The following is a 71,042-nucleotide window of genomic DNA, read 5'->3' on the forward strand; positions in this document are numbered from 1 at the left end:
TCTCATGTGACATTGCTTAAGTATCACCAAATGGGTGAACAATGACCTCCGTTATTTAAGACCATTTCCGAAAAACACAGAAACACAGTATTGTGTTAGAGTTAGGGGATTACCCTAACGTGCATCTTTTGTTATCTACATTTGCCCGGAGATGCTTTGCCTTTCTGATCCGTGCAGAAATTGCAGCAACACTGTATATTAACAGTATGAACTATTTCAAAGAGGCCCAGATGGAGTAAAGAACTGCTTTTACTTTGATTTTAGGTCCATCTTTCTCATGATTATTGCATAATATTCTTTGAAACCCTAAACATCCGTTCGTGTTGATAGTGGATCACGTCGACAGGCAGTTATTTCGGAAGTGGGGTCAGCGTAACCACCAGATGACGGCTCCACATGTCCATCATTATCTGGGGACTCCGATGCCGACGTCACAAAGGTTCTGCTGGAAGTTTTTAATTTATTCTAATTATAATAATCTGCTCAGGACTGATGCATGCAGCAAATCTTAATCCTTATTTCAAATGAATATCACAGCATGTGAAAGTCTAATCCACAGTGTTTTCCTGCAGAAGACTGAATTAGCTGGAGTAAATGAGAAAGACAACCAGTGCTGGGTTTACGCGCTGCATATGTGTCATTACCGCATAATTATGCAACAACCCGCTCCGCTGACAGACTGTCAATTAATCTGCTTAGAAACACCAACTGGGGGCTTCTACTGTATGCTGTAACCTCTGGGCGTTATCTGCATCGTGCTGGTTGATCGTATAGCTTGCTCTAAACACTGGAATACTACAAACACTCACAAGTAAAAGTCATGCATTCACAATTTTTACTTATACTTATAGGACTAAAAGAAAAAGTACTTATTATGCAGAATGGCACATTTCAGAATGAGATGTTGATAATTATTGTGTTATAATCAAGGATGCATCGTTGAACACAAGTGGGGTTATTTTGGGCTGTTTTACATGCTTCTGGTTAGCTCAATCGATCATGAATTACTCAAATCTGAGAAGTAATTTTTATCTAGATTAGTTAAAAAAAGCAGGGGAATAAATAATATAATAGTTCCCTTTTAGTCTAGTAAAGAAGTATAATATGTTTTGAATTCGGGGTGGGAATCGCAAGGTTACTCATGATACGATACGCAATACGTGGCCCCCGATAACGATAATATCACGATACAGCGATTCTCTGACAATTGATATATTGCAAGACAATCATATAATGATACATCACGATATCTGATTAACTAAAGAATACAATTTATTCACTGCAATTTGGTGTGAGTTTTGCAGGATATGACACAAACTGAGGTGAAACTGTAAAAACAAATTAGGACTTTGGATTTGAAAGTCTCCAGCACATCTCTTAAGTTCTTTTCATCGCTGTCCGACATTATCCCGCTGTCTTCTTCTTCTTCTTCTATCCTGCTGTCAACTTCTTCTTCGGGCTTGTTTTGTCATGAGCATCACCGCGAGTAATCATGAAATAGTGACACGGTGAGTCAAAATCACAGGGAAGTCTGTTTAGAGAGCCGTATATTTGTAATTAAAATATCGATATTTGGTCTCAGGACGACGATATGAATGTACAGTATACTTTCCTCCACTGCATACATCAATGTCATTGGACTGTCTAGCTCTGATGATGATGGTTAGCATGCAGATGGATTTGCTGCTTTTTGATGATGACTAAGAAAAAAAAGTCAGAGAAGAGGCAGTTTTAATCTTTTAATAATTGTCTCAAAATGTATCCATAAATAGACATTTGACTCTGAAATTATCAACAGGAAGTAGGCTGACAAAAAATATAATCAACATCTCCAAAAATCACAAATAAAATCAAAGTTTTCAGGGCTTCAAAGGAACTGTACAAAATCTATGGGTAACTACATTGTACTGTGTGGGATAATTACATTGTGGCATTGGGGCAGTTACCTCACACTTCTACATGTAAGAGTGACGGTGTGAACAGGCCCGCTTGTGTTGTTGAGGATTTACATTATGATGTCATGAATCACATGTGTGCAGCAGAGTGTAGAAACCTTTCTTGCCTCTTATATCTTTATATTCACTCTGTTTGTTTTACACCACAAGTCTGAGCAGGTGTCTTGTACCTTTAGAACCTGTTCTTTACTAATGGTTTGTGAAACCTACCGTATGAATACTGATTATATGATAACCACTATGTTATTGTGTATTCGTCTATCGCTATGGTTACACAGCAGAGATGTCAACGTAACGCCCGGTTTCTAATCTAAGGATTGTCAGGAACACTAAATCACATATAACACAAATGAAGTGTATTATTTCATGATATGCATGAGCTTAATTCTGAGTTATGTAATACATTTTAATGATGTAATGATGCAGCCGTAATTTGATGAATTAAAACGCCTAATCTAAATCCGGGATATAGAATTTAAATGCTTTTCATTCTATCTGATTTCTGCTCTCTAAACGTCACACAGACTCCTCTCTTTGTTTACATGCGAATAAGGGAGGCAAGAAGCATGTTGGGTTAATCTGCAACCGCCGACTAATCTCGTACTTGTCGTGGGGGCTGTGTATTGATGAATGGTCCTCTTGTTTCGAGGATTAGCGCAGTTGTACTCGGGATACAGAGCTCACGCACGACCATACGGAGCATGACGAGACATCAGTGGCACGCACACACTGGAACATGTGTTTGACAGGCACTTAACGAGGAGGGGACCCTTCATGACTGCCTGCAGGCCCCGAAGTCTGTGACCTCAATAATCTGTTATACCTGATGTTTTTGGTAGATATATTTTAGGTCTTTATTACAAAGATAAGATGACTGCTTTTTGTGGGATAGTTATACATACGATGCTTTAGCTACATGCTAATATTTGCTATATGCTAATGTCCATTTCTTTCTTCTTGGGCTGTTTGTATCCTTGAAACTAGCAGAATATTTGGACCATGAGGATGTCTGTTTACAACAAGCATTTGTGAGTAAAGTCCCCGACTTAATGCAATCAATTAGTCATTTTCACATTGACCCAATAACCAGAGAAATGTGTTTGTTAAAGAAGTAGCCAAATCCAATGCATTCACTAGGTGCTGCTGCTCTAAGTACATCCTCCCAAGAGAGAATCCTTCACAAAACACAACCGCACTGACAAAACACAGCAAACACAGGACAGATGTCTACCACCGTTCAACACCCACCACAAGCACGTACACCCACAGACAAGAAAAACATAGAGGTACCTGTGAGAAACCACCAGGACAGAGAGTGTGTGTGATTATTGCATGCTTAGTTTATTTGGACTTGTTCTCAATTTGAGGCACATCAATCTTTTCCCCGGTGAGGAACTGCCAGATGCCTCCTCTGTAGTTCTCATTTCCCAAAGCGTACAGGAAGACGTTGAAGGTGGGGGAGGTCTTAGCCAGGATGGGAGCCATCTGCACAGACAGGTGCAGCGAGGTTGTTAAAAGAGCAACATGGAGCATAATAGACTCTAATGAAGATGCAATTAAAGACAGTTATGGAGCTGATTAATTTAAGCAGCAGTTCGTGTCGCAGTTTTTTTTATGTGATTGTTTAACATGAGAGTTTGATATGTGCTGGAATAATCACTTGTTTCAAGAAGATTCAGCAGGATGCAGACGGATAACTTTCTGTTCTCCACACTTCCATGTAACTTATCACATGTCACTGCACTGACCAATCGGAGGCTAGGAGGACTTAGTCGTTTGTTAAAGAAGGAAAATCCCAGAGGTAGATTTGGCAAATTATTGTTATAGTTTTAAAGAAGAAAATCCTTAAAGTAATAATTTTTCATTTAAATAAATGTCTGTTAAGTCTCTATCTATCACCGAATGAGGTGACACAATGGTGATTGAGCCTATGGCCCACTGATGAAAGCCTTTGCAGTATTACAGACTGGGTGTCTGTGGCATCTTTCGCAGAAAAACCAAGCAGTGCCCAGTTAGTGACGTGTTTTCAGCCAGCAGTGGTTGGTCTGCCAGAGAGGGTAGGCGGAGCTAAGCGTCTGCTTTTCCGGTCTCTGCAAGTGTTGCGAGTAAACAGTAATCTACTATGGCTGAACAAACAAAGAAAAGATGGATGACTACAGATACAACTTCAAAAATAAGTGAAAATCCAAAGAAAAAGAAACAAATTCGACGCTCAGATGAAGGCAAACAGTCTGAAAAGGAAAGCGACCGTCAGCGAGGAAAATCAAGAGTTACAACCGGAGCCAACCGTGGACGTCACACATGCAACACTGTCTGGATATCTGGGAAGTGTGCTCCCGCTGTTACTGTTTATCACCATAGGTGCCGCCAAAGAAAATTAAACTGAAATCTTTGAGATTACAACTTTGATAAAAACTCCATAAACATAATTTTATAATTCAACTCAAATATGTGAATTAACTTCACTTCTAAAGCTTACAATTAGATCCAAATTTAAATCATTCTGATGGGTTTTTTTGTCAGCAGTGTTTGTGACATGATAGCGGCATGCTAAACTTTCAGGAATCTTCATATTCAACTCAAATTTACTCACATATAATAGATTTTATTGTGTGTGTATATGTCCGACATGTGCTCGTGACGAGCTTATAGAGCTGCATTGCAACTTTAAACATGAATGTGCTTGGATTATAGAGGAGGGTTTTTGTGTGCATGCATGTTACGTCTTCTCTTACCATCCTGAGCTTGGGGGAGACCAGGTTGGCGTTCTCCACGGCGGCGTAGAAAGCCAGGAAGCCATAGGGGCCCCAGCAGAGCAGCATAGTCTTCAGAGGAGTGTTGGGGTTAAACTGCAGAAGGGCGGACGGATAGACAGAGAGAGGGTGGGGGGGGGGGCAAAGCAGGAGGGATAAACACGGAAAGGAATGAAAAGTGGAGAGAGAGGGAGAGAGGATCAGAACAAGAATGATTAGTTACTGTTCAACCATGAGGAGAGAAGGAAAAATGCTTTGTGTCATGAGGTTTTTTTTTTCACTTGGGGGGGCGAGTCACACGCCTGGGATAATGACCGGGAGGAAAACAGCATCTGTGTTCAGACCATTCATGCTAGCAAACAGAAACAGCTACACAGAGTAAAGGTTGTAGTTAGCGAGGGCGCATTACTCAGACTGGGCATACAGAGAGAGCAGTTTTACTACTTCTGGACGTGCATACCACATTCTATTGCAATTTGATTTACAGATTGTCTGTATCAGCTTTCTTTGATTTACTATCTGTCATGCTGAGACGACGCGGAACATTCAAACCCTGAATGCCTGTTTTAACTGCTGCACTTTCCATTAAGCTGTATCATTTTACACGCATTCCCCAGATAAGCAGCCTTATGTATTTGGTATCTTTGGAAACTTTAGGATCTCCTCTAAAATTTTAAATAAAGTTTTGTAGGTTTGAACATATCTTGGCTTCACAGAACCTGTTAAGTGCACTGTTTGCCTTTCTTAGAGTGAATCCTGCAAGCCAGCTACGGAGGTAATCGAGGATATTCATGAAGCAACATGTGACCGAATGTCTCACCACTTGTCTACACAATTAAATCCCTGCCGGTGTTTTTAGCACACACGTTATGTGCCTGACTTATTGGGCAGACATTACATAATTGCGTCTTTCCGGCGGAGAGCTCGGGGTCTCTCCTCCGCAGCCTTTGTGCTTGTAATGAAAGTGTCTCCGGCCAACTCCGATGACTGTGAGTAATGGGCTTATGCAACGTAGAGTGAGGCAACCTGTTTCGGCCCTGAGGAGCCTGACTATTGAACTCCTTTCGAGGATACAGTTTGTTTTGAAAGAGCCGCTACTGTCAGCCGATGAGGCTGGTCTTCCCCCTGTGGCAGTGACCTATATGTGTCACAGGCTGCATGCGGCCCCATTCAGAGTCGGCTTTGTTTCCCTGAAATGCACCATGTGAAGTTACTCTAGGAAGAGATGAAATGGGAGTCGGCTCGGGGGAATTCCTCTGATTCTTTGCCCCGGATGACTTGAAAGAATCTTTATGTGGATTTTATATTGTTTAGGGTTTGTGCATTAGGTGCAACTATTCTGTTACAGCTGTCAGTCTCTTTGATTTCAAAGACATTTCTAAATTCCTCTGGATCATGCACCAGATTAAATAGTAGATTAGAGCCTCTGAAGCTAAATGGACCCTCTTTGACTCTGTGTTGCTATTCCAATTTGAAATCTCAGCATGTATATCTGTATCTTTTTACATTTCTGATGCTGTTATAAGTAAAAGAATCACAATCGGGTTCATTGCTCATTTTTAAAAGGAAATTAAAGACCTTTTTCTTTAGTCAGGAATTTAATTTAGAGTAATTTTTTATCTATTTTATTGTTTTTACTGTTTTAATTTTCTCCTCTTTCAACATTCTATCTATTGTGTCAATTTGTGCTCCTTATTTTCTGTCTGTTTGTTCCTATGTAAAGCCCTTGGGGCTGCATGTTTGTATCAATGGTTCTAAATATAACATCCATCCATCATCTATGCCACTTATCCTATTCAGGGTCGCAGGGGGGGCTGGATCCTATCCCAGCTGTCACTGGGGGAAAGGCGGGGGTTACACCCTGGACTGGTCACCAGTCACATAGAGACAACCTTTCATGCTCACATTCAAACCTACGGGCAATTTTAGAGTCACCAATTAGCCTAACGAGCATGTGTTTGGACCGTGGGAGAAAGCCGGAGTACCCGGAGGGAACACACGCATGCACGGGGAGAACATGCAAACTCAACACAGGAAGGCCCTCTACGTCTGAACCGAGATTTGAACTAGGAGCTGTGCGGCGACGGCGCTAACCACTACGTCACCGCGCAGCCCTAAATATAACGTGTGTATAAATCAGTAAAGTTGAGTTGAGGTTACACAAACAAACAACAACAAACGACAACAAATTTGTTTTGGTGTTTTGGTGCAAAATAATGAACCTAGAAATAGAACAAGAATAGAAAGCAACTAAACAGCAGCACTTCGGCTGTTGAGGGACTTTAATATTAGATAAAATATCTGTAATAAGTAGAGTTTTTTTTCTCACCCTGGGGTTTCCAGTCTTCTTGAATTTCTGTGCGATGGACTGGTAGGAGGACATGACAACAAACACCTGGATGGCCATGTTGAAGATGGACATGGGGATCAGGTAGGACACATAGTTTCTGTGGAGAGAACAAAGTCTAAGTATAAATTTCCCCCAGTGTTTTACAGAAAACGCAAATCCATCTTTAATTAACTTGAATGCATTGTGGTGGGTACATGTGTGTAATCAGCACCTGTCTCCCTTGCTGTAGTCCAGGGTGCAGCAGGTCCTGAGGGGCTCGTAGTCGTACTCTCCCCAGCCGATGAGGGGCATGGCGGACCAGAAGGCGGTGAAGAGCCAGACGAACACAGACAGAGTGATGGCGCTGCTCCACTGCAGCTTTGTCCCTGTGAGGAACAAGGTCAGAACATTCAGCATTACTATTCCTCACGCCTCCGACAATGTGAAGGCGCGCTTTGCAACATGTTTTTTCTCACTCTGGCAAAGGTCGCACTGCTGTCAATGTGCTGACACCAGAGTAACTAGCTGTCTTATAACCACAGGAGATGATGTGAGGTGTTGAGTCAGTTCCTCTTGCACATAAGATCTTGATTTTAATGACGGATAAAAACAGAAGCTGATTTTATACCATGAAAAGAAAAGCCTCCCAGGTTGCAGCTTTAACACGGTTTGCTTATCTGCTTATAACAACAGCTCTGCTATTATTCCATCATGCCGATCAGAACAGTCTGTGCTTCAAAAACAACAGGCCACTTGTTGACCAGCTGGCCTCTTCAGAACAGCAGGAGGTCTAAAGATCAGCTGGAGACCAGGAACAAAAACCTGCTCCTTGTTTGTGTGAATGCTCTGTGTGTGTGTGCGTGTGTTTGTGTGTGTACGTCAGGGAGCCTTAGAGGAGGAAAAATAGAAACTATTCGGTTGTAGTTTTGTTAACTTACTGGTGCAGTACTGGTGGTATCTGTCCCATGCGATGGCGGCGATGAAGTGGATGCTGGCGAGGGCTGTGACGAAGCCCTGGAAACCGTGAGTCTGGCATCCTTCGGAGCCATAAGGCCAGTATCTGGGCACACAGGGTATTCATATATTATTCATTAATAAGATGTAAAAATGGCTCACAGGATATGCTAAATATATTCATGTCTAATCCCACTAAAACTGATGGATACAGTAATCAATCAATGCTCTTATTTCTGCCCATGAATCTATATTTAAAGAGTCTATATAATCCCTGGAGCAGCATCCCTCATCTCCTGATTACTGTCTGAAATCCTCTGCATATTACAACACAGGCTGATCGGTGTATTGCCTAGTGTTGGGAATTCCGGCTCTTTAAAGAGAGTCGGATCTTATGGCTCTGTTCCTCCTGGAAAGGAACCGAGGTGAGAGAGTGGTCGGTCTCACGAACGTGCCTGCACTCTATTCTCTCGTGTCAACACGTGCATGTTTAAAATTTAAATTTAAAAGGAATGTAGAAACAATTAACCAACGTCATTGATTCGCCAATAAATTATGATACAACTCTGTATGATTGCAGAGATGTCAACAAAAAACAACAAACTTGGCGGGAGGGTTGCTCACCATCTGCTCTATGTTGTGGCGATATGATTCCACCACACGTGACCTGGTATTATAAGGGATTTGCAATTTTAAAAAGCTGCGTGTGCTAATTCGGCATAAAAAGGAGTGGATCTAGGGCGGGGCAACTGTGAAAAGAACGGCTCTCACCTACGACTCGGTTCCTGTCGTTCGCCCCAAAGAGCCGTTCAAAAGAATCGGATCGTTCGCGAACGTCACAACACGAGTAGCCTATTGACCGCAGCCCTGATTGCTCCTCTGCTGCTTCTAGGCTGCAGCTCCAGGGTCGATTATTTCCCTCGAAAGCACACATTACCAGCAATATCTGCTCATTACATTCCATTAAACCACCGGCCTTATGAAAGCAGGTGCTGGTTACCTCACTCACCTCAGGAAGCTGGAGAAAGCGGCGATGGTGGCGTTCATGGAGATGCCACAGTCAGCTAACGCTAAGCTGAAGACGAGGAAATTGCTGGGGGTCCTCAGCTCTCTCACTTTGAGGAAGGCGACGATTGTCACCATGTTTAAAAAGAAGCCCAGCAGACCTTCAATGGAGGAGAAATAAGCAGTTTAGATCATGAATGGAGGCGGTGTTTACATGGTAATAAATTGTGTGCAAAGCGATGCTTATTGCGCCAAATGTAGCTCCGTGACATTTCATAGAAAGTAAACACGGCAGTGTTTGTTTACAGTCTCACAGAGGAGGTTAATTAGCGAGTTCAAATAGAAAGCTGCACTCATTTCTCACGTTACATTATAGCCGGATGTCAATGACCGGGTGGAGTCAGGTCCTGTCAGAGGTGGATGTTGCCGCGGGCGCAGCCCTCGCAGGATTTGGATAAATTCCAGCAAAAAGCACTCACCCTCTACCAGCAGACACGATCCCAGGGAGAACACATCAAAGTCGGAGAAGCCATCCGGTAACGGGTACGACGACACCATCCTGAAGCCGATCTGACAAAAACCCAAAGTGCAGCTGTCACAGACTTTTCACTCCTCGCGTCTGCTCGTTTACGATGTGCCTGGGTGTGAGTGAAGGGAGCCCGCTTTTAAAGGGGCATTTCACGTGAAAAGCATGCAGTTCATTATGTAAAGCCCCCCTCTCTCTGTCGCCCCAATCCGTGCAGGAATGCCTTAATGAACTGAACCACACAAACCGCAGCCCTTAATGCGTATTTGCCCACCGCAACAGTAAAGCCCTCAATTAGTTACACAACAAGCCTTTGTGCGTCCGCGACGCGGTGAGGATGCAGCCGCTGCTGATGTCAAACGACGAGACGACACGTTTGATGCAGCTCACAGCTCCGCGTGGCTTTAAGGAGACACAACAGGTGTCTGCAGCTTCCTGCCAGAACCACACTCCCATCTCTTAAGAAAATAAAAGCCTCCAAACACAACATCCCTTAATTAACAACAAAACACACTTTATTCTTAGACATACATGTGTTTGTTGCTACAGGCTGTGGATGAGTGTTAGATTGATGCCGCATCCACAGGCTACAGCTAAAAATACACACTTGTGAATAAGTGTGAAGACATGGGGTTTGTGCTGCTATCTGCAGGCAAAAGGCGAGAACAGACCTTTTATTATTTCCAGATGTCCTGACTTATATCTTTAGTCTTTTACTTCAGTTTATCTTAAAGTCAAATGCACCAAATGAAATGTATTTTAGTCACCCTGCCCTTTCACTGATGATGACACAAAGTGATTATTGTTACACTACACATAATCTATTTTAGTATTCATGAGTGCAGCTTTATTTATCATTCATATTTGTTTTGTTGTCATTCGTGCAAGAAATCAAACTTCTGACAGACACACTGACCTCTGGAGATTAAACCCACTGTGTCATCTGCCAAAAAAGGACAAAATCAAATAGCTTTTTTTGGAGCGGCTGACACAACAAAAAGTTAATAAAAGCTCAGAACAGTCTGGACCTGCCTTTGAGACGAGGGCAAACATGTGCCGTACAATAAAAGCCTGTGTTCCCATTCTGCTTGAGCTGACCGCCATGTGTGTTAATGACATGAAATCCAGCCATCATGCTAAGCACACAATGGATTTGTCATGTTTCATGCAGTTGCGACATCAATTGAGGCTTTTCATGCCGAGGGGTTAGAGGGGACACAGGCCTGTTGTGTGTGACTGAGGATTATAAGATCAGAACGCTTGGGAAACATAGGTAAAAATATGTAAAGCATAAATCATATGGAAGTGGCAAAGGTCGGGATCCTCATGTTATTAAATGTTTAATGTAGGAAACGTCTCATCCTTCTAAAGAAGAGGCTAATTCTGTTTTATTTCACAACTTGTTTTTTTAAATTGATATGAAAACCATCGACTTTTGTGTGAACAAGGAGGAAAATTACATCTTTGTCTTATGATAATGCAGAAAAAATCCTGTGCACTTCCTTTACCCCAAAAAATACATTTAGATTTAAAGGTGACACTTTCTTTCTCTCACTTAGAAATAAGTCACACTAAAAAAACTGAAAACATTTTACCCTCCAGATTGAATGATGCAAAGTAACCTCCAAAGTGTGAAGAAATGTGGACACTAATAAGTCATATTTGTATGTTTTTTGGAGTCTTTTCTGTTGAATGCGGTTGTGCACTGAGGCTCTAACGTGATCTTACTTCATCTAACCCCAATAACAATATCGCTCCCAAATCAGCTTTCTTATAATAATACTTCAGTAAATATGTGTTCTCATGATCCTTTCTGCACACTAAGAATGACACTGCACCTTAAATTAAGTCCAGTCCTCATACAATGTAACAGGACGGCTGTATGACCCTCAGTAAATGAGATTAAGTACTTGAGTGAAAAGTGGAATGTTTAAGTTGTAAAAACACGAGGAAGCACGATTGCTCAACATGTTAACCTCATAAAAGACCTGCGCTGACTTAAACCGTACAGACTGAAAACCTGTGACTCCAGAGGATTTTAACACACAGAGGTGGAGGAGTCGAAGGAGTAAAGGCCACGAGGAAGAAGGGACACTTTAATAGTGGCAATCAGAACACATGTAGAAAGGAGAGTCTGCTGTATATTCAAGACTTCTAACGCAGTGACTTTCTATCTCTACTGATCTGCTGTTAGTGACCTTTAGGAGTAATTCATCTCTTTAACAGTCCTTCCTGTGTATTAAAACCTTGGCCGCTCTCTGTGCTTAAATGTGGGTCAGACCTAAAGTTAATTGGTTCTTGCTGCCAAGTCAAACAAAGAGTCAACCCAGCCCGGTGTTTCGTCACCACTCCCGACCAGCGTCAGCTTCCTTTGTAGTGCCAGCCAAGTGTAACACTGAGCTTCCAGTGCGATGGACCTGTGCCAAGTGACTCCTGTAGTATTTACATACACTTCAAAACAAAAGCTCAATTGGAGGATTTTCCCCCTGGTAATGTTTTGTTTGAGGAAATACTCATTTGTGCAACGTGGATGAGTCAGGTAAATTAAGAGATGAAATGCAATGTGCCAAAAGGGGGAAACAAAAAGATTCTGTAGCCTGTGTAGTCTGGTTGCTTTTTGACACAAAACTTTTACTACTCGATTTAAAAAAAAAAATTATGATGAATCAAGTTGTTTGGTAAAATGATTTACTTCCCTGTAGCAGTTCTCTGTCATCATCAGTGGTTCAAGCCCTTCCAGCAAAGTGATCTTTATCTCTTATTTCTCATTTAAAAAATGTCTGTTTTGTTTAAATCAAAGTCTCTTTATCTTCTTTCTAACTGCAGTAATATTTCTTGTTTGTGATAATAATATAAAAAGTGCTTTAGATAAAAAAAAAACGACAGCAGATTTGAAAAATGTGACCATCTGTTGAGTGGCCCCTAGGTAAGAGCCACAGCTATGATATAGGGGCCACCTTGTGGTAAAACATAGCGCTGTCCACTTACAGATTAACAGTCACGGCAGGGCTCAAATGAACAAGCTACATTTGAGGAGAAAAAATCCAAACATCACAGTGGATTATGACCATTTCGGAAGTGTTTTTCTGTGATAATAAATAGGGACGTCTCTGCGCAGCCTATCGGATTCCGGGATGCAATACGCATCCAAATGAAAAGAACGCCAGTCCTTTCGCTAATCCTTGTCTATCCTTTTTATCTCGGGACTCATAGCAGTCGGATCACTATGGGACAGCGAAGCGGTGGGACAAAGCCATGCGGATGATATTGCTGTAAATGAGAGAAAAAAGCAAGTCTCTTTGACTTCAGTGGGCGCGAACTGGGCGCATGTAGGCAAGCTGCGTATGCGTAAAAGTGGGCCAAAATGTTCCTCGTCCTGCTCCTGGGGCTCTACGTGGCCACAGGTGAACTTTTCTCCCCAGTGAGCTCCTGTCCGTCGCAGTGCAGCTGTTTTTACCACAACCTGAGTGACGGATCAAAGGCCAGGTAAGAGGGGTGTCCAGATGAAAACGATTTTGTATCAAAACGCACTCTAATGTGTTCTGGTTAGTGCGCAAAGACGCATCTTTGTAGACGGACAGGTCTTGTCCTCATAACAGGACAGATGTTTGCATGGAGGTGAACACGTGTACAAAAGATAATTCAGGGAGTGCATGTCGGTCCAATTTTATTTAATGCAGGATTATCTCTCAAAGGCACTTTCAACCCCCCATCTACGCGCTTTATGCGCGTTTGGATGGATTGGGAAATGAGCGTTTTTTTAGAATTATTAGCCACTTTATTTTTGCTGCGTGTGAATTTACCAAATATTCTTAACTTCAAAACATAGTTTAATGTTAGACTTTAATGCTAGTATATCATGTATTTGTTTAGTTTCATTCACTTTTTAACGATTTACAAAAGTAATTGAATGCGTAATTTGTGAAGGATGATTTCAGAGTGGAACATAAATATCTTTCTGATGTCTCCCTTTCAGGAGTGTGATTTGCAATGATCCCGACATATCTCTTGTGCCTGTCGGGTTCCCTGTCGACACGTCCAAGCTGCGGATTGAGAAGACGGCCATCCAGCGGATACCAAGCGAAGCCTTTAACTACCTCTCCAGTCTGGAATTCCTGTGGATGTCTTTCAACACGCTGTCCGCCTTGAACCCGGACAGTTTCCGGGGACTGTTCAACCTGGAAGAGCTTCGTCTGGACGGGAATGCCCTCACCGCCTTTCCCTGGGAATCTCTCATGGATATGCCCAGTCTCAGACTTCTCGATTTGCACAACAACCAGCTCACCTCGCTGCCCGCGGAAGCCACCAGTTACATCAAGAACCTCACCTACCTGGATCTGTCCAGCAACAGCCTGCTGACGCTGCCGTCAGAGGTGTTATCGACCTGGCTTGCGGCAAAACCTTCGCAAGGGCCGGAAAGCTCCAAAATGATACTTGGTAGGTGGCAGTGCGCTTCCTGACATCCACCTATGCTTTTGTGAAAACCTTCAGCTCTTGGTTTAAAACTACCACAATTTAAATTAGGCAAAGCGCGCTGTGAAAAACTGTGCGTAAAGGAGAGTTAGAAATCAAAGACACACACATCATTTACTGTATGTAGTTAATCGATGGCATGGTCGCCGCTAACTAATAAAAAAAATGCTCCATTAATATTTTAATTTAAGGGAATAGGGAACACTTCACATTATTGCCCCTAATTAGCATTTATTGACCATAAGGAAACATTTATAAATCGTTTAATATGCACATCTACATACATCATTTAAGCAGATAAACTGTAAGTGTTTATTTCTGTATTTGTCAACAACTAAAATATTTCTGTGGACATCATCATCATCATCATCATCATCATCATAAGCAAAGGGTACAGTCAGAAAATGTGTGACAGCAAAGTAAACAGGTGTTTTAATAACAAATATAGGGGCATTTTAACTGTTGATAAATACTGTAACTTTAGCAACACTTTAAAACACCCATATGTCTCCCTATCTGATATTAATGACATGTTTATACAGTGTTTATAAATGCCACATGAGGATTATTTTAATTTTGAAACACATTTCTTCTTCATGGTTATGTGTCTCGGCCTCTTCTGCCCAAACTCATCCTAAAACCGATGACAAGTATGTGGCTTCATCACCATCAGAAAAAGCCTTTTTGTCCTACTTTTCCCTTTGAATTAAGAAAATCTACATGCACAGTGTTGCCACACTTCATAGCCTACTGCATATTCAGAAGACAAAGTTTATTTTACACTTTCTCATCCTCTGTGTTTACTCCATCCTCACGCTCAGAGCCACAGAGAGCTGATCCAGGTTCAGCTCCACAGGCTTCTGCTTCGGTCAAGGACAGGGGAATGAACTGGCAGCAAAACCTGACCTTGCTCACCAGACCACCAGCATCACCACCACCACCATCATCATAACCACCATCATTGCCGTAGTCATGGTCATGATGTAGTTTATGAATTAAAAGTTAATCCTCTTAGAGGATTAGCATCACAACATCCACACCGGCCATCTGCAGGCTGCTCCATCACTTTGCACACAGCTGGACGCTCGTCTTCCTCCTCTTGCCTCACTTGTTCCCTCATCCTCAGGTCTCCACGATAACCCCTGGGTGTGTGACTGCCGGCTCTACGACCTGGTCCAGTTCCAGAAGTCTCCCACTCTCTCGGTGGCGTTCATCGACACGAGGCTGCGGTGTTCTGCTCCCGAGAGTGTGTCCGGGGTTTTGTTCAGTGATGCAGAGCTGCGGCGCTGTCAGCTCCCACGCATCCACACGGCTGTGGCACGAGTCCGGAGCGCTGTGGGGAACAACGTGCTGCTCAGATGTGGGACCATTGGAGTCCCCATCCCAGACCTGACGTGGCGCAAGGCAGACGGAAAAGTCCTGAATGGAACAGGTGAGTCAGCAGATCTTTCCATGTCAGGGTCTGTCTCTGTGCTGTGCCTGAGATAAGATGCTTTTCTCTGCACTGTAGAGCTGCTGTTAATTAAACAGAAAGCCAGCAGTGGAGATAGTAATGCTATAAGTCTGACTGACAGCTGTGGCTACAACAGAGAGTTATGCAACACTGATAATAATCAACGCAACATCGTATTATCACCTGCTCAGGGTCTATTTGCACATTTAGAAAAGCAGATCGTTCTTTGACAATATGTTGTTCTTGTTGTGTAATGACTGTACTCTTCTTCCCCCACAGTCCAGCAGGAAACCTCAAAGGAGGGAATCACCTGGTCCATCCTCAGTGTCCCAGCTGTGTCCTACCAGGATTCAGGGAAATACATCTGCAAGGCCACTAACTATGCGGGGAACGCCGAAGCCGTCATATCTCTCATTGTCTCCAACTCGCCGAAACCAGAGGGGAACCAAACCCTCATCGACAAGAGACCCAAAGTCAAGAAACCCAACCCGGTGGGCAAAGCTGCCTACCAGGAGAAACTGGTGGCCAGATATGTGGTTCCAACCTCCCCTGCTTCATCCCTGGCTGGCCTGGATCCAGGCCTTCCACCTGGTCTCAGTCCTGACCCTGAACTTGCCGGTTACAGCCTTCCCGACAGAGCCACCCCAGGGCCCGCCACCTCCTCCAACCCAGACGCTCTGCTGGATCTGGAGAAGACTAATCTGAGCAACCTGGCGGCCAACACCTCATCGCTGCAGCAGGACCCGGACAGGGTGGTCCGCTCGGTGAAGGTGGTGGGGGACACAGACAATACCATTTCTCTGAACTGGAGAGCCCCTAAAGCAAAGAACACCACAGCTTTCAGTGTGCTGTATGCTGTTTTTGGAGAGAGGGACATGAGGAAGATCAACGTGGGGGCCGGGCAGAACCGGGTCTTCATCGAAGGCCTGGTGCCCAGGACCAAGTACATTGCCTGTGTGTGTGTGCGGGGTTTGATCCCCAAGAAGGAGCAGTGTGTCATATTTTCCACAGATGAAGCAGCCAGTGCTACGGGCACCCAGAAGCTGATTAATGTGATTGTTATCACAGTGGCCTGTATCATCGCCGTCCCGCTCACTGTCATCGTGTGCTGCGGGGCGCTGAAGAGACGCATCCAGAAGTACTGGGGGAAGAAATCCAAGGACATCCAAGATTCATACGTGACCTTTGAGACTCTGTCGCCCGGAACGAAGGCCAAAGGGCTGGAGGGCGAGTATTTGAACAGACTGAACCCGGAGGAGTCCAACAGGCTGCTGTCCGCCCGCTCCAGCCTGGACTCCGAGGCCACAGCTAAGATAGAGGGACAGCCTAACGAGTACTTCTGCTGACATCATGCTCCAGCTCCGGCTCCCGCCACACGCCACCTTCCTCGCGCTCACCCGCATCCACGTTCAAGCCCGAGTCCCAACCCCCATCCAAATCCCCATCCTCATCCCCATCACCAATCCAATCTGCATCTCCACCCACGCCCGTATCCGCACCACTACCAGCACTCTCACCCTCAGCATCATCCTGACGTCAGCCCCCCGCCCTCGCGCTCCCACACGCCCACACCCTGGGATTCCCCCCCACCTGTTCCTCCTCGCTGGATCATGCCGCCGACTCCGCCGCCGCAGAGAGCAAACTTCTATCAAAGGACTTTTGCACGCTGCACTATCATGGAAATATCAGTTTAGAGATTTTTAAATTTAAATTCACTTATTTTTCCCAGATATTTGTGGAATATTTCACGTTTTTCAGGCAAAATGAAACACTCACATATCCATGCATTAATAATAAGACAAAAGAATATAGAAGAATGTTTTTATCACATAACAACAGTTTATATTCCCTCACCCTGCGTGGCCCAGCGAAGAAACCTCCACAACCCAATCTGACTCAAAGGGAACTCAACGGCCGATCCTCCATTGTTTATATCACATATGTACGTGTATGATTTGTATATACTGTACTGGATGATGTACACTCACATATACAGTTAAGTCTGTGCCTCTGTATATATCTGTCATACGTTCTCAGAGGAGATATACACACAGGCATGGTTCAACACTCTGGTGATGGAGAAAAGCCGGAGCTGGAGAGAAGTACGGAAAGGACTGAACTATGACGCTTTGTAAATAAGGAAATGACGCTAAATGAAATGTTAAATACTTTCTATTCCCAGCAGTGAGACGCTTGCTGAAATATCTCTATGTACCTGTTTAGTGCCACCTAGAGGCATCACTACCCCATTAAATGTAGATCGATTCATTCCAATGATATTATTTGAGTAGAGACAAATAAACTTTTATATACAAATGTCCACTTAGAGCGACTGTGTGTTCTTATACCTCCACTTCCATCGTATCATCTAGATCCTACAGTGGGTCTCCATTCAGCGGGGATTTAAAATGTGGGTTTGTTAACTCCTGACTACCATCGTCTGTCTCAGGTGGTCTTAGACTTAAAGGTACACCTCTCATAATAATAATAACTTGTATTTATGTAGCACTTTTCTTAACAAGGTCACAAAGAGCTTCACAAAACAGTTTAACTTTGAGTTAAAGTTTGTGACTGCTTTATTAAAGTACATAATTCACAAACTTGTACTTTATAAATCAGTCACTACCATTAGTAAAATAAACTTTGAGGGTTGCCAGATAACAAAAAAAAGTTTTGTAATCTGGCAACCTCCAAAGCATTTGATCTTTAATTCATCAAATAGACCCTCTGGTGGACCTCTTATGTTCTGTGAAACATGCAGAGGAAGTTGACTAGAATTTATTTACAATGTATATTTAAGCAGAATCACATGAGAGGGAGTGATGTACTGAATATCAGCTCGTATCATAGCAGATAATCAGCCATGCTGATATACAGTATAACATCACGACCTTGAGTGTGATATTACATTTAAACAGTTATGAGTAGATTAGTAGTAAACAGTAACAATCAACAACAGAGTCGTTTTTGCTCCACCAACTCAACTAGTTCCACAACTAAACTGAAACTGGACTTTTGTTGCCGAGCAACCCAAACATTCTCCTGCACTCTGTGTCTACAGGTGACCACAGATCAGCTCATGTACATGTATCTGTTTGTTTTAATTTATCATCAACCAGTGAAATGAGACTCTGCTGTGTGACTCAGCGGTACCAGCTTGATTAATGTAGACATATGCGGTAATGTTAATTAACAGTATTCAGAACACCTGGCTGAGGCGGAGTGATACACACAGTGAAAAGTCCCAGTGATGTTATATATATATATATATATATCTATATCAGCACTCATGGAATGCCTCTTGTCAAATCAGATCACTTGGTTGGAACTGTTGTATTAATATAAAAACTGTAGACTTAAGATTATAAGCAAGAAATGTATTAAACCAACCTTTATAACTTCATTATAACCAAGTAGAAAAGGTCAATAGCAGTTAGAAGGTTTTTCACAAACTGGTAACCCAAAACTTTCTGCTTCATGGCTTAAAAGTGATCTATAAAGTCAATCTTAAGTTAGATTAGTTACAACTTCACAGAGGTCTAGTTAGCTGAAAGTTATACTGACTTAAACCCACAGTGTGTCAGACCCAGTGACACAGTCAATGTGAGGCTAATCGTGCGTGTCCCTCCTTAACATCAGACGCCACTTCAATACGCGCTGCTGTACGTCAGGGATTAAGCTTAATAAGCTTCTCCCGTCTGCCGCAGTCGGTATGTCTTGAGCACGAATGTAGTCCTTAACTTTAGTTATTTCCGCGGACTATGGACATACTTTGTTGCCTACTAGTGATAGCTGTGTTCAACATTCAGGCGTATGAAACTTTTTCTCAATGTTTACGCGGGTGTAGCTGTGTAGAAGACCGTCATGGAAGGTAAGACCTGATTCTGTCCGAGGTATTTTTAACCTGTGTAACTGTGTCAGGGGATGACGGTAGGAGAATTAAAGACATATGGTGTGGCCTTTAAGAAACTCGTGTAGCTTCTAAGTGAATAAAAAATAAGATTAAGAGGCTAGTTTGAGGTCTCTGATTTGTGGTACTAGCTTAATTAATTGCGTTTATGAAGCATCTGGTGACCTAATGTCCATTTAAACTCTTCACTTTTATCACAGGTCGCTTGTTTGTATGGAGGAGAGCGCGTTCGGGGCCATACCAGAGAACCTTCCAGATGATATGACCAAAATCCGAATAGAAAAGTCTCACTTCACAGAAATACCTAGAGGGGCTTTCTCAAAAACACCCGCCTTGGAGAACTTGTGGTTGAACTTCAATGACATCACGGTGATAAACTCAAAGGGCCTTGAAGGTTTGGGGAACTTAACAGAGTTGCGCCTGCAGGGGAACAAGCTGCGTTCAGTACCATGGACAGCGTTCGAGGACACGCCGGCCCTCAAGATTCTGGACCTGAAGCACAACCAGCTGGACGTCCTGCCGGAGCATGCGTTAAAGTATTTGCCGGGTCTGACTTATTTAGACTTGTCTTTCAACCGGCTCACCGTCATATCGAAGGAAGTCTTCCAAAACTGGCCCCTGTACCAAAAACTACAGAGCATGGAGGAGCGGGAGGCGAGCGCTTCCGGCCCGAACGTCGTCCTGGCGCTCCACGACAACGCCTGGCTCTGCGACTGCCGGCTGAAGGGCTTCGTGGAGTTCATCAGGTCTCTAAGCCCCCCGATTATTCTGATGAACTCTTACTTGACCTGCTCAGGGCCGGACTTTAGGGCGGGAAAGTTCTTCCACGAGGTCGAGCTGCAGGCGTGCGTAAAACCCATCGTGTCCACCCCGTCCGCAATCATCAGCCTGCCCCTGGGCGCAAACGTCACCCTGCGCTGCCTCGCCCAGGCCCGGCCGGACCCGTCGCTGTGGTGGACATATGGTCTGAAGATAATCAGAGGATTTCATGGTGAGAGTGTGATGCCCACAGCATGTTATACCGAGTGATATCTTGTGGTAAATTAGATACTTAAACACGTTTTAATCGCAGATCCATGTAACCCCTCTTTAAGATGAGGAGGGTCAGTCTGCATATTGGCCCACAGCAGCATCAGTGTTGATTAAGAGTGGTGGAGATTATAGAGTACCTAATATAGGCCGTGTCGAATGAAGTAAACATCTGCGTCACAACACTTAACCTTTAGTGTGGTGCTTTTGCAGATCATCACTGCAAGTATCAGTCCATCATAAACTAACAGGAAGCAGACTGCTGCTTCTGATACTAGTGTCAATATAATGCTGTCAAATCAGACTGCTGCTTCCAACAGTTATGTCTCATTACTGGGGGTAGAAGTGCTTTAAACCGGACAAATACACAATAAAACCCTAAAATAAAATAGTGAAAGGCATTCTTTATAAGTGGTTTATAAGTTGTAGCTCCTGTTTTTTACTGCTTTACATAAATTAATTATGAATGCTAAGTTGTAGTTCAGTTAGAAGACATTAATGTCCACATAACTGTAGTTGCCAGGTTGTAAAAAAATCACCCAGAAAGTTGCACCTCATTAATAAAGTTAAAAACTATTTAGTCAAGGCTGCAGATTGAAGTAATGCAAAAACAGGCCGGTCAGTTTCATGCAGGAAAGGATTTGTACGGCATCATGTTCACGTGCATTTTATCGATACATTAGTAATGAAGGTTTTTAGTCTTAAACTGCAACTTTGGTAAGAGTCTTTAATAAGCAATTATTACAACTTATAAACCCTTTACAAAGGAAAAGCACACTGCTGCCTGGTTCCCACGTCTCTTCTCTCACTGCATTATTCAGTCTCCTAACTTGGATTACAAAAGTCCTCTGTCAGTATTACATCAGTATTAAATTAACTACATTCAGAAATTAACAAGGAAAAAGATGCACAAATGCAAAACATTCTCTAGTTCCAACTTCTCAGTCTTTTCTTCTTGTCTTTGTCTTGTTCATTAAGTATCTTTGGGTTCTGAACTGCTGCTCAGAAAAACAACCTGATTATGTCCCCTACACACACACAGATTATGTATTACAGCATTTTAGGGATCAAATAACTAATCCAATAATTGATTAAATAAATGTCAGATTAGTTGATAAACAACAAATCTATATTCAAGCTGTTGGTATCTAGTTTGTCTATGCTCCTGTTTCTGCCTGTCCCTTTAATGGGCCCATGTGGCTTCATTCACTGGTAAACCTCAATTTGGAAAAAACATTTGTATAAGTAGAAAAATGTCAGAAGATCATTTAGAAAATGAGATTCATTTTTTAAGCTCGCTTGTCTCTTGAAATAACTTCCTGTTTTCCTCCCAGAGTCTCTGGAGAGAGTGGATGAAGACACCATCAGGTCCCTCCTGGTGATCCCCTCCCTGCACGCTGCAGACCGCGGCGTCTACACCTGCACCGCCGTCAACTTCATCGGAAACTCCTCCGTCAGCATCCAGCTGGACGTCCAAACTCCAGACGGCTCGCCGTCTTCCCAACTCCCCGGCGTCCCTGCTCCCCCTGCTGCTGGCGATGAAAACGTCTACATTGACATCCGCATCGCCAAACAGACCGTGCGTGGCATCGCCATCGAGTGGTTCGCCGCCTTGGACCGCCCGGCTGAGACCTGGTTCACCATCCACTTCGGCCGCATGGACGAAAAGAAAGAAATGATCTACATCGGCCCGGGGATCCACTCCTACTCCGTCTCTGATCTGATGCCTGCAACCAAATACGAAATCTGTGTCACCCTCAAGAACCAGGCGCCACGTGCAGGCCAGTGCATTGTGTTTGTAACAGGAAGTGACATCACAGAGATGGAGCAGAGGGAGAAGCTGATTCACATAGTTGTGATAGTTTTAGCCATGGTGCTCGCTGTGCCTATTGGTATGTACGCCTGCACCACTGACACTAAGTTCACCTGCCTGGAGGTCCTCATGCAGAGCTGGAAGAACCGGCGGAGAGAAAGCGCCTCGTCCGGGGTGGAGCGAGACAGGCAGGGCACCTTCGACAGCCTGCAGGCGGCCAGCGATGAGGGCCTGGTTAATAAAGATTCCTCTGAAGACAGGAAGGTGAGAAGGAGGTCAGATGACAGACTGCATAAGGGCAAGGCTGATCACAGCAGAATCACAGCCGAACTCTATTAAGTATATTTGACATCATCACAGGAAAACATGACACTGAATAAGTAATGAATCTGTTGACCTGCTGTCTTTATATAACTTCAATATTCACAAAGATGACAATATTTCCTGCCTTGCTTTTAATCTCGTCTCTTCCTCTGTTCTAGGTTGAGGAGTTTGTTGCAAAGATGTGAATGATGACCGTTTTGTCGAGAGTGTAATTCAAGGATTTGCACCACTGTAGAGATTGTGCTGCATCTGATTCTGAAGCTTGTGTCTCATGTTTGTCTCGTTATCAGGATGTTATGAAATGTCATGTAGTGCTCATTTCACACTAAGAAGCCTATGTGATTGATCTAAACTGAGGAATTCTCATATTGACTTTTGGATATTACATTTTTTCAACTCTTTCAGTTGTGCATAGTTTATCTTCTACTTTATGTGTGTAATTCTGTGTTAGCACTTTAATATTGTAATATGTATATAAAAGTATGTATTCATTTATAAGACCTACATTTTGACAATAAATGTAATAACTGTTCTGGAAGAAGAAACTCTTTTAAATCAGAGTTAGTATGTAGAATAAATAACTGTTCTCTGTCAGTAGAAAATTAGTTGAAAGTTAGAATGTGCTACATAAATATATATATTTGCTGTTTAAAATATGTTGAGATGTTTTTTCCCCTTTAAAAGTGCAATAAGGTGCATCATGTATCAGTGGACTTTTTTCAATTACAGCTTTTCATTTAAAATGAGCATTTGTGTGTTTGTGTTCTCTTAAAGCTGCAGTTCTGTGACGTAAGTGATCTGAAACTGTCGCCTTGGTTCGAATCACGGTTTGAATGAAGAGGGCCTTTCTGTGTGGAGTTTGCATGTTCTCCCCGTGCATGCGTGGGTTCCCTCCGGGTACTCCGGCTTCCTCCCACAGTCCAAAGACATGCTCGTTAGGTTGATTGGTGACTCTAAAATCCCTGTAGGTGTGAATGTGAGCGTGAAAGGTTGTCTGTCTCTGTGTTTGACTGGCGATCAGTCCACGGTGTACCCGGCCTCTCGCCCAATGACAGCTGGGATAAGCTCCAGCCCCCCCCATGCCCCTGAAACAGGACAGTGTTATAGACACCGGATGGATGTAAGTGATCTGAAATTTAAAAATCACATCTCATCTTTATTTCTCATCTCATGTATTTAGTTTCATGGTCACCAGGTAACACAAAGTCAAACTTTAGAGTTCAATCGATCTGTGCATTCATTTGTTTTCTCTGTGACTCTTTCACCAAGTTAAAGGACAGGTTCACAATTTTTCATATCTGTATTAAATTAATTGTCAGGTGCCAATATGAATGTTGAGACAGGTTTAGCTTGCTGCATCTTTTTTATACCAGCTACTAAGAGATCTCTATCTTATGCTTTTAAGGGGAAGTTCCACTGTCCCTGTTTCCTGCTTAAATGTATTTCAAACTTTATACAAAGCTTCAGCACTTTGACTCAAGTCACGAGGATGTTGTGCAAATCGAGGGTGATTTTGTGCAAAAATCCCTCATATTGTTACGATCCCTCTACTGCAGCTTAGAAAGGAAACAAAGTCAGAGGAAACACCAAGAAATATAATTTCGTACTGCTCAGATTGTAACTCAAACTCATCAGAAGAGGTTTCTTAATGGCCTTTATGATAGAGACGAATGAGAACAGGAAGCAAGGACTGACCACAGACTCGAAAAGTCTTTACTCTGTACTTAAAAAGTCCTTAAAAACCTGAACTCAAGTCTCTTTTGTCAGACATGAATACAGAGCAAATCTTGCGTATACTGTATCTGAAGTAAATCCATCCATAGAACAACTTTAGAGAGAGAAAGGGCTGAGGACTGTCCACACAAGTGAGTCTGACTTTCTGAGACAAATGATTGAATTTAAAGCGACTTGATTTGATGAAGTGTCTCTAATGTATTCGTCTACTGTAAACTTTCACCACCATATGTTTAATCCTCTCTGCGTCACTGCGCTCGACGTCACAGCTCCCTGTTTACCACTTCTGCGAACGCAACGCAGCAGCCAATGCGTCACACACGATCCGAGCCCAGACAGATGGCACAACGGATATGCTGCAGCCAATGGCATTGTTCATTTGACATAATACCCAAACACTGGCATCCTCTCCAATAACCCCTCCTGCCGTCACTTTATGATCAGATCACACAAGCCCCCTCCTCCCTCCCTCCATCCATCCATCCATCTATCTCCTGTGATGCAAGGAGATCAGATGATCTCAGCTGGGGCCCCGCTTCTGTTGACCTGAGCTCAGGGTTTTAAACGGCCGAGATTGGCTGCTCCCGTTTTCTGGAGCGCAGACACATCTGCTTTCTTGCATGTGTTTATATGATTTGCAGACGGGGGGATTGATGCTGTCTCATCACCGTGTATTTCACCAGACAATGATATGAGCTCAATGTCAGCAGAAAACACCCATGAATCACGTCTTCATTTGGGCTTATCTTTTTTTGACACTCTGCTTTATAGCCTGCTGATCCCTCCGGCTGCACATGTCAAAGATTAGGACTTCACCGTGTGCACGTAATGCTTCCTTTTCTTATTAATAAAGCAAATATTTCATTTACTTTTTACAGCCTCTGATACTCCTGGCACACATGAGGGCTGTTTGGCCCTTGTGCATAGCTTTCCTTCATTCTAAAGCATCAATGCTCTTTGCAACTTTTAACTCTGTAATCCTCTATCAAATAGCCCAGTAATCCCGGCTGCCTCTTACATGGCATAATGCATGATCATTTGGGCTTCTCCTCATATTCCCTCATTTCATTTGAGAGCATTAACAGCTCGCAACACTGAAAACTTTTATTTGTGTGACGATTTTTGACCTAAATGTGGGTATTTCTTTTATTCCTCAAGTGTCTGTTGGACTGCGCGGCCCTGAAATGTCACGTATATGTTTAATCTGACCGAGTTCAGGAGGCAGTTTTTACTTTGTCAAATAAACAACAAAATAATCCTCATAGCCCGCCGTGCGTCATCAGCATAACCTTGTAAAAAATGTGCCAGCTGAGGCTGCAGAAAGTTCGACGCCAGTCACACACATCTTGTCGGCGCAGACTGGATCAGGACAGATGGACTTTTGGTTTTCAGCCAGCGATGCAATATTGTACAAAGATGAACAAGTTGGTCCTTGGATTAGAGCGAGTGTAATCTGCAAATTTCATGTTTTATGTAACTTTGGAATGGTGTGCATGTTTGGTGGTGATGTCTACACAAATACCCAGCGAGTGGTTCAGTGTAACTTCATAATTGGGAGCGCTCACACTGATGCAGAGGCTGAGCAGAGTCGGGATGTTTGCAGACATCTGGTGAGGTTCCACCAAAAATAACAGCTAATGCTAAATGCTTGTGCACGGAATTCTTCTTTACTTCCACTCTTGTTGTTCTACCTGACTTTTATTCCACGCTTGGACACACGCCTCTGTTTTTTTTTACAATAGCTTAACCCAAACAGAAGCTTTAGGAGCAATGTGATTCAGCCAAATCTCCCTTAAGGCCATAAAAGCTTCAGTTTGAGTCATTATCATTTGGTTTGAGGATTTGGGAACACTGACCTCTTTGTCTTCCTCCTGGATGCTGTGGTCAAGCAGCTTCTCCCGAGCCTCCAGAAGGGGGCAGGAGAATCTGTTTGCAGGCTCATTAAGGAGGTGTTGGTGTTAAGCCAGAGGAAACAAAGCTGTCCTTCTTGTTTGCTTCGTGGAGCCTTCGAGGCTGCGACCTAATCCTGGACAGTTGTAGCTGGTTGTGATTAGATGGGTCAACTGTCTTACTGACAGCATATCTACAGAATAAACTGTGAGATCATTTTAAAATTAGCTCATGAACTTAAAATAGTCGTAATTTGAGGAGGTATTTATGAGGTTATTTGACAGAAAATAGAAATGTAAACAGTTTTTAGGTGCTAAATATGATTAAAACGGAACTTTTTCCATCTATAAACGCTAAATCAAAGAGAGAACCGTCGATAAAGTGATTTAATGATTTCAGAAAAGGACTTCTTATATGTTTTCTTCTTCTCTGCTCATTTAGTCACATTTAGTCAACAACTGGACTTCAGTACAATGTCGAGGAACTCGTATTTTAACTTTAAGATGTCACAAAACATTTAATATGGTTTAAAAAAGTACTACCTAAACGTATATAAAGTTCTTAAATCAGCTTTGACTCGCTCTAATGTATCACTGACTGGATTAGTTTGTGTTGTGCATGTTTTGGTGGTAACGTGTTGCAGCTTTTACACGAGAGACATGATCTAAATAGTTCCTCCACCACAGGTTAAATTACAAACAGTATTCTTTTATTGGTAGTAAAATCTTGTGTTTTGATGGCAACAGTTCTCTTTGACAAAAAAAGACACCCTTTAAAACCAGCAGGTAACCAGTCGTAAACAAATGAACCTCAGTCCTTTGAATGAGTAAATAAACACATGAACAACAGGGCCCTGTGCAGAGCTTTACACCTGCGCAGTGGGATTAAAGGTTTTCCTAACATGATGTTGCCCCCCCCCCCCCCCCCCCGCTGATCGCTTTAGTCAGTTCAAGTGTCATGAAAGCTCTTGTAAGGAGCTTGGTCAGGTCCCAAAAAAACAGCATCACTTGTCGGAATCTGAGTGACTTCATTCCCGACGAGTGATCTGAGGAGAGCGACTTTAAGCCACTAGTGTGTCAACAAATGATTCACCAGCCAGAGACTTAAACCACAAACAAAAGAGGAATAGTCGTGAATAAAAACAAGAATAATGATGCACATGACAGACACATGATAAAGCTGTTAGCTGTTTCAGTGTATTGAACTTTCTGAAAACACACACACGTAAACACACAAACACACACGTACAAAAGCATTCATTCATAACCTTGAAAAATCAGTCGACAAAACAAGCCAACCACAAGGGCCGTTTAGCAGCTACTCTGGAGCTTTTGATCACGTGAGCTTAATCATCATGTCAGCTGTGTTGATGTTCCTGATTTAGACTTTTCCACTTAAGGACAACATGAATGAGAAGTTAAAGTTCTGTGAAAACTGATTTTTTTCCATGACAGAGGTGCAAACTGCATCTGCTCCTGAGAGCTCTAGGCCTGCCACTAAACGCTCCTCAAGCTGAGCTTGTTTTGTCGAGCGCTACTGATGGTTCAGCAGCCTTTTCTGCTCCAGTCTCATCTTGAGCTCTGACACCAGCGCATTGTTCACAGTGTCCTGTCTGGTGTTCAACATCCTCTTTTTGGGTTTGATTGCCACAGCTGTTGAGACGGTGGGCACCGCCCAATGCCTGTCCCCTGAGAAGCAGGGCGGAGGTGGAGGGGGCAGAGTTGGGGCGCAGGGCGGCGGAGGCGGGGGCCATTGTCTCACAACATTGCTGCTGATGTTGTTGTTATAGTTGAGGTTCTCCACGATGACCTCCGGCTCCTGCTCCTGCTCCTGCTCCACCTCCTCAACTGTGAATTTCTGTCCAGGGTTTTCGGGTTTCTTAAAGGGCATTTTGAAGTTCCAGATGGGCTGGTTCCGCTGCCTCCTCCTCACGCGGCGGTTAGGCAGGATCCGGTTGGACTTTTTGTTGCGCATGAATGTCGCAGTGGAGATGATGACTGTGACTATGACCATGACACTAATGACACCAGCAAGCATGGCTAGGATTTGCAAAGGATTGTTTCTATTCTGCATCAAAAATGATCCCAAAGGCCCCCCACTGAGTTGGGTCTGTAAAAGAGCACAGGGAGAATTCACATCCATGGGACTGAAGTCAAAGTCTGTCACACAAAGATTACCCTCTATATATTGTCACGAGTGTGTGATGTAGTACTGCATATATTCATCATTTGGCCAGAAATATCAGGTGAGGTGCAAATTATAAAAAGTGTAAAAACAGAAATAAATTGCTGCAAATGTAGACATAGTACTGTTTGTATAAAAACTACAGTCTTATTAGTTTCCAGACAGACGTCTTGAAAATAAAACAAAAAATAATGACCATGTTTGAATCTGTAGCTCTAATGTTTGTCAAGACAAGATCAGAGAGGTTAGGAAAACCACAGCTGAGACCATCCAGCATCTGAGAATGAATATATGAGCTGATTATATTTCTGCTTTTGTTGTGGTGTCATAATGTGCGTATTAAATCCAAAACATAAGGGGGAGAAAAAAAAGCATGGAACAAATGTTTAGCAGACGGTTTAAATCGTTCCCCTGTACTCTTTCACAGACACAGCCTTGTTCTACCACAAAATCCTTTCAAAATAAGATCAATAACTTTCTATAAACTCTTGTTACCACAGAGTAAAGACAACAGTCTAGTGCTGTGCTGCTGATCTCAAGGCAAGCTTCACTCATGGCACAGGCCTCCTGATAATCTTTCTGATCTTGCCCTGAGATTGTATGCGAGACTTTTTCACAGAGGACCAGTATGTGAGTGTGGAAATGAAGATTGTGATTGAAAGGTTGAAGGCGACAACACTCAAACAAATCCCAAACACAGACTGTGGGTGTTTCCTGAGGTCCAAGAAGTATGAGACAAATCGGGATTTGATCTGCAAACATGACAATTGCATTTGTGTGAGATTCAGATTTCTAAGACGACAGATTTTATTGCTACCTAGACTATACTGCTACCTAGGATTATTGTGCAGAAGAGCAGCATCTCCACATAGAGTAGCTTTAGGTGATAACTGAATGGAAGGAGCAGTCACACATATCTAAAGCACTCTAGTTTATCCTCTACGTTGTTCATACTCACAGCTTCAGTGATGTCGATCTTGATGACTGCGGTGGTGCTGAAGGACGGCTGGCCTCGGTCGCGGGCCTGCACCACCAGCGACCAGGTGCAGTCGCTCTGCTTGGTGATGTTCTGGATGATGGCCATGGACTTGATGTAGGACTTAAGCATGATCTCCCCCGTGTCGGCGTTAATGTCAAAGATGTTGTTCGGCTCAGCTTTCATGATGGCGTACTCGATGACATTGTTGGGAACTTCCGCATCGTCGTCCACAGCCTGCAGATGTAGATGCATTTAATTAGATAGAAGAAAGACTTTTTCTTTTCTTTGACTGTATAGTCCTTGAAAGAGCAAATACCTCTATCTTCACTGGTGCTCCGATCACCATAGTCGTCTCGAGGAAGTTGTCATTGAACGCAGGCGGGTGGTCATTCAGGTCCAACACAGTCACAAAGACTTCAGCCAGGCTGTACTTCCCCTCTGCATCCTCCGCCTTCACATAGAAGTTATACTTCGACCTCACCTCAGCATCCAGGCTCGCCCACGGCTGGGTGTAGATGATCCCAGTCATCGGCTGGATCAGGAACCTGTAAAATGGGGAGAAGATTTAGGAAATCAAATTTACCTAATGCATGCCATACAATGCAAACCTTTATTTTCTCCTTGGGGTAGGCTTTCTGAATATTTACTCTCTTTTCTTATGTGCACATTTTACCACCTTTATAGATATCTTTCCTTCACTGGGGGTGTTTTCTGGCTTTAGTTTTACTTAGTTATAATAGTCATAACCTAAATCTGACTTACTTGTAGAAAGTTACATTTTTTGAGCTTAACAAACAGAAAATTATGTAATTTTTTCCAAGTTCGTGACTGACTTTGAAGGTTTCAAAAAAATATTGAGCTTCTTTTCCAATAAACACGCTGTACTTTAAACTTCAAAGCTATAGTTCAATATTTTGAGGAACATGATTTTAAAAATTGTCCTCAGCCAGTGAGATGATACCGCCACGTAAAGTATGGAGCCACAGCTTGGAGGCGATGAGCTTAGCTTAGCATAAAGACTGGAAGCACAGAGAAAATAGCCTTGCTATCTTCAACGTTTAATTATCCACCCACCAGTACATCTAAAACTCACTATATGTTACATAACATGTAACATGTTACATAACCATAATAGTTCATAATAGTAATAAGCACAATTTAAGGTGGAGTTACATGCTAGCAAACAGCGTCTTATCTTGAAGGAGAGGTTGCTAGCTTTATGTGAAAACAGGTTTAGCAAACCAAGCAGATGTATAAACTGCTATTTGTCAGAATACGTTTCAGCACCTGAAACCACAAATGATCTGTTTTAGATTTGTATGAGCAAACAAGATACAACAGGTTAATGTCATAATTGCTTGTAGGCAGTGTTTTGAACTTAAGTCTGTTTCCCTCTTTATGCTAAGCTGTCTGTCTGTAGGACCTTACATAACACACAGGCATGACTTCTCATCGAATCCTCTAAAAGAGAACAAATATGTTTATTTCCCAAACTGATGAACTTTTCCGTTAGAGCATATTTTACCTTTCCTTTTCCAATTAACCTGAGTAGTTAAAGATTGAACTGTTAAAATACAGAGCAAGAGTGGACTTATATAATATCACTGGCTGAATTGTGTAGTTATACTACATGGACTTTGTCACAGTGGAAGCAAGAGCAGTCTATTTTCTCCTCCAATCCCATTAAAGGATTAGAGGAAAGACAGAGGGCGAGCAGGCAAAGATCAGGACGCCGTTGCTCCTCAGTATCACTCTACAAAACACGTTATAAAACGAGTGTAAAGTCAGAAATGTAAAATGCTACAGTTTTGCAGATGTAGAACTAAGAAATGTATTGCTTCATGAAAACATTCAAATAAAGGAGGCAGTTTGGAGTAATCTGTGGTAAAAAAAAAACTGTGTCCAAATGGTTTTAACCAAACAAGTGAGCACTCCAAATCTCTCTCCTCTGCTTATTTTGGAAATCCTTCCCCTGGACACCACGTGACATCACAATATCTCCTCTAATTCATCACCGCAGAGCTCAAAATCTCTGCTGAGAGCTCCAAAAATACTCAGATTCTACGTTCATTTCACTGCACAGAGCAAGTGGTTTATTGATAACAGGCGTGTGAAATTAAACATGCCCCTTCTAACAGACACATGCTTGTTTACGTTGGCGCCGCACATTACAGGTTCATGTTTCCTTAACTTTACTTTTCTAAATGTTTCCAAATCCAGGTTTTTTCTCCTGGAAGGCACGGAGATAGGAATCTAAGATTCCCAATATTGATCGTCAGAGTGTTGTAATAGTTCAGGCACTAACTTTGTATCTTTAGGACTCCATTTGTAGAGATGGAAGAGGAGAGGCAAGCAGTGGGCGCACTGTGTGTTATCATTACCGAGAGAGAAGATTGGCGACTGAGCCTTTTTCTCAGAGGTTAGACTTGTGCTGGAAATGTAATAAAAATCGAGCTGAGAGAAAATACCAGCAAATCCTCTGAGGGACTGCAGGGCTTAGGTGCAATAAACAGAACCGAGTTCAAATATGAAAAACAAGTCTGCTGTCAGATTTCTGTACCGCTCTCAGGCAGATGTGCGTCTCTAGTTTTAATACACAGAAGTACAATTAAATGTCAAAGTCAGGCTCGGAGGAAATTTCTCTTATTGAAGGAACTCTTTCCTGATTTATGTGTGCCTTTTATGTAATGTTGTTTTTCTACAGTGGCCAATATTCAAATACTCAGAATGTTCCAGAAGCACAGCTGTAATTACTACAACAGAACAGACACAGGGGAGCAGTCTTTTTCTTGAAACAAAACTATCTTATCATTACCCCTGGACAGATTTAGATAATGTTTTTTCCGCATTGAGAAGTAAAGATCAGTAATTGAATGTTTGGAGATGTTTTGGCTTCATGTTTGAAATGCTACATGTAGATATCTACTTAAGTTGAAGGGGGTGCTGAGTCTGAAGCTGTGTCCCAATTCAGGGGCTGCATCCTGGGAAGGCTGTATTTGAAGGCCGATTGTGTCACAGTGGCGCGTCGAAGGCTGTCCCAAGGCTCCTTCAGATGCGGCCGACAAATACGTCCTCCTTTTCCCGGGCTACGAAGGATCCATCAGGTGCATCCTTTGCCGAGATTCTCGAGAGGAATATAATTTTAAATGTAAAAGTTTTCGGTTCCAACTCAATCAAATAGCTGCGATACACATGTTGGAAAAAAACGAAAGGGGCCTTGAAACAAATTATCTTTTAAATAATAGGTTATGTGACGTTAGTTATGTTAGCTAGTAAGCCCGCTAGCTACCTGTTGCTAGGCGACTTTGGTGACGCAAACAGGAAATTCTCCGTAACCAGACCGTCTCATTTCAGTTCGGCTTTCGCGGTCTACACAGGCCATGAATGGAGCATCCTTGTGGACCGCCTCCTTCACAGGCTGCAGCCCCCGACTTGAGACACAGCTTGAGTCTTTCAGATTAAGATACATTCTTATACTCACAAGTCGGCCCCTGATCCGTAGATAGAGTACTGCACTTCACCCCAAGAGCCTGAGTCTGGGTCTGTTGCCTGTAGACAAACAGAACAACAAAATACAGGAGAAAATTAATGATGAGTTTGGTTGTTGTATTTGAAAAAATTAGATCACTTCTAAATACAGTCACATTAAATTCCCTAGTGCAGTATGTGGCCTACAGTTTACTTCCTAGTGACCAATACTGCAAATAGTGTGTGCCTTCCTTTTTACTTCCTACTTCTGACCACCCTCAAAATATTGATGTTACATTCGTTTGTGTCTTTTAGCTATCGAGAATACGCGGAAAACACATAAAACATGTCCGCCCCCCTCGACTCTAAAGTAAACTGACTGAATCTGTGTCGTGTTGGAACATGATGTTACCGGGGTCAGCTAAAAAAAGACTGTTTTTGATGTCATAGCAACATCATCATCAGCATCGGCTAATCTGTCTGTCTGTCGCTGCTGGGATGCCTGTTCGCTGTCTCCATGTGTCCAAGGTCACTTGTAGGCTGTTCTTTTATCTGATTGAAATTGCCTGGGATCAGCGAAATGAGCCCCTGTGGTGTTCATGCAAGTGCAGGATTTATTAGTGAGCCTCCCTGTAGCGTTGAGCATCTCTCTATCTATCTATGTAACTGTTCATTTTATCTCTGCACATATTTCTGTGCTGCAGCTGCATGTGCTACGAAGCATTAGGAGAAAAAAAAAAATCAGGGAATTTGATGTTACACAACAAAATGAAAGTGATAGCCATCTGGCAGCTTACCTCGCCTAGCTTTTATCTACATCTTTTCACATATTATCCCAACCCCCACTGCCTAAAAAGACTACATTTAGGGAATTAATGGCCCTCTCAGGCATTTTGGTAAAATAAGCGCTCCTCTTGAGCTCTGAGTGACGTATGTCGGTGATGACATGTATTTTTGGACAGTGCGAGGACTGGCTCACCGTGACTGAAACCACATTGGAGCCGCCGGGTGAGTTTTCTGGAATTCTGGCGATGTAGTAATCTGAGGAGAATTTGGGAGCGTTGTCGTTGGTGTCCAGGAGGTGAATGACAATGTCGGCTGTGGCGCTGAATCTCTCAGGTGTATCAATCTCAACTGCAAGTAGCTAAAGAGGAAAAAGATTGAAAGCAAAACATGAAGCAGGTGCAGTTTGTTGGGGAAATATGTGCATTTATGATACTTAGTCCCGTTTAATCTACTGTGCTGCAAACGCAGTGCATTGAGTTAACCTTGTATGTGAGAAAATGGTGTTTCTCATAGTCCATGGCTGCAGAATCTTCTACTAAGATTGTAACTTGGGCTTCATTTAGAACCGTCTGAGGGACGACTCGCAGCATCCTTCCTGGTCCGATCAGCCTCAGATTGAATTTAGCATTTGCACCCTGCAAGAACAGAACACACATCATCAAATTATTCAGTTTCTCATTAGAATAAATGCTATGTAGTTCTGTTATACATGCACGAACCTATTTATAGTAATGTGCATTTGTCATAAACCTATGAACACAGACATACGATATAATCCATGTGCTCTATAGTCAATTTAATCAATATAAGAGCTTTGTATCATTCCATTATTACAGTAATGTATGAGATATCATTAGGATATCAGTGGTATTCTAGCTGAAACATAATGCTACTGGACAAAAAAAGCTCGCTCTGATGTTGTAACAGTATTATCAGAGAACATATTTGGTGAACATCAGCCATTTGGACGAGGCTCACACAAGGAGCTGGAAACTTGCATAAGCTGACAAATGCCATATTTAGAGGGAACCTTTTAATTTGTGTTTCATTTTGCAATTTTTAAAAGGATTGTGTGCGATAATAGCGGGCTTAAAGTCATTTCACAGACAAAAAGGCAGACAGCAGCCTGAACACAACTTTGTGGCACAATGAATGACGATTAAATCAGTGTGTTGTTAGATAACAATGTAATTTAGACAGATAATGGGTGTTATTACATAACAATCACAGTTCCTCTCTCCTGGCTAACTGAGGCGGCTTTCCAAGGCATCAGTGCTGGGAGATGATACAAAATGTCACTGAAAACAGGAACTGTCCAGGATTTTTCTTTTTTTCACGATAAGAGAAAATAACATTCTCTTTACCTGGTCGGAATCGTTGACAGTGATCCTCAGCCCTCGCAGTATCTCTCCCTCTGGTGGATGCTCATACATGGTTAACTCAAAAATATTCTGTCGGCCCTTTTCTCCGTAGAAAGTAGGTGGATTATTGTTCAGGTCCACCACGCGGATCACCACCGTGGTCACCCCATAGTCCATGAGCCTGCCTTCGGGACTCACCTCAGATGCCTGCACACAGGGGGGGAAAGTTAGGCAGTTAAATACCATTGTTTATTACAAGTCATATTGTAGTCAGTAGACAAGCCTGTGGAATATTGTATCTACCAGTCCCATCAGATCAGTTGTAGGCCTTCTTTTTCATTTCAAGTTCTTAACAAGATAAAGAAATCAGCCTTGCTTTGATTTTTTTTTGCTGATCCATTGTTTATCAATTTGTGAATATATTTTACAATGATTATGCTCTTTAAAATGTAATTTATGACCAATAAATAATTCGATGTCTATGTTTATTTACTTTAAAGGTATTCTGTTAAGGTTGACCGATGCTTTTATTTTGAAAGGGTAATAACGGTCGGAAGGGGTAGAGGAACGGTAAAACGGCAGGTGTGTCTTCCAAAACGACATAAATTACCACACTTTCTATTACTTAAAGACCTGGCTTATAAAAGCACAAGGTTTGTGAACATTTCGTTTCTATTCATTTTAATATTGGGTGACTTTATAGCTTCCTTACAACGAGTTTTGCGTAGTCTGAAGATTACTGTGCGTGTGTGTGAGCTAGCAAGGATGCTATATTAGCTTTATGTAACGTAATTCCAGTCATGTTTATGAGCAATTAGGGGTGCTAAAGTACAATCTTAAATACAGGTGGACAAAGGCAAACAGTAAAACAATAATGACAAATGCTGATATGGAAAATAATGCTGTAAAGAATGTAAGTCTGAACTATATTTACATTAACAAAATTAATAACAACTTACTTTGACTTTAATGTTGAATATTTCTCTTTTCAGATACATGGGCAGAGACAGCAGGGTGATCAAACCGCTTGTTTTATTGATGCTAAAAACACCATCATCACCTGGAAAAGCAAGCAACAGACAATCCTTTGAGTACATTTAATTTATTTCAAAATCTTTCTATTCTTCTTTTAGTGAGTCTTCTTACCATCTTCAAAGGAATAACGGATTGGATTTGGATTTCCCACATCCCCATCTTTGGCTTCAACAATGAATATTTCAGATCCCTGGAGAAAAGATCATAAAAAGGAAATGTTCTGCTGTCAAATCAAAGTGAAATAGGAATGATAGACTTGCTATACAGCTGTCCTACTGTAAAATATACCGTATGTTATAGATATTCATATTCCTTATAATCACTGATATTTAAAGACCTTAGTTTTCTATTATTGAACAACTGTAAAAGGCCAGTTCAGTTTCAACCTTACCCCCATCATGCTATTATTGGGAGCCAATGCCATTATGGTAGGGGGAAAAAAGCAATTTCGCTCTGTGCCTTTGGAGGACGCTATCCGCTTCTCCAATGGGTCCTGGAAAACCTCTGCCAGACGACATAAAACTCATCATCTGGTGGAGGTACAAAACTACACTTCCTTAATCCAGGACGCCCGCCTTCGATGTCATGTTTTCTTCAAAAGTGTCAGGTTTGAAATGATAGACTACAGACCCAAAGATTTTTTAGGTATATATATATATATATTACTGGTATATTCTTGTTGTATTTCGGATTGTTTACTGCTCTGAGCCATTGCCTGCAGTGATCAATGTCCTTGACTGGAAAACAGTAGTATTTCACTCCAGCGTCTCTCTCTGGGCTGTTCCTTTCAGAAGGAGGGGCGAATGCACGCTGGGTGTTGTCGAAATCACAAGCTGTTTGTACAACTTTCTCCACAGCTATAGCGCCAATTTCAAATCTTATTGCTTTTACCGATTACAGAGAACACCAGCTCTGACTGACAGTGGCTTTTTCCAGGGGGCCAATTGCTCCTTCAATAGAATTCCAATTGAGTCAACCTGTAGTTAGTGAACAGCTCGCCAAAGCATTTTGTAAAAGCCTTCAAAGGAGTCTTCAAAGATACATAAAATGTCACTGCCCTAATTATTTCCTTTTGGATGAAAGTCAGACCGTGCAATCTGCAATGACCTGTAACTGTGGTGACATTTTGTGTCTTAGGAGATAATGTTGCCTTCATCTGCTGTGACAAAAGCTTTAGCAAACACAGAATTATTTTAAAATGTCAGCAATTAATGCTGTGTGATATGACATAAGGCTGCCTTGGAATTAGGGCTCATTTGTTGGTTCTTATTTATACTGTTGGTAAAATAAGAGGAACCATGATGGGAGTTTAACTTTAAGGAGATACAAAATAAACATGTGACATCAAGTAAAACCTTTTACTAAATACAATGTATGTATACTTATGTGTTTTAGTTACATGGTACAGTCATTACTCACCGGCACTGAGACTTCATAAACGTAGCCAAAATAAGGCGTCCCAATAAAAGATGGCGGCGTGTCCTGTGCGTCAATCACATTGATCGTCAGGGTAGCAGATGATGACAGGAACTGCTCCTTGTCATTAAAATTACCACCACCATCCTGGAACAAAAGTAATGAACAGTAAAAATCTACATAAATAAAATTCTCTATTTTTAAATATTTATAAAGCTTTTAAATACATCTGCCAAACCAATTTATTCCCCTTAAACTGCAAAATATCATTAGGAATACCTAAAAAACTACTTCTCTGCCACGTTGAGCCAAACACTGGCTTATAAATCAGCTCAAGACGTGATAAAATACGTCTATTTTGATTTCATGGGAACGTGTACAAGCTAGGCATGTTCTTCTCTCTCTTTTGTTGGCTCATTGCTACATTTTCTGACACAACAGCTAGCGCTACTAGCAGTCAAAAACTCTACAGGGGACCCTTGCTTTGAAGATGATGGTACATTTTAGCACTTTCAGAAATGTTTAATGAGTTTTGATTCACCCCATTACCTTTGCGATGACAGTAACAAAGTGTGTCTTTGTTTTTTCATAGTCCAACATTTCCCCCGATCTGATACGAAGGACACCACTATGTCTGTCAATGGTAAACAATGAGGACTGAGGATTCTGTAACAGAGAGCAGGACATAAGCAGGGTTTAAAAGAGACACATACGAGGTCACACAAGAAAGGCCCCTGTAGCTGAAACCTCACGTGAGATACCATGAAAAGTGGTCAGATGGCTGCATTAAAACACTCAGTAGCTACTTGAATTAGGCCATGTATAGGGTCTATCTCTTTGTCCATCTGGATGCAAAGAGCCCATATAAAGGACAGGGCAGGCAGGTGAAAGCTGCTGTGTCCAGATGTGCCCTGCCTCACCCGTCACCGTCACTCCCGTCCAGCTGTTGCCCGGTCCTAATAGTCCAAAGTGCAAACTAACATTCCCTGCCAGCCCATCCAAAGCAGCCCTCTAAGCCTCCAATGCCTGACACAAATGTAATTGTGATTTAATCCCAATTCTCATAACTACAGCAGCAGATCCAGGCACATGCATAAACACACACATGAGCGTCGGAAAGTCTAACTGCTGTTAACTTTGTGATCAGTAAATCCACACCGTATTTTCATCATTAGAACGTAACAGTTTCAGCGAGCGTTTCATAATAGTAGCATTTACACAATGTTCAATCTGTGTGTATACTGTCTTCATTTATTGCAGGAGTAATACCTGGAGGAAGTAGGTGACTGAGCCACCTGAGCCTGTGTCCCGATCTATCGCCTCGACACTGTAGATGCTGCTGCCCGACTCAGTTGTCTAAAATGTGCAACACAGAAAATAACTCAGGTAGGGCTTAAAAAGACTTGATGCATTGTATATTGACTTTCATAAAGGCTCACAAAGCATAAATGTTTTGTTTTACTCACTTCTAGTACATCGATGATTGCCGGCATGTTTTGGAATTCAGGTTTTTCATCGTTTGCATCCATTACAAATATTGTAACTCTTTCCACAACCTGATAAGAAGAATAAACATTTATAATATGCTCAGGTTTATTTTAGGTTGATTCTTTAATAGGTGTGACATTTGATAGCATAACAACACACTGAACCACATGTATATACCTTGCTTTTCCCATCGGTGATGCTGACAAGAACATCAATAGAGTCGTGTTTCTGTGCAGACGTGAAAAAGAATATGAAGACATAAATGATTAAAAAAAATATCCTCAGTTTTTTAAGGATTATTATTATTATTTCACAGTAAAGATGATTTTTCTACCTAATGTCTTTTGAGGCCAATATAAAGTGTACCTCTCTGTCCAGCTGTTCCACCAGTGTGATGTTTCCTGATTCAGGGTCGATGCTGAAGTACTCTTTGGACCCCGGATCGAAAGAGAGGCCATAGCTCACCTTCTGACCTTCAGGGTCTGTGCCATTGAGCGAATAGATCTGTGTACCTGAAAGACGATGATATAAGTAAGTCAAATCAGCCTCACTTGTTGACTGGTTGAAATATATTTGCAAGATCTTTTATATGTATGTAAATAAAATATTACAAAGTCATAAAATGTGTATATCAATCCATTTTTTAAGAATAAAACTGGAAAGATATGCAAAGTAACCTCTGAAGAAGTTGCTGTACTTTTCTTTGTAGGAATCAGATTTAACATGTATGAAAATTACTTTTCCAAACACAAATGTAACCCCTAACCAGCAGTATTTAACCCATCATTCTGGTTCCAAAATCTGATGTGAAACAAAGTAGGCTAACACACAGTCGGCTGCAGTGTAATAAGTTCCCAGACTGACTGCAGGTGTAAGGACAGCTGCACCACGTTCAGAGCCAGAAAACAGCCCGTCACATTCAACAGGTGGCAGCGGCAGATGAGCGCGTTAGTGTGAGTACGTACATGCTGCACAACATCTGTTCTTCTATCAAAGACTGTTTACCACCCTGGACTCTCAGATACTGGCAACCAAAAACATGACATTTTGCTGATTGGTTCTTCCCTTTCCTTATTAGCTGTTCACACTAAGTGTCAGAGGTTGATCTCACCGACGGCCGTGTCCTCCGAGAGGCTGAACAGCGCCAGGTTCCCATTCTGACTGTAGGGTCCATTGTCGTAGAAATAGGGGGCAAAGTCTGCCTGTGCTGAGGACAGAGAAATAAAACAATCATTAAATGGCTGAAATTTAAATGTAATTCAGCTTAAAGTGAGACTAGGCAACATTACAAAGAAGAAATGACACAATCTTCCAGATAAAAACTTAAGATAAAGTTATTATACACACCCTTAATCAAAGTGGGGGTTTTGATAGCTTACGGTGGCCAATGTTTGCTCATGTTAGCTAAACCTAAGCTTCGGGAATTCAGTTCCTTTATCACTCTTTATTTTCTTATCATACACTATGTGTCAGCATTTATTTTTTTTAGTGATAGTAGTGGTGACAGATCCTGTTTTTAAAAGTTAAATGTCCCATGAAACGGGTGTCGGTTTAGCTCAGCAGTTAAATTGGTGGCCCATGTACAGAGGCCTTGATACGTATATCGTTGATGCGGCGGCCCCGTGTTCGACTCCCTCCCTTGGCCCTCCGCTGTGTGTCCTCCCCCATTCTCTCTGCCCTCGTTTCCATCACTATCCACTGTCCTTTCTATAAATAAAGGCATCAAAGCGCTCTTTGATTCCACAAATGTACGTTTCCTGTAAAAAATGGAAGCTAGGGAGGGACTTGCCGAGAATGTTGATTGCCGGTTACAGTTAAGTGTGAGAACATTTCAACATACATGCAGACTGAGAACTGCTTGCTAGCTCGTAGGTACATAAAAAATAAAGAGTGTTTTATTTTACATATAATTATTGAGTGCTGCATGAGTCATCAACATTTTTAACTCTAAAACACCATTAAGAATACAGATACTTTTTCGCCATTGTTTGGCCAAATTCTTGTGTTTAAGTGACAATCAGATTAACAAATGTATGATAAAAAAAATAAACTTAAACGTTTATTTAACTTGTACTGGAACTTAAAACTGTCTTGCTTTAAATACTTGAGTGACAGGAACGAAGATGACAATACAGTCATGCTCACGCCCCCTGCTTTCTCTGTAGCTTCGAATAGGATTACAGTGAGTTACGTCAACCTCTAAGAAACCTCTATACATAGACCTGAGATCTCTGCTGGCAGAAATAATGTAATCCTTATTGTAAAGTAACACTGATCTATATTCTGTTTTTAGCTATAAAAACCTTCTCCAGATTACCTCTAGAACCAAATAAACCAGCCAAATCTATCAGTTTGTAGTAGTACAAAGTATAAACTCATAAGCACTGTAAGGACAACTAACCAGGATCGGCAAAAAGAAGTAGAAAATAAAAGAGCGTTCAAGTACAAACTGAGAATATCTACAACCAAGAGTCTCAGATATCTGAACATCATTCACAACCACAACAGCAGTGAATCAACGGTAAGCAGAGAACAAAGAGGTCAAACTTACCAAAGCAGGCATGTACGAACACAAACACGAACAGCAGCAGCAGATGTAAAATCTTTACATTCTTCATCCTAAAGAATGAAGTCATGAAAGCGCACCATGAAGACGGCTCCGTCGAGACACCTGTACATGTGTTGCCGCTCGAAAGGTGTGTGTGTGTGTGACAGGAGAAGGCTAAAGGCAGGTGCTCACATGCTAATCCAATGACCGCTCTTAAGAGCCACTGCTGGGCCTCCTCAGTCCAACTGGACTTCTCCAGCCATGGAGAAGAGTTTACAGCAGCACTGCAGATGATTGACAGGTATATTTTCTTATTTCATATTTTTGATGCTGATCAACATCTTTCATGAACCTCAACTAGTAAATGAACGCACAGTGTTATAATAATATCTAAATAGCTTCTTTACTATCTATCACCAAATGAGTTAACACAATGTGACTGAGCCTATGGCCCACTGATGAAAGCCTTTGCATTTGCAGTATATCATATTTTTATGGACTGGGTGTCTGTGGCGACATTCGTGTCTTGAATTATTACAATCACGGTTAGTGTACTTTAAATCTTGTATTATAATTTGGACTGTTTTTGCATTAAGGGCTGCAGATGCTTAATTGTAACTTACACTAATAGATATTTTTATTCCTTTTATTTGTCATTATAAAAAATGTACATTAAGTACCGTGAGCACCTCTGGCATGGACAAAGTGGAGGGATTAAAAAGACGCAGAATCTCAATGCAGATGAACTGGTCTGTCTTTTATTTCTTTTTACAGTGCCATCTGCTCTGCACTCCACAACCATCTGTTGCATCAGGAAAAGGAAAAAACATATATCCACTATTTACTCAATTAATAGGATGATGGAGATGTCAGCAGAATGATCTGATGAGATTAGAGCTCCTCATTTGTGGACTGATGACATAAACTGAGAAATGTCAATAAATGATAATCACAAACAACGTGTTATGACATTTTGACTATATCTTATATTTTACATGCAAGTATGTCTTTTTTATTTTTATTTTTTCTGGGAATTTTGAAATATATTTTGGGCCCTGAAGCTGTGTAATCATCTTGTTTGATCAACTTATTGATAATCTTATTTAAACAAATGTTGTATAATATTAAGGGACATAATTCTACAAACACCAACCCAACAATGAGTTTCTGAATACATTAAATGTTTACAAGATAGTTTGTATAATCATTTGTATTATTTGTGTGTGAATGCAGCTTTAAATAGTCCTCTTTCTTGTCTTTATCCATGATCGAGAAATCTACAGAAACTGTAACAGTAAAATCATTACAGTGGTTTTTACTCGGCCGTCCCCACATGAAAAAAGTATTACGTCAAGTACACAAACAAAACAATGGTATAGTGCCCATGTACAGCTTTAAAGCATGTTGCATGCAAGAGGATTTACACACATGAATAAACCTTTTACAGTCCATTCTCATCGTGAAATTAAATCTACTTTATAATCTGAGTGGTACAAGTAGAGTTTACAGTACACACTACATTACACACAATACACACTATAGAATAAGATCAGTGGCTGCCGGTGGATAAATGAAATCCACAAACAATCATTTATAGGAACATCAGAGTATGATTTAAGATCAGTGAGCTCCGGCTGCAGACGCATTCCCTGCATGTACAGTGAAACCGTTCAGACTGGAAACCTACTGTGTCTAGACTTTAAGTTTTCAAATGCACACCAATGATTTTTCTGCCCTTTGTATGCATAACTTTTACCTGATGCCACACGTTCCATTCACTTGAAAAGATCACCTGTCAGGTGACTTGTGTATGTTGATGGTCAAGGCTGCTGCTTCAGCTTTAATTCTCATCGTCCCGGCAGATGGCAGGCCTAAAGATTAACCCACTGTGCTCTAATCTCTGCTCATCTTGTAATGCACAGAGCCTGTCTGTGGTCACACGGGCTCCATCAGACATGAGCAGAAAGCACAATTAGCACACATTATGTTGCTGCAAGCAGCTGCAGAAACAGGCACATGTTGCATACAGTCTGCAACATTATGAGAGTTCAGAAATGGATGACCTGTCAGAATCCTGCAGAGCGAACATGATTTACAGCTTGTGTGTAAATTCTCTAAAAAAAAAACCTGTCAGTGAAGCTCACACATGCAAGTGTGTCTGCAATGATCAGTGTAAAAAAATCATCATCATACGGATTTAAAAGCTCACTGCTCATGTGTAGTCATCTTCTTAGCTTCTAATCCCGTGCCTTCAATCACAGTGGCGCATGCTGACCTCTTTGTTCCTGCTGAGAACAGAGCCATTAGGCAGCCCGTGGGGAAATTTCAGGGAAATGTTCATCACTTCAGCCTGCCGCTGCATGTGCAACGTTTGACTTTGATTATCTTCATCAATAGACAGGGCTCTGCAGCTTAATAAGCTCAGTATATCCTGAAACATATTTTTTAATCAGCCATTGACATAACTGTATTATTTTGTGCCACTTCAGTCACGTTCCTACTTAAAGAATGAAGTCACCCTCGAGGACTCTGGCATCCACATGAAAGCCAAATTCAAGGGATTAGGAGAAGCGGGTGATGAAGTATAGTAGACAATAATTTGTTTCCTTTTTTGTTAAATCATAAGTCCAGAAAAGGTCAAAGGTCAACTTTCTCTGGGACCAACAGACATCAAGAATATTCTGCAATAATATCAGCCAGTTCAGCCTGCAGGTCAGCAGGCAGCAGCCTACTGGTTTCTCTTAGAATTAAACCTAAACATGGTGAACCTGCTTTGAGCTTCTACGCTGTAAATATCTGGGACACACAGGTGATTTGTTACCTGCCTAAACATGGACTGCTTTCTTCCTTTTTGCTTTGTATTGTTTTCAGAATGCATAAAGCTTCCTAAACCATAACAACCACAGTAATACAAACAACCGATTGATCGGTTTAAAGATATAGTAATCAAAAGATACAAACTATTGATCAACACTGAGAAATGAGTCTCTGATGATGTTTCAAGATTACATTGTTTTGTTATTATAATTCTTTTGACCAACGCTGAAAATTGGCTGACGATAATGGTCTGTTTTTGTTTTTGTCTGTGTTAACATACTAACAAAGATAGTGTGCTTCTTTATTATAATCAATTTAGTTTTTTTCCTTTGTTTTGTTTCATTTCCACATTGAGTAGAATTAGGATAATGCTTTGTTAAGTTATTAGGGTAGGCATAATAAGCTCAGGGGCTGCGGAGTTTGCATATTCTCCCCGTGCATGCGTGGGTTCTCTCCAGGGTCTCCGGCTTCCTCCCGCAGTCCAAAGACATGCTTGTAAGGTCAATTAGTGACTCTAATATCTCTAGTACTATATACTGCTTTCGGCGGTAGTATGTAGTATGGAGGAGCTTTTCGAATTCATTTTGCAGTTTGCTCCGCCAGGCGGAAGTAAGCAATAACCGCCGCTTCTTTAGCTATAGCGCCCCCTTCTGCTGGAATGCTGCTGCTGTCCGACATTTTAACTGCTGCTGTGTTGTTCCAGGGATTACATTGTGGGATACAGTAGGCGAGGTAGACTGGTCCGATGCATACTGGAGATTTTTTCCGAATCAGTACGACATCCGGGTAGTTTTGGCATACTGCACATTTTGCATTTGTTTGCATACTGCATTCTACATTTTGGCCAAATCAGTACGTACTGCTAGTATAGTATGGCATTTCGAACAGCATCTGTCTCTATTTGTCAGACGACCAGTCAGTCGGTTATTGAGCCGATGGCCCACTAATGAAAGCCTTATATAGAAGTATAAAGGACTGGGTGTCCACAAGCAAAATCATAAGTGGCGCAGAGTTAGTGAGAGTCAGAGAGGGTAGGCGGAGCTACGTGGATGCATTTCCGGTTTCTGTAAACGTTGCAAGTACACAGTAATCTACTTTGGCTGAACAAACAAGATCGATGACTACAGATACAACTTCAAAAACAAGTGAAAATCCAAAGAAAAACAAATTTGACGCTCAGATGAAGGCAGACAGTCTAAAAAGGAAAGTGACCGTCAGCGAGGAAAATCAAGAGTTACAGACGTGACAGACTTAGAAAAGGAAACTGAAATCTTCGACATTGTCAGTTTAAAGCCCATTTACAAAAGAGTAAACAAAGCAAAGCACAGCAGTGAATAAATGACACAAACAAAATTCACTATTGTCACTATTGTATTTACTCCCACCCCTATAACCCGAACCAGCACCACCAATCTAAAACACTGGACTGTGTGTGATCTGTTTGAACTCCGAGATATGTCAAGCTAGACAAATAATCTGTGTTGGTTGAACTGGAATGTGTCAACGATGGACTACTTTCAAATGAAAGTATGCAATTGCTCTAATTTATTCATTGTGTTTTAGATCTGCAGGATACATCGTAATAATTGACTTTAAATCTTAAGTATATATTTTATTCTCTCACATTCTTAATATAATTTATTTCCCACACTTTGTTGTTCATGTCAGTGTACACAAAGCACTCGGCATTAGCTTGTCCTTGTCTTTTGAAGACGTAGTGTGATCTAAACTTTAAGGATGAAATAAAAAGATGTATGCCGAAGTGGATGATTAGAATTAAAGAGCCAGGAGTGAATGTATGAGAAAATGTTTTCCTCAGCAACATGCTGGTTCATGTGTTTGATTACATTAGGTGGTTTGAGTTGAGGGCACGTTTTTGGCCCTCTCTCAAGACGCGATGTTGACTGAGAAATCTGCAGATAGAATTAGTTTGGCTGCAGTCCTGTGCATGTTTCTGAAACGTGAGGGTCTGTGAAATTATGAACATGTAAACTACAAAATGACAGTTAATCACTAAGACATCAAGAACATTTTGGATTACGAGAATCCAGACCAAAAATACATCCATCATATGTATAGAAATTATCAATACATAAATCATTTATATCAGTTTATTTACACATTTTTGGAGCAGTGAAAACAAATACAGCTCTGGTAAATCCTTGTTTTTCCCTGCTTCAATAAAATGCATTAAAAAAGAGAATTCCAGCAGGTCAAAAATAGAAAGGGAAACTTTGAATAATTTGTAGTCTACAGCACTTGTGTCACTAAAGGATCACTCTGTCTGTTGGAGCACCTGTTGTCAAGATACCCAATTCAGCTTTACCATTTTGGATTATTAATAATAATCTCCAGTGTGGTTTGCCAAGGGCAGAGGTTTGCTTTTAGTCCTGGTCCACTCTAAAACTAGGTCACTCCTTTAATCTCTCCATGTAGAGTATACTGTAGGTTAACAGCCCTTTCGTTTTATAAACCTCAGAGGGCCGGCAGGAGTGAACATGAATCCTACAAAAACCTCAGAAAGATATGACACACTATGGAGGGATCATGATGGACTTGAATGAAAACCTGCAGCAGTCCATTGTGGTGTTAATCCTGTATTATCAAAAAGTTTCAACAGAACCTGCAGGCTTTAGTGGTGCTTCTGCAACATGCATGTTGCAATTTACACCTTGAAGACATAGAAGTGACAGCAACGGTAAAATAATACACAGAAATAATACAAAATTCACTTTACATTCCCTAAAAGATCTTTTACTTAAAAAAGTAGTATTAAAGTGTGGATGATAATAACTCTATGACCTGTAGAAATAAGCCTGTGCTCTATGGGCGGACAGTCCCTCTCTGCTGCACCTCCAATACGATCTACAGTCTTTGACACTGCTGCCCCCAAGTGGTGAACAACTGGTGGTGGACAATTAATGCAAAATGTTTTTTTGTAGGAATACAACAGGTGTAACTGATATAAATAAATAAAAGATAGCTCCATTAAAACAATTTCAAGTGTCCAAGTCAGCCATGACAGTGTGACAGAGACCCAGCATGCACAATAGGACCCTTAAACTGTAGCAGCTAAAGGAATTTCAGCTGTCATTCTTATTCACTGTCTTCTATGAAAAAGGACTAAACAATGAAAAAAAAAGAAAATTAGGTTTCAAATATGAAAATTAAAGGACTAAATTAAATCATCGAGAGTGATGCACATTTTTGGAATAGTTGGTGTTTTTCTGCAAGGTGAAACAGGTCATTACTGCCCTTCACATTTTAATTATGTGGGAGGTAATGGAGTGCTGATAGAAAGGTGCTGCTCCACAGCAGATGCCGTAGCCTTAAACTTAAACTCAGACGTCAACAAGCCTCACAGAGCCCCATCATAGCAATGGTCACTGTTAAATCATTACTGTACAACACTTTAGTTATGCAGGCGGATACTGAAACTAAATATAAAGATCTATCTGTTAGGTGATATTTGCCAAGGATGGCAACATGTTAAGCTAGCAATACATTGTGACACCAAAAGAAAGAATTACAATATGTTTGTTACTTTGGTTCTTTTGGCCTGTCTACACATAACTAATGCAAGGTAGGTTACGACATGTCTTACAAGGGTTACAGGGCTGCAGTGAGGAGACATTTACAGGCTATGACCAGTTACAAAGAGTAAAGATCATAGGCTTTTTGACTTTAAATATCCAGGTCAAACCTAAAGCAAATGATGCAGAAGCCAATTGAAGCTGAAGATGAATATTTATTGTTATTTTTTGTTTATTAATGTGGAGTGTTTTAAAGATGAATAGCAATTAGGAAAACTAAAATAATAATAAAAAAAGATCTGATTTCCTGCATGGAATACACAAACATAGTTTTAACCCATCTTACTACAGTGTTTCCTAAATTAAATGTTAACCTACTGGCTGTTAAAACAACAGGTTAACAGCAAACTTAACCCAAAACCTAAGTTGAGCAATTACAACATTTTCTAAAAAAGGTTTACAGTGTCCTAAAGTGGCATGGACTCCTTATACAGGAGGCAGTTGCTGAAACAGGGGAGTCTTTATACAAAATTGCAGGGTGTTTTGGGGATCACGTGACCTCCTCGCCGACGCAGGATGTCCCACGCTCGAGAGAGCGGTGACGCGAAGCGTGGCTGCAGTGAGTTCGCTCGTGCAGCGGAGGAGTCCAGCACATGGGGAAAGTTAGACAAAAAGTTTTTGAAATTATGCTTTTTTAACTTTTAACGAATTTTCTAGGCAATTGCTTCCCAAACACAGAGAAAGGAGGGAGGAAACTACAGATATCACCGTGGCAAAGCGTCATGTTTTAACAGTATATTTAACTACAAACAAACATTATTCTCGCTCGTGGTCCGGTCGGCTCTCTTTAATGTGGATGTTTCCGCGCGGCGACCGTGCCTCCGCGCTGCCTCTCATTCATCCTGCAGAGGAGAGGAGCCCGCGTCCGAGGATACAATGAAGCAGTGTGTCCTTGTCCAAGACAATGCAGCAAGATGCTACGAAGGGACCGGACTGTTTCTCACAAGATCAGGAACATTTTGTTCGATGGCAGAGACGAAACAACTGAAGGTTTGTAACATCCGCTACCCGAACATGTCAACATCTTCTGTAATCTCGCAGGAAATGACTCAAAGCGTAAAAAAAACAACCCTGTAGAGCCACCGGCGCACGTAGAGCTCGTAAACATGCTGCTGCCATGCGCGTAAAACACCATACACGATAAATAATGATTAAGTCTTTCACTGTTATCACAACTGTCAACGATACATGTATGATGTGTGTATGTTTCCTTATAGGATGCAGGTATAAAGGATGATTGTGCAGCGATGGAGCCAGTCCACTATGATTAGTTATTATTTCTCGTAGCTGTAGATGCGACTTGCTCATAAAATATTTTTTTTCCAGATTTGATTTGGAGCATTTGAAAGCATCATGTCCTCATCTCAGGGCATCAGAGATTAATAGTATGCAGAAGTATTCATTAGTCTGTGTTCATTCAGGTTTAGTGGTGGATGTTAAAAATGCTCATGAATTGAAAGCCCCCTCCCCCCTAAATGACTGTATTAAGTGGCTCCACACACACACACAGAGAAGGGGGGAGTTTTCTCTTTTTCCAAACGGCATATAAAGCCCAAACAGAAAGCAATCAATCCCACAGAAGTGACTAACCACACCTACAGAAATGATAACGCTTTAAATATTTGCCTATAACAGTTAATTGTTTACTCTAACACCCCTGGATGAACTGCAAAGCTTTCAGTGGGAATTTAGCTTTCAGTGCCTCCATGAAATGCAGCTTGAAGGCTTTGAAGGCAGCCATTAATGTAATTTGTAGTGAGATGATAAACAGAGTGATGTGTGTTTCTGCTTGAGCAGATAGTCAGATTTGCCAAACGCTCCAGTGACTCTTGAATATGTAAAAGTGCTCAGCTCAAGAGCTCCAGCCTGACAGTTTGACGGCTATGGCGTATTAAGCTCAGATAATTGGGTGATATTTACTTACAGAGCGCACAATCACTCCACAACGGCTCGGAAACTGTGTCTGTTTTTTCCCCCTCTTAATGATATGCTTTGTAGAAATTATTCACTCTCCTGACAGCTCCAAATGACATATGCGTGAGTGTGGATTTCTTTTTCAGTATCACGAGGAAGACAATTTATTCAGAGTTAAGAAATTTGCCGTGCTGATTAAAGTTTCAAATGAAATGCAATGTCGAAATAGTTAATTTGCTTAAAAGTCTTTGTGAGGAGGATTGTGACACCGGTGTGTTCTTGTATGGCTTCATAAATGTGGGTTGTCTTCCTAATTGATTCCCCGAGCAGTCCTGAACATGGAAGAGAAACACAATACTCCCAAAGGACAGAAATGATACTCTGTCCTACAATGCTAGATTTGGTTTCAATATTATCAAGCTCTGACTTGCCCTGTGATAAATACAAACGGTTAAAATAACTATCAACGAACACCTGACTGTCCACATGTTGAGACTTGTGCCTTATTATATGTAAGAGATGCAACTCAGCAACAGTTTTACTAATGTTAACGAGACAGGGTGTTGAAATCACATACAGTACTGACTGTGTGAACATTAACTCCTCTAATGTCATTCGTCTTCCACTTCCTACCCAACCCCAATCCGACCAAAAGCAGCGCTGGTTTATTTGTGGTTCTAAGGCTGAAAGCTAAAAGGTTTCTCAACCTACGCATCATTTCTGAGGTTTTAAATCAATGCAGATGTGACTTCTATTTCAGTAAACTTTGGCTAAATGAAAGATCGTCTTTCAGAGCTCAGATGGGAGATCATTTCCTTTTTAGTGTTTGCCTCCCATTCTTTTTATGATAGTTAATGTCTGCAGCATAATCTAATCTAAGACATGTCTGTTGTGTCAGTGATTGTGAAATATGTTTCTTGTCTTGTTTCTTCACTAAAGTACCTTTCTTACTGCAGAATGAAGCTTTGGCCTCTGCATGACGAGGTATGACCAGCACACAGACTAGACTCTAAGACGTCCAGACTCAAAGCCAGGACTCAAGAATGAAGACCAAATATGCAATTGTCTTCATCTGTATCGTGGCTCTGGTCATCATCGAGAAGGAAAGCAACATCCTATCAAGGTAAAGGAATAAAGAACACTCGAACTTTGCTGAAGAAAACACAGGTAATAATCAGGTCACTTTTTTGGATAGGGTCCTGCCTTCTGGGAAAATTGTAGCTCAAACCTGTCACTATGAAATATACTTAAAGAGGCCATATCTTTTAAACAGATGTTCTCATATTTTGCATGGGTTTCACATTTTTAGGAGTTTATTGTTCACAGTGAAAACTGCATAATTCCATGTTTTTCCAGAATCACATTTTTAAAAAGGTCGCCTCTGAAATGGGCCGCTCAGAACAGCTGCAGGTTTCTACGTGGAACCTTGCTCTCACTGAAATCGACCAATCGTCATTCACCTCAGGCTGCCTTCTCGCACTAGCTTGTAGTCAAGTTGTTGTCAAGATTTCATCTTACCATTCCGATACTTCCTGGCGACTCTGGCTGGTACATATAAGGCCGAATAACTGATCCTAGAGCAGCCATGTTTTCTACAACCATGGAGTGACAGTGCAGTGTCAGCCACTGATTGCATATCTAAATTATGTCCCCTTGAAGGACAGAGCTTTGACTTTTGTATCATTCAAATTTGCTGTCCAGCTAAGCTCATCTTGGGAGTAAGACTGCTCTATATCCTTTCAAATCCTTTGCTTTTTTGAAATAGTGAAAATGCATATGTCAAAGTTAAGAGTCTCATTAAGAATGAACAAAAATCGGAGTGAAAATTCAAAACTGTCTAGTTAAAAAAAGCCCATTTAATTAAGAATATTTCTCACTGCGTAGGTTGACAGATCACATCTGATTGATGCACGTGGTCTGAGTCAGACTGAGAGGAGGAAAGTCCTGCCATATGAAATTATTAACTCAAATTGGTAACTGCTCAGTGAGGCTCAAATGCTCAGTAACCAAATCCTTTCCTACCAATATCATAGTAAGCAGTTAACATCAGCACATGTGAAACGTTGGATGAGATGCCTGTTCTCACTGCTACGAATGCAATGCTAAATGATAGCTCTGCAGCAGTAGTGTTATATTGTTATTGAACTGTCTGTTATGCCCAACATCCACCATTAAAGAAGACAGATAATCAGTGGCTTATTCTTAACTTCTGCAGCAAAAGTAGACCATCCCTTCTGACAACACGACCGCAGCCAGCCAATAATCCCTCGCATGTCACCCTCACACTGACAATTCACACTTAAAAGCTTTAAAGTACCACTGTGGAAATGCATGTATGCAGAGCCTTGTATCTAGCCTACAGTCTCTAGCTTCTGTCTTATATCTCCAAAACACATGAAAGTATGCAGGCTGTAGCTTTGTACAGCATTAACTAAACTATGCCTTCAGAGGGATTTAGATTAAGGCTGTGTTCCTATGAATTTTGTAACTCAAACACAACTTATAAAAGACAAGACCCATCTTAAGTGTTTACACTACCTAATCTGGTGTTAATGATATCTGTTAACTAAGCTTCTGTATCTCATCAGGGTCTCTGATAAGCTGATCCAGAGGCAGACTCCTCAGCAGACCCCCCAGACTCCACTGGATTACAGCAACATAACACAAAATGGCTCCCTGACGGTGCTCAAAATGCTGCTCTCTAAACTCACCGGCACTAATGGGAATTACTCAAGTCTCTCCGAGGAGGAAGAGGAGGAAGAACTGGATGGTTTAAGCAGGTACAGCTACAGCGGTGGCCGTAAGCACATATTACTCCTGGCCACCACACGAACAGGCTCCTCGTTTGTGGGGGAATTCTTCAACCAGCAAGGGGAGAACATGTTCTACCTGTTTGAGCCTTTGTGGCACGTCGAGCGCATGCTGACCACGGCCACAGAGGCAAACAACGGGACAGTGTTGGCAGGAATCTACCGGGATGTACTCCAGGCACTCTTCCTGTGTGATTTCTCTCCTCTGGAGAAGTTTATCTCTCCTCCACCTCAGGACCACGTCACCCCGGCTCTTTTCCGGAGAGAGTCTAGCATATCGCTCTGTGAGGAACCCGTCTGCGGTCCTGTAATCAAGGACGTCTTTGAGAGGTATTGTTATTTTCAAGATACTCACTGTTACTAATCAAGCTAACAATGCAGGTTTAATCTGAAAAAGGGAGTTCAAATCAAACTGTGATACATTTGTAAAGGGGGGCGGTGATTGTGGAAGGTCCTGTTTGGAAGATTTCTCGTGATGATCACATCCCATTCATTGATAAAAGGATTGAACACAGCCTCCAGGTTTAAAAAGTTCAGTAAATGCAGAAGTGCCTTTTTTAGTGGCCTCTCTTGTGGTTGCAAAAAGAAGTCAGCTTCTCGCTTGATCTATTACAGGAGAAGTTTGTTATTTTTAAACATGGGCCCCATTTTTTTTTTACAAATTTGGGTGTCGAGATGACTCATAGGAACAAAAACTTTTGAAACTTTTTGGACATACTTTGATCGGGTGCATTTGCCCCAGGGGATTATGTTGCAGCCATTGCGGGTACCGCAGAGGCCATCAACTGGACCAATTCCAGAAGTTTCTGCTCCTATGAGTCATTTCAACCCCCAAATTTGTTTGGTTTAAAAATAGGGAACTTCTCCTTTTAAGTTTATGGTCTCAATACCTAGTTTCAAGTCATCTTACATACGGCCTGATGTTAATATTTTAAGTCATGGCCCCCGTTTAGATTAAATGGGATGTCAAAGTAAGATAGCTTCAGGGTGCAGCTGCTTTTTGATTGACAAGTCTACCACAGCAACTGTCAATCAGGATAAAGACGTAGTAATGCAGATCCATGGCAGCTCCATTGTTTCGTCCAAACATTGGCACGACTCTGGCCCCCCAAAAAAGATGATGATGATGGTGACAACATGCTAAACATGAGGCATTAAATTTGTAATCTACAAACTAATGTGTCATTTGGGAGTCATAGAATCAAGAGAATAAATCAACGGTCATGTACCTTTTGTTATATCCAAAAAAGTCATGAACTGAATCTCTTGAACAGATGATTCCAGCTGATCCTAAAACTATACCCCTCCTGTCTTAGGTATCACTGTAAGACTCGTCGCTGTGGGCCCCTGAACTTGACCCTTGCATCCGAGTCCTGCCTTTCCAAGCAGCACTATGCCATTAAGACTGTACGTGTGCGGCAGCTGGAGACGTTGCAGCCTCTGGTGGAGGATCCACGCCTGGACGTGAGAGTGATCCAGCTCGTCAGAGATCCACGGGCCATCCTGGCGTCCCGCATGGTGGCTTTTTCTTCCAAGTACCAAACGTGGAAGACCTGGGCGCAGGACGGCCAGGTGCCCGAGGATGACGAGGAGGTGAAGAGGCTCAAAGGAAACTGTGACCACATTAGGATGTCTGCAGAAGTGGGACTGAGCCGACCTCGCTGGCTGAGGAGCCGCTACATGTTGGTGCGGTATGAGGATATTGCCCGCTACCCCATGCAGAAAGCAGAGGAGATGTACAAGTTCACGGGGATACCATTTAGTCCCCAAGCAAGGGAGTGGATTCTGAGGAACACGCAGACCACACAGGAAGCAAGAGGGATTTACTCCACCCAGAAGAACTCCTCGGAGCAGGCGGAGAAATGGAGATTTAGCATTCCTTTTACACTGGCTCAGGTGGTGCAGAGAGTGTGCGGACCCACCATGAAGCTGTTTGGGTACAGATTTGTGGATGACGAAAAGACACTGACCAATAAGTCCATCAGTTTGCTGGAGGAGAAACTGTTTCATTAATCAAAAATGTAGCTGTGAATCTGCAAAACGCTGCACACGATGGATCAGAGCCAGGAGAAGCCATTATTGCACAAACCAAAACTAAGCAAAGGTGCCATAAAAGACACACAAGTTGGGCCATACAATAATATTCATTCTCACCAATGATGTGCCTCATTGTAAAATGAAGAGCCACTTGTTTAAGTATTTATTTTGCATACTGTGTTCACTGAGAAGCCTGGTAATTCAGCTTTATGTCACGTTTTGTGTTTCATCTAAAAGGAAATAAGCAGCAGAAGTCGAGCTTGACTTGTGAGAGATTATTATCTGAGATTGCATTCATCGTGGATCATGTTTAGATTCAGGGATAAAGTACAGTGGAAGTAATAGTGGTTTATGTTGTGTGTGTCTGAAAGAGAGGATGCTTCTGTTCACGACGTTTACGATGCTCGTGCTTAAAACAGACAACTGATAGAATCCCGTTAGATGAGACCCCGTGTGCTTTTTATTTGGCTTTATACCCGACTCAGGAGAAATTAATGTAGAGTTTTATTTTGTGGCTTCGTGAGGAGTATTCATAACCTCCATAAAGTACACTGTGGGAAAATACAAATGATATTTTCAACCAAATGCCAAAGTGACCACATTCTACGAGAAAAGAGGCCAGTTAAGATTATTATATAATAATGAAGAGGTTTTATGAAATAAGAAGAATATAAAGGAATCAAATCATACTTTACCTAAATTGTGTGTCTTAAACTGTGTTCTTCTTAACAGTCAGTAGCCTTAGTTTTAGTTATGTATTTCTCATCGTATTCTCTGCTAATTGCCTGCTTCTCTTGTCGGCAGCCACCCTGTTAAGTCAGAGCTGATCTTTCAGGTGTGTTTATGGACACACAAAATTCTTGTCAGAGTTGTTTAAATCACTTCAACTTAAAAAAGTAAAATCCCTGAAAATATGAACCCCTGCTAAATTCAAAATACTCACCAATTAATGTGATTAACAGTTAGATTAGTGTATGTTTATGGTTTGGTGACAACTAATATATAAGATGTTGCGTATTGTATGTAACCATATTAATGTGGCCTATCACTTTAAGTGAAATCCAGGTGCTGTTGCGTTAACTGTCACTCTTGATGGTATATAAAGGTATCCACTGTGACTCTAGTTCAATGGTGGCATTGTGTTCAGCTTGGCTGAGGCACCGCTGAAACTGCCACGCTGCTGATGGAAAGGGATATGCATTAGAGGTACATATAGTGGAGGGCTTGTACTAAGTTAGTGTTTAAAACATAAATATGAATACATTATAATAAGCTGGCTTCAAGTCGGCCACGCTCACCACTGAGGTATTTAGGCAAAGGGATGACTGTGAAGAACCAGGTGCAGCTGAACGAATGGAGGTTCTCCGTTTAATGGCATTTAACTCAATCAGATATCAGGGATGGCAGGACTCATCATGGAGCAATACAGATTGCAGTTATTTTTCTGACGTAAAGAGATCTATCTGACTGTTAAACCTTAATAGAGAACTTGTGCTGTTTTCAACTTGAATGAAATGTTTTAACGGTGATGAAGTCAAAGCTTAATTGAGCCATATTTTTAAGTCCAAGACAAATCTCAATACCTTGAGGGTTAGTCGAAGCGTAGTCACAACTCATATAACATCACATAACTCAAAGCTATTTGCAAGTCAGTTTTCTGACTGGTACATTTTCTTCCACAGCTCTGTTAGTACCGGTATTTATATATAGCTGAGACCTAGTTCTTTCAATGCATAGGCCTAATTAATTAAAGGTGAGCATGTGTGGCTCTGAAAGGCTTCATTTTACCAGGTATAACACCAATATATTGATGTTTCGCTTGAAAGTCAAGAGTCAAGTTAAATGCAGTGCTTCTTCGCCTATTCATGCTTAAAGAACTGTATTTAGCCACAATGTAGCAAAAAATGGGCTTTCAACTTACTGAGCAAACAGATGAACAGTTCAGGAATGTATTACGCAGCAGGAGTGGTTAGAGACATTTTGGGATGTCTTAATGTCACCCAATCTTTACTGAGACTAATTCAGGCTGACTTCAGCTGTTCTCTGTGAAGCAGCACACTTTAGACTTTCAAGACTCGAGAGGCTCATTGTTTTCAGAGGAAAATCACTTTCAAGGACTCAGTTAAGCAGTTGGTCATTGAGACGTTTCTTTAATAACTTGCTGTCAGTGTTTACTATGAAAACCTTTCCTGTCACATTCTCAATGTTCTGGCATAGGAAACCAAGAACCAAAGCACAGATTATCCTCAGACGACTAGAAATGTATCACGCAGATGAAAATGTTAGAGTTCCTTTTATTGAAATGTTATTAAACTTCTGTTGGAAAAAGGTGCTTTTAATCTATGAAGCCTGGAGTAGTTTCTTTGCATGAATCATTACACAGTTACTATTCTCGTATTGTGATGGGCTTAATATGTGTGTGTTTGTATTTTACCTATACAGTTATCAACTGTTGGATAGTTTGCGATATTTTAATTTTCACAAAAATTAGTCGTTTTATATTTAAAAAGGACAGCAGTGGTGAGATGCCATGTCTATAGATGCCAAGGAAGTAGAAGAGTAGAAAAACTGACACTAAATAAACCGGCATGCAAGGTCATTACTTTGGCAATCTTCCTCCACAGATTCCTCACCAAGCATTTCTTATCTCTGTTTTTAAGCATGGGAATGTGTAGAGGCTCAGGACGACATGGATAACATGAGGATTAATGTGGGACTGTTTGCTCAGTTGCATTCTCTCGGCACCACATCCACATGCATGCTGTTGCCAGGGATCCCCAAAAGGCTGAGTGGGAATAAAAAAAGAGGAAAAAGGCAGAAACAGGGAGCCCATTCAAGTCGGCATTCTTGCTGTCTGTTTCTCGCCTCAGCTCAGAGAAAGCACTTTAGAGTTCACAGCTGTTTGTCAAGCTGATTCTACCCTAGATCCTTTCCCTGATGCTGGATATTCCCACCACAACGCAGCAGATGTTACCATTTAGCAACGGAAAAGGAAATTTCGTGGTGAAAAGCCACTCAACAGCTGAACCTGGCTCATTCTGAAGTTTCCTTGAGGTGTCATTTAAAACACACAAGTGGCGCTGTAGAGCAGTGGGTTGGATGAGGCAGTGTTTGCATTCACAAGGATGCACATGCTCACTGAGAACTGTGATGATACACCGCCTGTTGATGCAAATGTCTGGATGCTGAAAAGATTCTTCATGCATGGCCAGAGGCCGGTTATCAGTCATGCAAATAGGCCTAATGTAGGAACGTACAGATAAAATTAGACACCGAGCCCAACACACCCAAGATTTTTACATAAAGGTCTACCCAGACTTGAACTGGCAGACTGGCAATCCTCACAAATGCCACCTCTAAGTGCTTCACAGCATTTTTGAAGAGGCACTGAGTAAGCCAGAATCCACTAGCTTTGCCAGGGCAAGTAGTTCCAAAAGGGTGAATGTCAATGCCTTCTTTGACAAAGCAGCAGAAGTGCTATAAAGGCCTATGTTTGGACCGCAAGATATTTGGAACGTAGATGAAACCGAAGTGACAGAAAATTCACTCTGTTGCCTTCAGGACCTGAAGAAAAAATGCGGGGTAACAATCTTAATATTATATGTGCACAAGAATTTAATATTTAATTCAATATGTAAAATTAGTGAATGTGATGTATTGCAACAAACAAATTAAAGTTATGGCAAAAAGTGTGACATAATGCCCCGCTCTCCCCTACTGTAAGCAGCAGCCAGGGAATTTTGATTTGGGGAGCTATGTACGGCTGAATTATTAACAGCAGGTGCTTATGGTTTTTGACAAAACATACAAACTATAACTACAGAAAACGAGATTCAATTATCCTTGGTAAATTGTTTAAATGAATGTTGCTAAATGTACAACCCAGGACATTACCATTAAACAAATACATACAAAAAGTACAGAACCACAAAAAATCAAATGCTAATTCAAAGTCACCACAAAAAGCATCAGTGGATTTACAACATCCCTCATGTGTGAGCAAAAATGACTGCAGCACTGCTTTAATACTTAAGAAGCAGATTAATCTAATGTTATTCTGGAAACACAAGTTATCTGACAGCTGTAGTTAACGTAGCCCAAGGCACAGCACACAACTTAAGGACATTACTTTCAGCATACAGCGCTTACTTACATTTTAATACAGCTCGTTCTGACAGTCCTCTTCTTCGTCCTTCATCTGTATTATCAGTCTCCCACCATGTTAGCAATTAGCATCAGTGCCACCATTGCATCCACTCTGCCTAGATTCTTATCATAACAAATGTAAGGCGGTACATAAATTCAGCTAATTAGCATTTACTTATTAAATTTACCTGAATCGATTTGACACTTACTTACGTAAATCTCAAATTAGAAACTTGAAACAATACGAATTCCCAAAACCAATCACACAACAAGCAGCAAAGGTTAAAGGTCATAATCTCTATTTACTGGATCGTCATTACGCAAATTAAATTCATGACTTTTGAAAAACTTTTTTATTTACCTAAATAAAATCCACAATTATAACACAAACGTTTTCATTTAAAAATTATCTGGAAGACGGATATCTTAGGGTGGGGCTCAGACATTTTCAGGGGGGACTTTAGACCGTGCTAACCCCTCCCGCTACAGCTCCCTCCCGCAGCCGTTACAAAAACTCAGGTGTAGTGGTACTGACCGTCACGACCTCCCCCCACTCCTTCAAGTGGATCCGTCCGTGTGATGTCAGAGGTCAAGCGGGAAATAATCAAACGATATCAAGACAGAAAAAGCTAAGTTGAATCAAACAGCAAACGAAATGGATATTAAAAGACAGGGAAGGCGAAAAGAGTGAGCGGGAGAAAAGTCTCAAGGCAGATGCTGTAAAATATTATGAGATAACATTATAAGATATATTTATTAATCAAAATGAACGTTGTTACCGTCAATGATGCCAGTGCCACGCACATCTTGTTAGCTGCAGTCGTGATAACATTAACTATAACAGTCCGCCATAATGAAGAACAACTGGAGGGAAAAGTCTGGAAAGAGGAGCAGCAACAAGGACAAGAGGAGGCCGCTGCAGAGGAGCTCCCAGCAGGTGATACAGGTAGTGAAACTGTTAACAGAGCTAGCAAGGCTCTCAAAGCTGTGTACCTTTTCAATGTGCTGTTAGCTTAAATTGAATGTTCCTGCGCTTTAGTTCCTGTGTTGTTGACGTACAGTTGAATGTATTTCTATATATAGAGCTGTTGGCTTTTGGATGTGAGTGTGCCAGATTTGTTGTGACTAAATCAGTGATACTGTACATAAATAAGCATTACTGAAATCAGTGCTTCTGTGTTCTGGCCAGGGTTAAGAAAATATTGCCTAATTCAGGTAAAATAAACCACAAGCTATTAAACAAACCAAAAAACAAAAATTGACATAGAATTATATACCTGGGCACAAACTTCCCAATTGGCATTATGATTTGTGTTCATACACAACAGCAGAAGAAGGGAGGGGCTAGCAGGGTCTTGAGCCCCTCTTAAAAAACTGAACCCCCCTAAACCCCCAACCCCCCGGTCATTTTGTGATAAAAGAATTTATCAAATAAAAAATTTAATAGAATACATATAGATACATCAAATGGAATTATATATGAAAAAATAAACGATAATTGTGTGACTTAAGTCTTACAGACAGACACATTACTTTCTTTCTAAATCTACCTTCATTATCTTCTCTTCTCATCCTTAACTTGCGGTAGCCTAGTCTTTAGTTGGCTCTGACTTTTGCGTTGACTCTTCCCAATGTTAACCCATTCAGTACCAGGTGTAATATTGAATCAATAGAATCACACAAGTGATTGCTTCAATCATGCAATGTCTGGATGGAAAATCTGTTTCCTGTTTGTTTTGATGTTGTCTGCTGTTATTTGAGTTCTTGTCGTGAGGAAAAACTTTAAGAGAGATGTGTTTGTTTAACTGAACAGATTGATACAGCCTCAATAAAATGGCCTGTTAATGCATACATTTAGTAGATTTCGTATTTACTTTACTTATTCCTTATATAAATGTGTGCGTCCACATGTCTTGTTCTTTTTACTCTCTACTCTGACATATTTGTATGCTCACTGATATGACTCCCTTTATGTTGCCCAGATGCTTTGAATTTTCCTCTTATGCTGAAAGTGCTGAAATATTGTTTTCAAGCTTTACGATGACCTTTTACAACGCTGTGCCACCTAAGGACTTTATTTGGAAAACTGTCTTGTCTTAAGTCTGGTCCTGTCCCTGCTAATGAAACCTTTTAAACAACATGCAACTATGCTAATGAAAGAGAGCTGGAGTGTAGCTATACAAGGCAGTACATCTATTACTGGGTTTTATGGCCTTTTGTGGCTCATGACCTCAGTTTTTATCCCCAATTCTCACGAACCTCACAAAAAACGCTTCGTTTTTCTTCATTTTTGCGGCTTCTCTTCTCTGCAAACACAAGAAATCATGATAAAAAAATGTGCAATGTACATAGAATAGATTAATCCTGTGTCTGTTCAGCTGCAACCCTTAGTCATCATAACATGGTCAGAAAGTTGTAGGTACAATTTGGCACCGCTTGCTCCGAGGGTGACACTGGTTTAGTCTGTCATGCCGTTAAACTACTGTACCAATAGATGCACACAGTGTCCCTGTATGCACACACAGATTGAATGACTTGGCTGTTTAAGGGAAGAGAGAAGGCTAAAGAAACAGGAAACCCACCCCTCCTTATTGACCTTTTCTGGCTCTCTTCCATGTTCCTCCTCTCTTAAACATCCCCTGCTGACTCACTGTGTGCCTTTTTCATTTGCTGCTTTTGACAGTAAATGATTGTGGAAAGATAAACACGTGCAAGTGTTCCTGATTGGTGTCCTGAAATAGGAATGTTTATTTTTTGGGTGAGAGTCTGCGTTGTGACTTTTTTTTTTTTTAAGATCATGACATCCACTTTCTATCTTAAGCTATCCAGTGTCGCACAATCACTGCGCTACTTAAGTCCAGCTCTCCACCCTGCAAGCAAACACACACACACACACACTGCAGCCCTACCTTTCTTTAAGCACACTCCTTCTCCTTTCACTGGCTGGCCCTCACTGGAAGGTAAATAAATCCTGTGGTTGGGGTGGAACACTGAGTGCCCTCATATGCCTCTGGAGCGGCTCTGCCTGAAAGAGGCCTTGTGTTTGGCTCTGTAAGGCTCCTCCACTCAGCCGTACCCTGGCCTTGCACAGATAGGCTGCTCCTGTGGAACACCCCACACAGGAATCGCCTCCAAAAAAAACATGTTTTAAAGCTGAAGAGTCAACATGATAGGATAATGTAAAGCTTTATTAATCTTTTGCCTTCTACGGATGCTTTAAAAGCTAGCTCTGGAGACAATGTCATGGTAAATAATGTAAATAAAAAAGGTGAAAACCTGAAGCTGCCATGCTGTGAGTTGCAGCATCTATTTCATGTGTGTCCTCTAGAGGGCAGTAGATCCCAAGGGATCGTCAAAAATGACATGTCTCTTGTTACTGTGCTTTTGTGCAAGTGTGTGTATGTGTGTGTGTGTGTGTGTGTGTGTGTGTGTGCAAAGAACATACAACTGTGTACAGTGTGTGTATGTGTGCACAGGGGCATGCAGAAATGCATATATGTATCTTCTATATGCATTCGGGCATATGTGCATTTGCATATGTGTGGGGCCTCTCTCAGGTGATCGCTCACATGTGCAGCCGTAATTGTTGTGCCGTTTTATCTTCCTCATTACAGGAAGTTTTCCTGCAGCTCGAGACAAAGCAGAAAATGACTCCTGCTTATGCCTGTTCCTCTTCAATCCATTGTTGCTCTCTCCGTACCCTTCACCGCGTCCCCCAGAGCTCAATGGGACGGAAGTGTGAAAGATGTCCACATCAAAGAGGGTGCAGGCCAGGACTAATCCGCAAATAATGACAGGCACGGACTTAACACACATGTCCCCGTACTCACTAATCTTGAACGCTACAGAGCAGTCCCTCATGGGGATCATCCTACGACTAACACCTGCACTACAGATAGAGACAAGTCGGAATCAGGAGACAAAATGAGCAAAAGAGTGAAGACATCTAAATGTTCAATATCATACGTTTATTATGAGGAGTGTAAAAGAAGAGTGTGCTGGAGTTTTCTTCTCCATAGGCTGATTCTGACCTGAGAAGTGGACACCCTCTAGTGGGGAAAGACTGTTTAAAGCTGCCTATGAACAGCTGGTATTTTTAAATGATAGCTGAGGTAAAGGCACACAAACCTTTTAACTGTCAGGTGGGCAGCCCTGGAGGGGAAATTCTCCCAGACTCACCTGTACCATTGTTTCCTGTGCTCTTCCTGTGTGAGGAGCCTCTGTTGTTTGAATACAATGGGGTCAGGGGAATCACAGCACCTGTCAGACAGACACTCCATCATTGTGACAGAGAGCGGAGTGACAACAAACGGCACAAACTGACTGGCCCCTTTTTTATGTGTTTACTCACCACCTTTATGTCGGTGTCATTATACAGTAACCTGTGTGTGGACCTCGATTTGCTGAGTAAATGTTGTTGTTGTTGTTCTTTTATTCAGTTTCTGTGTTTTGGTGATGATGTAGTTCACCGATACAAAAGATGTCTTAAATATACTAAATAACTTTTAGGCCATGTCCACACCTACGCGAGTATTTTTCAAAATGTAGCTTTTTCTCCGCTTTTTGGCCTTTTTTTACTTTGACTTTTGACTGGCCGAGATTCTTCTTCGTCTTCTTTGCATGACCGGGTTATATCGCCGCCTGTTGGTGTGGCATTCTCATGACAGCGTTTCTGTTGTGTTTTTGTGTTTTCGTTTGGACAGGGATTTTTTATAACCGTGCTTGTGTGGACGGGATTTTTTTTGGAAACGAAGGAGGCAAAACTCTGTCTTCATGAATACCCATGTCAAATAAGCTTAAAGTTTTATTTTGTTTCCTTACAGCTATAAGAAATACAGTGAAAATAGTTTCCATGACCAGTGTTTCGAACCAAACTTAAGACGGACCCAACAGAAAAAGAATATTTCAGCTGTAGGTAATACAAGGCAATACAAAAGCTGTAATACAAGCAAAATCTGTTACACCATTTAAACATACATTATGATGTATGTTCCAATAAAGTGCATGTAGGACATTACAAAATAATATTGTAAGTTTAACACCAGTAGCCAATTGTCACAACAGTGTAAGGTGACTATAATATTATTTTGATTAAAAATATATACAGCTCTGGAAAAGATTTAAGAGACCACTGCAAAAACAGTATTTCTCTCTACTATTTATAGGTTTGTGTAAAAGTATGTTTCATTTTCAGAAAATGACAGCTAGTTAAGATAACAAAAAGATGATAAAACAATGCGTTTCAGACCTTGAATAATGCAAAGAAAACCTGTTCATGTTTAAACAATGGTAAAAGCTCAAAGCTGCTTTTACACTACATTCACCCATTCACACACTGATGGAAGAGGCTGCTACGTAAATTGCCCAACTATCAATCTCAACACATTCACACACCATTGGCTATGCAATCAGTGTCTTGCCCAAGGACACTTCGTCATGTAGACTGGGAGAGCTGGGGATCGAACCACCAACTTTCCGATTGAAAGACAACCGACTCTACCACTAAGCCAGAGCCGCCCCCACAACAGAATAATAACCTGTTTTTTAATTACAGCTTTCATGTGTCTGTATGCTCTTCACCAGACTTTCACGTTGCTGTTGGGTGACTTTATGCCACTCTTCAAGCAGCTCATCTTTGTTCAGTGGCTTGTGACCATCCATCTTCCTCTTAACTACATTCAGGAGGTTTTAAATGGGGTTCAGATCTGGATTGGGCTGCCCATGACATGAAGAGAGAGATGCTGATTTAAGGAACATTTGGAGTGGTCTCTTTGTTTTAAGCTGTATATATATAATCCAATCTGTTTATTTTGTGTTGATGTAGGATTAAGTAGGATTAAGAAATTAGAAAGATTTTTAATTATGTCATTTAACCATTTAATTTGATAACTTGTAGTTTGAGGTAATCCAACATGTATCCAACAATAGACTGCAACTGATATTGCAAAACTGATAGCAGCTGCATCCTCAACAGAAATTGACATCATACGATATTGTACCATCCACTAAGTAATACTAAGCCGTCCTATTTACTCCTTAATCTCCCAGTGAACTTCACAGAGGCAGCCAGGTTATGTCAGAGTGACATGAAACAAAAGGTGCAGCTGGATGTCTTCCAGCATAGAGCCCCATAGGAAAGGTCTATCTGAAGTGCCAGGGCTGGGGATTAAAACTCGTCTAGGAACGTCAGCTTTGTCAGACAGTACAGTCCCATCACTGGCGTTACCACCGTCTTCATTAAAACGTTATCATGCCACCTTCAAAACGGTGGCATCTATCCAACCATTGCAGCCGTAACTTGGGTGTAAATGGCCAAATAGCTGCAGTGTAACTAATCCTATGATTGGCTGGCAGCGTTAATTGCGTAAATTTTGTAAATAATTAATCACGACCAATTTTAATGCGATCTTCTGTCTTGGCATGATTTTGAAATTGATTACGTGTCTGTTAAGCAATCATAGTTTATAAAGTAGCCCCAACTTAATCAGGGTCCAATTGTCTAAACCTCAATTTACACTGCTGATGGATAAAAGGAAATCTCAATGGCATGACGTCACTCTTTCCTCTCATAATGCCAGAGCTCTTCAGCCTCCGTCCTCTGAGTGATGGGTGTACCCCATCCAGGTGAACCCATAGCGAGCCCCATAGAAAACTCTATAGACTCTCAGTGTTACCTTATCCTATGTCGTCTCCTCTGCACCCCGCTGTCAATCAGTCTTCCAGCCCAACCTTCTCATGTTGCATGAGCTATGATTAGCAATTTCTACCATTATGTATCCTCCCTGCATAATTCATGCCCTCGGCTCTTTTTGAAAGTTCCCCGGAGAGAACACGAGAGGGGAATCCCACCCTGCTCCAACAAAACCCACAGGGCTTGTCTTGTGGTGGGAGTGAAAAAATAATGTTGCATTTTTAATTATCCAAACATTGGCTGATTTATAATTGATGAGGGGATGATCGCAGGAGCAGGTTTGCCCCTCCACCACCAAGGAAACTAAATGGTGTGGAAAGTGTTGGGTCATTAGGCCGTTAGGGATCGGGTGCTCTCCTGATCCAGAGAGCAGGTATGACAAAGCAGCAGAGAGGAGATCCCATACACTGACCAAAGTGGAGCAAGCAGTTTCCCTTCCCTCAGTTGAGTCAGCTATTGTCCAGCTGCGTTATTCAGCTGAGTGACAGCGAGGTTTGTCATAAGAGAAGCAAGGTCTTGTTCACAGTGGGATGGGTTAATATGACCTTTTTGGGGAGGAATACCCTGATAGAATATTATTTATGAAGTAAGACTTTCCTTGGCAGCATTCACATGAAACTTTAAAGCCCTGGTTGATGTTTTTATAACATTTTTAACTGTTAGGAAATCTAGATTAAAAATGCAGGTCATTTTATACAGCACCAAACCGCAACCGAAGTTATCTCATCACACCAGACTGTGTTGTTATATTAAATTTATTAGTATTTATCATATCAGTTAGAATACACATGCAACCTTTGCTGCGATGCTACATGCTCTCAAAGTTTTGAATGCAATACACGGTGTTAAATACTTGATTCTGATTGGTTAAGTACAGCATTCCGAGGTCTGTCATTTCTCAATAATAGACCGTTGCTGTGAAGAACAGACCGTTGCTAGGGATGCGGCTCTAATCACACAATCTGGAATCTGGAATCACATCAATCCGTGAGAGAAGTCCGGTAAATTCAAGTCCCATCTGTCTACAGAGGGGAAAAATAAAAGATACGAAAACAGCCGAGTGAAAGCAAAAAAGGTTAATTGATGCAAAAACTGAAGGCTTCGACGGAGACATCTACAAAACTAAAGACGGCACATGAAGTTAACATTAGACAGAACACAGTACGGGATACAATGGTGTTTAAAGACGCTGAATGGAAAAGAAAACAGACTCTGACAGTGACGAGACAGAAAACCTCGATCAGGTGCTGCGCTGATTCCTGTGCTCCCGTTTCCCTTGCCTTACTTCACCATCAGTGAAAATGTTTCCATTTAATGTGAGTAATAACAGCTTTGTTTGCTCAGTAAGAAGGCTACAGAGTAAAGCGTTGCTATGGACGGAGCTCTAACTGTGACTATTTTTTAACCGGAAAACGGAAATATAATAATTTTAGTTAATAAAATAATAACAACTATAGTCGCTGCTAATCACTTCCAGACGACGCTCTAGTAGATGTGAACAGCCGCTGCGCTTCTGTTCCTACGATTCTTTAAATTTGTATCAGATTTCCAAACTTGGCTACTTGACTGATTCTAACCCAAAATCAGTAAACTTTACAGAAACGTAAACAACAGTCCTAAGTTCGATTGAAACTGATTTGTAAGACTTTTATATTTTAACTTTTAATTTTAAGGAAGACCCTAAATTACAGATTTAGAAGGCTAATGTAGGTGTGGGTCCCCAGGGGCGCTAATGAATATTATTTGAGTGACAAACCGCAAATAAAAACCGACAAAGAAACAAGCAAAGCATTAACTAAAATCGTTCCTGTCTTTGAGGGCAGGGGGTTATGGGGAAGCAGTTTAGAAGTGGTCATGTTTTCCTCCGACTAATTCTTAATCGCTGTGTTTTCATCTCCAGGCAAGACAGTAATGACCAATTCTGAGTGACTGACCATGGGAATGGGCACAAGCTTAAATCCCCTCCATCCCGGTCCCTGTGTGTGCTTTAGTCCGATTCCCAAACTCCACACACACACACACATGCCCATGCACACACACACACTCAGGGTTACAGAGTTGAGTCTGCTTTATGGTGTAGCCACCCTTTGATTCACCGCTCAATGAAACTTGTGACTGTTTTAATTAAGGGGAAAATACACTGACAGTGTAGCACACGGAAATCCGCCGCCATGCACATAAAGGGCGCTAATGCTTTTCTTCCTGTCGACGCAAGGCTGGCCCCCTTTTGTCAGACTGACCATTCACTTCTCATTCATTTTCTTTTCCTCTCTTTCTTCTGTTCTTAAGTATGGCGTCGCATGAGGTCTGCGGCTAATGACAGGAAAAACATATTCAGAGCCCAGCCAGGTGAGAGGGCTTCATGTGGCTGGTTTGGACTGACATTTCGGAAAAAGCACACACATTTCTTTACTCTGTTTTCTCTTCTGTTTGTGACAGAAAGGCCAGAGGGGATTCTTTGGGGGCGGCCAAAACGAAGAACAGGGAATACTTCAACCTCTTCTGTTGTTTGGTGTGCCTCAGGGCAGGAGTTCATCTCCGCTATCCTACAGGAAATACACGAGAACGTATTGTCTTTTTCTCACATTGATCAGTAATAGTTCTATTGGACAGTTTGTGTTCGACTTCTCACTCTTTGGACATTGCAGTTAAATAATGGAAATCATTTGTACTCTCTGGCCATCAACCAGCATCCAATGCAGCTGACAGCTGTCTGTGGGTTCCCATGTTAGTCACAGAGGTACAGTTCTCTGTCGTTGTGCTATTTTGACAGATGTTTCTCAGAGGTTTGTGTATGCTGGTGTGTGACAAGTCCTCTCTTCCTCTGGGGATCAATGTCTGTCCTGTTCTCTCGCCGATCTGATGTTTATCTGCTGGTGATCAATCACACCGGTGACAGCACGAGGGTTAGTGTTACCTTCCCCACTGCCTCTGAGTGGGCGTCGGTAGATCGAATACAAAGGACAGGTGATAACTAATAAGAAAACGTATAGTAATTAAATATATGCCAATATGTGGTTCATCATTTACTGTATGAATTTGACAAACTTTAGCTGCTATAAAACAAAAATGTTTGTTTTAGCTTTTCAGTCATTTACCTTACGAACGAATCAACTGTATAATAATGGATATAAAAGCTAAGCTATAAAGCCCTTTGCATTGTGAAACGATACCTTAAATGCTAAATATTTTACGTGTGCAAAAGTACCCAAAAAGCTGATGTTTATACTCCCATAAAGACTTCAGCGTTTTAAAAACAGATGGAGCTATAACACAACTGCTCACCTGAAAAAAGAGAAAATCCGTTTAATACAGTTTAAGTAAAGTTTCTAGTATCCTCAGCCCACAGTAAAGCCCCTACAGTGAAATCGGCCTCTCCACACAAATGATTGATGATGACTCCCCACTCACAGCAAATGGGCCCGAGTCAGGATTTTCATCCTTAATGCAGGTGTCAGTAATCCTCCTCTGCCTCTTCAAGTGATGTTTTTAGCCCGAGGAAATGCTTGACCAGAATCCTCCCTCAGTGCGTAGAAACAGTGTAATCTCTCAGTCCTTGACACAGCAAATAAACACTGCACAGAAAGAGAAGCCGGCAACTTTATCCCTTACTTCCTTCCACATTGTCTCGCTGACAAGTTTCAGGGGGAACCTCACCGAGGAGAGAAAAGGGGAGACATATTTCTTTGGTAACAAGCCCAAAGGGGCTTTGGCTGGGGACTGAAGGTTAAGTGCATGTACTAATACTCACAAAAGGGAACTTAACACCTTAGGATATATTGGCTATGAATAAACTTCCTTTGGCCTCCCATTTAGTTCCTATCTCTTCCGTAAAAGAGACATTTCATCATGTTACACGGATGGGGACACATTTGGGGGATACAAGTTTGAAATATAAAAACAACTTAATAAGTTGCTATATAAATATTTTTAATGCACCGGCATTAATTTTGACTTCCTTTGAACCCATGACATCACTCACATAGCTGCAGACCCAGCACCTAATTGGAGGTTAATGTCTTTTAACCTCTCTCATAAATTATTCCTCAGGATACCTGAACTCCTCCAGTTGCCCACCCCTCATTTTAATTGGACAGGACACCTTTTTTCCCAGGAGATAACCACACCGAGGCTTCAAACTTTTAGCTGTAGATGTTTTCTTTGTCTGCATGTTGTACAACTAGACATCTGAGGTCATCCAAGATCGGATTGGACACCAAAGTATGACACCATCCAAGCCCAGTAAATTTGATCTTACCTTGAGAGGCTGTACATGATGGATACAGCTTTTATGTCCTAGAAACAGGAAGTGGGTAGGGCTGGAATTAAACATTAACAAATGCCTTTTAAATCCTTTTGGTGATATATTTATCAAAGTGAGAACAACTAGTTTACCACAACTTCACTACGTTACGTCAGGAGTTACATGACATCATTCCAGTCTAAAAACTGACATGTGAAAGGCGTCTCTTTTGCCTACTTGGTTAGTTGTTACCAAAAAGAGCATTGCATTGACTGTGACGCCAGTCAAGTCTAGCACGTAATTTACACATTTTTTTTGTAAATTTACACAAGTAATTTACAAAAAAATGCAGTTCTTTGTTAAAACAATGTTATATGTTGTTTTATATAATGTTTTTTAACAGTATGTGTTTGTGTTGGGGAGACTCAATCCTCAGCAGCCAGTCTCATGTCAGACAACTAGGGAGGGCATCCCTATAAAGGACTGTGACGACTGTTAGGTAGATTTGATTAATACTGTTATACTGGTACCGATTGACAAAAATGACCCTGAAATGACCATCGTCATGCAAAGACTCATTTCTTAAATGTTTAAAGCATCTTCAGTGAGTCTGCCCCGGCTCTAACCTTTGCTTTGCCTTTTGCACCTAACCTCAAAACACTGTATCGCCACTGCAACATTTCCTGTTAATTCCATTTGATAAATATTCATCCAATCTTGTGAATTGGCGTTGCATGTGCACTACTATAAATGTTGCTAATTTTCTAAAAGACATTACATGTCAGTTATTTATATGAATATTTTTTTTAAATGATGAAATTAGCAGGAACGATCTGAGACTTACAATAGATTTCATGTTGATTAAAATTGTATTATATTGAAGATTATTTAGTAATTAGGCCAAACTGTATTATTTAGTTCATTAAAATCCTGATTTAGTTCATTAGTAAGATTTTGTAATTTTCCCAAATGCAGTGCTTTTGACATCCCATTATAAAGTAATCAAATGTGCTGCTTTGCTTTATTTGAAAAATGGAAAAAAGGGGAAATGTAAAATGTATTTTGATGCGAAGTAGGCCAAACACGCATTCTGTTCATAATCCAATGACTGGCGATATTGCATATTAACCTTTGTAGTTGTACAGATATCCGTGAATGTTTCTCAAGAGACATTTAGAAACAATTGTTCAGCCACACAGAGTGAACTGTGAGGAGAGGTGTGAAAGAGCCCTGAGGAGATTTTCCTTTGCTCCTTCTGTCCGACCTGTAAACAAGATTGTTTACTTCTGCTGCCAAGCAAACAGATTGGAGTTCAGCAGACAAAAGCATAAAGCAGGTTTGATAGAGACACAACAGATCCTGAGGCCCAGGATCAGCA

General features: G+C 41.4%; 5 protein-coding genes across 5 annotated transcripts; 3 read left to right on the forward strand and 2 right to left on the reverse strand.

The window, feature by feature from the left end:
• Positions 1-2,091: 2,091 nt before the first annotated feature.
• rgra (retinal G protein coupled receptor a) lies at positions 2,092-9,788 on the reverse strand. Its single transcript, XM_069658806.1, has 7 exons — positions 9,476-9,788; positions 9,001-9,157; positions 7,976-8,097; positions 7,270-7,423; positions 7,038-7,155; positions 4,691-4,804; positions 2,092-3,440 (listed from the first exon to the last, which is right to left on the reverse strand). Exons 1-7 carry the CDS (start codon positions 9,552-9,554, stop codon positions 3,297-3,299), a joined length of 888 nt encoding a protein of 295 aa, XP_069514907.1. The 5' UTR covers positions 9,555-9,788; the 3' UTR covers positions 2,092-3,296.
• Positions 9,789-12,886: 3,098 nt separating this feature from the next.
• Positions 12,887-16,794, forward strand: lrit1a (leucine-rich repeat, immunoglobulin-like and transmembrane domains 1a). The gene is made up of 4 exons (XM_069659137.1): positions 12,887-13,008; positions 13,499-13,959; positions 15,122-15,427; positions 15,728-16,794. Exons 1-4 carry the CDS (start codon positions 12,887-12,889, stop codon positions 16,792-16,794), a joined length of 1,956 nt encoding a protein of 651 aa, XP_069515238.1.
• A 2,415-nt stretch (positions 16,795-19,209) lies between these two features.
• On the forward strand, positions 19,210-22,539 carry lrit2 (leucine-rich repeat, immunoglobulin-like and transmembrane domains 2). Its single transcript, XM_069658745.1, has 3 exons — positions 19,210-19,319; positions 19,559-20,349; positions 21,722-22,539. Exons 1-3 carry the CDS (start codon positions 19,210-19,212, stop codon positions 22,537-22,539), a joined length of 1,719 nt encoding a protein of 572 aa, XP_069514846.1.
• Positions 22,540-27,681: 5,142 nt separating this feature from the next.
• cdhr1a (cadherin-related family member 1a) lies at positions 27,682-41,501 on the reverse strand. Its single transcript, XM_069658744.1, has 17 exons — positions 41,417-41,501; positions 39,977-40,072; positions 39,232-39,377; positions 39,043-39,093; positions 38,844-38,933; positions 38,647-38,733; positions 37,927-38,043; positions 37,381-37,524; positions 36,073-36,151; positions 35,886-35,986; positions 34,930-35,133; positions 34,048-34,200; positions 33,759-33,923; positions 32,793-32,860; positions 29,628-29,856; positions 29,291-29,545; positions 27,682-28,257 (listed from the first exon to the last, which is right to left on the reverse strand). Exons 1-17 carry the CDS (start codon positions 41,499-41,501, stop codon positions 27,682-27,684), a joined length of 2,646 nt encoding a protein of 881 aa, XP_069514845.1.
• A 9,267-nt stretch (positions 41,502-50,768) lies between these two features.
• Positions 50,769-54,615, forward strand: chst3a (carbohydrate (chondroitin 6) sulfotransferase 3a). Its single transcript, XM_069658746.1, has 3 exons — positions 50,769-50,860; positions 52,326-52,877; positions 53,864-54,615. Exons 1-3 carry the CDS (start codon positions 50,781-50,783, stop codon positions 54,558-54,560), a joined length of 1,329 nt encoding a protein of 442 aa, XP_069514847.1. The 5' UTR covers positions 50,769-50,780; the 3' UTR covers positions 54,561-54,615.
• The last annotated feature ends 16,427 nt before the right edge of the window (positions 54,616-71,042 follow it).

The sequence above is a fragment of the Semicossyphus pulcher genome, unplaced genomic scaffold (assembly GCF_022749685.1).
Source record: "Semicossyphus pulcher isolate SPU_LCO1_2020_fin unplaced genomic scaffold, fSemPul1.0.p SCAF_12, whole genome shotgun sequence".
Classification (NCBI taxonomy): domain Eukaryota; kingdom Metazoa; phylum Chordata; class Actinopteri; order Labriformes; family Labridae; genus Semicossyphus; species Semicossyphus pulcher.

What these genes read in the sequence shown, in the direction of transcription:
- rgra (XM_069658806.1), bottom strand. Translation starts at nt 9,554, where the DNA reads ATGGTGTCGTCGTACCCGTTACCGGATGGCTTCTCCGACTTTGATGTG. An exon ending in ATCGTGTCTGCTGGTAGAGG is followed by an intron (nt 9,158 to 9,475) that starts GTGAGTGCTTTT and finishes CCTCCATTGAAG; the next exon opens with GTCTGCTGGGCTTCTTTTTA. An exon ending in AGAAGACTGGAAACCCCAGG is followed by an intron (nt 4,805 to 7,037) that starts GTGAGAAAAAAA and finishes GCCCTTCTGCAG; the next exon opens with TTTAACCCCAACACTCCTCT.
- lrit1a (XM_069659137.1), top strand. Translation starts at nt 12,887, where the DNA reads ATGTTCCTCGTCCTGCTCCTGGGGCTCTACGTGGCCACAGGTGAACTT. An exon ending in AGTGACGGATCAAAGGCCAG is followed by an intron (nt 13,009 to 13,498) that starts GTAAGAGGGGTG and finishes TCTCCCTTTCAG; the next exon opens with GAGTGTGATTTGCAATGATC. An exon ending in AAGCTCCAAAATGATACTTG is followed by an intron (nt 13,960 to 15,121) that starts GTAGGTGGCAGT and finishes CCTCATCCTCAG; the next exon opens with GTCTCCACGATAACCCCTGG.
- lrit2 (XM_069658745.1), top strand. Translation starts at nt 19,210, where the DNA reads ATGGACATACTTTGTTGCCTACTAGTGATAGCTGTGTTCAACATTCAG. An exon ending in GTAGAAGACCGTCATGGAAG is followed by an intron (nt 19,320 to 19,558) that starts GTAAGACCTGAT and finishes CTTTTATCACAG; the next exon opens with GTCGCTTGTTTGTATGGAGG. An exon ending in GATAATCAGAGGATTTCATG is followed by an intron (nt 20,350 to 21,721) that starts GTGAGAGTGTGA and finishes TTTTCCTCCCAG; the next exon opens with AGTCTCTGGAGAGAGTGGAT.
- cdhr1a (XM_069658744.1), bottom strand. Translation starts at nt 41,501, where the DNA reads ATGACTTCATTCTTTAGGATGAAGAATGTAAAGATTTTACATCTGCTG. An exon ending in GTTCGTACATGCCTGCTTTG is followed by an intron (nt 40,073 to 41,416) that starts GTAAGTTTGACC and finishes CTCTGTCCTCAG; the next exon opens with CACAGGCAGACTTTGCCCCC. An exon ending in CTCGGAGGACACGGCCGTCG is followed by an intron (nt 39,378 to 39,976) that starts GTGAGATCAACC and finishes ATCGTCTTTCAG; the next exon opens with GTACACAGATCTATTCGCTC.
- chst3a (XM_069658746.1), top strand. Translation starts at nt 50,781, where the DNA reads ATGAAGACCAAATATGCAATTGTCTTCATCTGTATCGTGGCTCTGGTC. An exon ending in GAAAGCAACATCCTATCAAG is followed by an intron (nt 50,861 to 52,325) that starts GTAAAGGAATAA and finishes GTATCTCATCAG; the next exon opens with GGTCTCTGATAAGCTGATCC. An exon ending in ATCAAGGACGTCTTTGAGAG is followed by an intron (nt 52,878 to 53,863) that starts GTATTGTTATTT and finishes CTCCTGTCTTAG; the next exon opens with GTATCACTGTAAGACTCGTC.